At 38.1% G+C, this 70886-nt stretch overlaps 6 protein-coding genes, 2 long non-coding RNA genes and 1 pseudogene across 8 annotated transcripts in view; 4 read left to right on the top strand and 5 right to left on the bottom strand.

Moving 5' to 3' along the window:
- adnpb (activity-dependent neuroprotector homeobox b) overlaps positions 1–8407 on the bottom strand; it is a 9193-nt gene extending 786 nt beyond the window's left edge. Inside the window, exons 1-4 of the mRNA XM_026260300.1 lie at positions 7801–8407; positions 4570–4685; positions 2783–2875; positions 1–2670 (exon numbers count right to left, since the gene is read on the bottom strand). The exon at positions 1–2670 is cut by the window's left edge and continues 786 nt beyond it. Of these exons, the coding sequence (XP_026116085.1) occupies positions 1–2670; positions 2783–2875; positions 4570–4677 (2871 nt within the window). The 5' untranslated portion in view covers positions 4678–4685; positions 7801–8407. The remainder of the gene's footprint in view (positions 2671–2782; positions 2876–4569; positions 4686–7800) is intronic.
- Positions 8408–9268: 861 nt separating this feature from the next.
- Positions 9269–12171, bottom strand: dpm1 (dolichyl-phosphate mannosyltransferase subunit 1, catalytic). The gene is made up of 9 exons (XM_026260382.1): positions 12002–12171; positions 11715–11814; positions 11590–11623; positions 11440–11516; positions 10819–10844; positions 10571–10666; positions 10177–10245; positions 9957–10071; positions 9269–9768 (listed from the first exon to the last, which is right to left on the bottom strand). The coding sequence occupies exons 1-9, from the start codon at positions 12130–12132 to the stop codon at positions 9664–9666; spliced, it is 753 nt and encodes a 250-aa protein (XP_026116167.1). The 5' UTR covers positions 12133–12171; the 3' UTR covers positions 9269–9663.
- Positions 12172–15348: 3177 nt separating this feature from the next.
- Positions 15349–26864, bottom strand: LOC113094751 (uncharacterized). The gene is made up of 14 exons (XR_003288148.1): positions 26756–26864; positions 22430–22552; positions 21172–21314; positions 18609–18974; positions 18335–18473; positions 17394–18243; positions 16908–17003; positions 16769–16821; positions 16492–16686; positions 16331–16402; positions 16142–16177; positions 15999–16065; positions 15693–15878; positions 15349–15567 (listed from the first exon to the last, which is right to left on the bottom strand). It is a non-coding gene; the product is annotated as an uncharacterized LOC113094751 (long non-coding RNA).
- A 1385-nt stretch (positions 26865–28249) lies between these two features.
- Positions 28250–34916, bottom strand: LOC113094748 (solute carrier family 35 member C2). The gene is made up of 10 exons (XM_026260401.1): positions 34735–34916; positions 34181–34328; positions 33884–34034; positions 33493–33556; positions 32801–32873; positions 31086–31254; positions 30919–31002; positions 29977–30152; positions 29718–29847; positions 28250–29049 (listed from the first exon to the last, which is right to left on the bottom strand). Exons 2-10 carry the CDS (start codon positions 34289–34291, stop codon positions 28922–28924), a joined length of 1086 nt encoding a protein of 361 aa, XP_026116186.1. The 5' UTR covers positions 34292–34328; positions 34735–34916; the 3' UTR covers positions 28250–28921.
- Positions 34917–35382: 466 nt separating this feature from the next.
- Positions 35383–36207, top strand: LOC113094750 (transcription initiation factor TFIID subunit 13 pseudogene; annotated as a pseudogene).
- A 1041-nt stretch (positions 36208–37248) lies between these two features.
- LOC113094749 (troponin C, skeletal muscle-like) lies at positions 37249–40145 on the bottom strand. The gene is made up of 6 exons (XM_026260403.1): positions 40009–40145; positions 38910–38961; positions 38677–38820; positions 38041–38155; positions 37817–37953; positions 37249–37709 (listed from the first exon to the last, which is right to left on the bottom strand). Exons 1-6 carry the CDS (start codon positions 40009–40011, stop codon positions 37678–37680), a joined length of 483 nt encoding a protein of 160 aa, XP_026116188.1. The 5' UTR covers positions 40012–40145; the 3' UTR covers positions 37249–37677.
- Positions 40146–45291: 5146 nt separating this feature from the next.
- LOC113094742 (uncharacterized) lies at positions 45292–46496 on the top strand. The gene is made up of 3 exons (XR_003288147.1): positions 45292–45332; positions 45475–45538; positions 45666–46496. It is a non-coding gene; the product is annotated as an uncharacterized LOC113094742 (long non-coding RNA).
- A 6421-nt stretch (positions 46497–52917) lies between these two features.
- On the top strand, positions 52918–54053 carry LOC113094694 (olfactory receptor 2AG1). Its single transcript, XM_026260310.1, has one exon. It carries the CDS (start codon positions 52962–52964, stop codon positions 54051–54053), a length of 1092 nt encoding a protein of 363 aa, XP_026116095.1. The 5' UTR covers positions 52918–52961.
- Positions 54054–55993: 1940 nt separating this feature from the next.
- On the top strand, positions 55994–63560 carry LOC113094732 (phosphatidylinositol 4,5-bisphosphate 3-kinase catalytic subunit gamma isoform). The gene is made up of 11 exons (XM_026260370.1): positions 55994–56105; positions 57577–59513; positions 59620–59685; positions 59819–60044; positions 60138–60232; positions 60657–60803; positions 60916–61006; positions 61264–61394; positions 61520–61631; positions 61922–62079; positions 62666–63560. Exons 2-11 carry the CDS (start codon positions 57582–57584, stop codon positions 62921–62923), a joined length of 3216 nt encoding a protein of 1071 aa, XP_026116155.1. The 5' UTR covers positions 55994–56105; positions 57577–57581; the 3' UTR covers positions 62924–63560.
- Positions 63561–70886: the final 7326 nt, after the last annotated feature.

Below are 70886 nucleotides of genomic sequence, written 5' to 3'. Positions count from 1 at the left end.
CCTGATGTCAGAGTTACTCCCATCCACATTATCATTTGTCTCTGGTTCCTCTCTACTAAGTGACTGTGCAGTCTGCACATTCTCCTCTTTATCGCTGTCCGAGTCCACAGCAATTGGTTCAGAATTGACAAGTGCTCCAGGTTTTAAGGTGCTCATCAGTGAATCATTGCAGTTGCTCCCTATGATGGCCTTTTGACCATTGGAGTAGAGAGAGGCTTTGGCGGAAACCCTTGCTAGCATCCCATGCTTCTGCTGCAGGTCACCATTGGTTGTAGCTCTTTGCCGAAAGCGAATGGCATTGGCAGATCTGCCTATCCGATATCTAGTAGTTCGTCTTTTATGTTCCCGGTTATGGTTCTTGAAATAGCACTTTGACTCAAAGCTCATGGGATGCTGCAAATCTATAATGTCTTCCATTTTAAATCCCAGCAGGACCCGAGAGTTTAAGGTTTCACAATTCAGCATACATCTCCTCCTTCGATTTGAGAAGTGGCTTGCAATGTCAGATTTCCAAAGCCAGAGACTGGACGCAAGCTTCTCAACCTCTTGACGAGTGGGGTAAGGCTGCCTGTTGAAGTACTGAGTGAGAAAAGCTTTTCGTGTCTCGTAGGACTCATTCTCGTAACCCTTTGGGTCCAAGGCAAAGACTACAGGTTCATCTTGTTTGTCAGCTGAAAGTGGTGGGCTATGCCCAGTCTGGTCATCACTTCCGGATTTCTGTCTCTTTGGCTCAGTTTGACTGACGTTTGCTAAACCCGCCCGTTTGAGACCAGCCCCCTGGGCCTGTGCAACTCTTGCGGAGAGAGCAGGCCGACCGTTCTGAGTTTTGCTGACACCGCGGCAGTGCACTAGATGCAAAGTAATCGTGGAAGCTGTCATGTTACTAGTGTAGACGCCAAGGCAATGGATGCATTTGTAGGTCAACTTCTTCTCCACAGGATGAACTGTTTGTATAACTTGATGACGGTCACGCAAATGGTGAGCTAGAGAATCTGAGATGGGACCCTTAAGAATTGAGAAGCACAGAGGACAAAGAGTTTTGCCTACATCCTTCTTATAAGGTACAGCTGCTTGTGGTGTAGCCTTAGCCGGTATGGCGCCTGAGGCATCTGAGGGTATCTTTGGGACTGGTGGCAACACCTGTTTGTTGCCCTGCAATGATGGTGGTAATGCATTGTTTTGGGCATGAAATGCCACCGATTCTTCTGGGGCATCCCGCATGTTATATGTGGTGACGATCAACTGGACATTCTTGGGATTTCCCTGCTGAAGTGTGAGGTCAAATGTAAGTGGGGAGTCTGTCCGTGGCCCAACAAATTCTTTGGGATGCACCCCTCGCATATGTGTCACCATTTTTTCCACATCATTGAACGTGGCCCTGCAGTGTGGGCAAGATAAGCCATGTATTAACATGTGATTAAGAAGCGTGTCGCTAGGTAGGTAACGGTTGCAGTATAAGCATTTACTAGTGAAGTTGTGAATTTTCATGATGTAGTTGGCCACCGCCGGAACCTTCTCTGCTTTGTGCTCCTTTTCAAAATGCGAACTATACACATTTTCTGGAAAGAGCTCATTGCAGATGGTGCAGATCTTCCATTTCTGAGTGTACGACGTGCCGATGACAGAGTTGCCCTTCTTGGAAGTAACAGATGACACCGTAGTAGCTGCTGCCTGAACTCGTGAGTTCAGTTGCGGGATCTTTAGTATGGAAGTCGATGATGATCCAGAAACTGAACTACGAAGACTAGCAGAAAGCTGCAGTTTGCTTGTCTGAGACTGCTGTGGGACTGAAAGCTGCACCTGTTGCCCTCCAATGGTCAAGGAATGTGTAGTACCTGGCTTCAGACCGAATGCCCCCTGCTTCAGATGAACACCTGACAGGAGCCCACTTGAATTCAAGCTCCCTTTAGGAATAACAATTCGACTCAGCTGCTGAGCAGATAAAGGTCGTACTCCAGTAACTACTGTGCCTTTTGGCATAACACCAATGATGCCTTTTTCACCCTGAGCTTTAGGGGACACCATAATCACAGGCTTCGCTCGAGGTACCACCACATTGGTGTGTCCAATCATAGCAGTAACTTGATAACCAATGCGCTCATGGTCCTCAATGACATGCTGCACAAGGGCTTCATAGGTACGAGGAACAAAGAGGCACCGTTTGCAGTGGATGGCTGTGCTCGTACTGATGGTACCACAAGAATCAGTACTACTCCCTGTACCAGAGCCTGCCGTTGTCCCAGTGGCTGGTGTTGTCTTCTCACCAGGCCTCACTAAGTATGGTGCTGCTACGTGCTGGAAATGTTCCCGGTAGATATGCTTTCGCACCACATTATATAGTGGGTCCCTGTAAGTGCATTTCTTGCAATAGTACACTGCTTGCTCTATATTATCACGTGTCTTATCCAAACGAGCACCATCCTTCATGCCAACCCCTGCCCCTTGATGTCCTCCAGTATTGTGACGCACAACATTGTTGGGCATATGAAAGAGTCTGATGTGTGTCTCCAAAGTCTTTTTGTTCCCATTGTAAGTGCAATAGGGGCAGTTAAGGAGAATGCGGTTTTCAAAGTCCTCGCTGTGCACATTACGAAAGTGACTCTTGTAGGCGGAGAAAAACTTGGAGGAGAATGTACATCCTGAACAACAGAATGGCTTTGAGCGGTACTCCTAAAAAGATATGAAATATGAGAAATATGGGTAAAGAAATATGGAGATGGGTTTAAAAATCAGAAAGAAGATTATAAAAAAATGTTTCTTAATGACTTAAGTTACTACTCACTTGTGATTTGGTCATTGAGGGATCCCACATGCACACATCGTCCCATGTGGTGTTCTTAATGTAGAACTCATTGGGAACAAAGTCCTTATAGTCCTGGAGGGGGAAAAGAAAAGTATAGAGTGAAAATGACTTTGTCGCAATACACTAAAGATAAGACCATATAAAGAATTTTTTTTTATGTTTTGCATCTATACTTCAGTCTAAAAGAGAAAGGTGTGGAAACGAATGAAGACTAAAAAGAAATCAATTCAAATCAATAAATCGATTCAGCTAAACTGATTAGCTAAAACAATTAAAAACCCAACTTTGCCAAGATTCTTGCTACTTGAGGTTTCAATCAAAGCGGTTAATAAAAAAGCTCTTTCTTAAAGATCACAAGCAAGAAACTAGATACCTGGCATGGTCTTTAGGAAATTGAATGGCCAAAATGTGCATTACAAATCACAGTGATATTCACAACGTTGCTTAATTTTATCAGTAACAAAACATAAAATACAGCCTTTTCTTTTAATCAATTCAAATATTTAAATTCCACACAGATTTTCCTTTGTGGTGCTCTGTCTCCATAAAATTGTAAACAATGGAACTAGTGGCAGGTGCAGTAATTTTGTCAGTAGTAAATTTATTCAAAAGCAAGAGAGGCGGCTTTATTTCTGGCAATCTTAAATGCAAAAAGTTTACATGGGCCTACTTTATAAGCTAAAGAAACAGATTCATATGTTATTTCTTTTGCCAAAAAATAAAAAATAAATAAAAATTCTGTTAAGATTCAAGGTTAGAAGATGATAATAAAAGCATGCCGAAAACCTGATTGCCCACAGATTTCACAGCTATGGGTTTCACTGTGACAAAGAATGTAATGTAGAAAAACTAAATCTCAAATCTTTCCCTGGAGGGCCAATGCGCTGCAGAGTTTAGCTTCAACCCTGTTCAAACTCACCTAGCTGTGATTTTCTAATGACCATGAAGAAAATGATTAGCATGCTCAGGTGTTTGATTAGGGTTAGAGCTAAACTGCAGGAAAGTGGATCTCAGATTTGAGCATCCCTGCACTAAATCATTTGGAGTGGTCTTAAAGGGATAGCTCACCCAAAAATGAAAATTACCCCATGATTTACAAACCCTCAAGCCATCCTAAGTGTATATGACTTTCTTATTTCAGATGAATACAACTGAAGTAATATTAGAAAATGTCCTGGCTAAGTGATTAGTGGTCAATAGTTTCCATGCGGAAGCACAGAGGAGAGAGCAAAACAAAACACCAGTAATTAATTAGAAGTATAAAACGAGGATTTGTTAAGTCTGAAAAAATATCTGAGGATTTGGATGTATTCCAAGAGGAGACTAAAAAACTAGCATATTCTCGTCCAATGTCATCGGCTGGACACCACTCTCTCGTGGACACGCACAGGACAGTTAGCAGTAGTTAGGGATTACAGTTTATAAAGGTTTAAATATGGATATTTTTTTACACAAAATGCCTTCATTATCCCCCCTGTGGAGTACTTTTTATGATTGATTTAAAGACTTTTATTTTTCTTCAAAATCTAGACTACCATTCACTGCCATTAAAAAGCTTGTAAGAGCCAGGATATTTTTTTATTTTACTCCAACTGTATTCATCTGGAAGAAGAAAGTCATATACAGATAGGATAGCTTGAGGGTGAGTAAATCATGGGGTAATTCTAATTGTTGGGTGAACTATCCCTTTAAGGCGAGTCAGATGATCCATGGTGTTGAGCATGTACTTCCTTGCCTAAGAAGACAATAGAGAGAAATTTACTTACATCGATGTGCTCCCTGCAAAACTCTACGCCAATGTCACCCAGCACTTTCTTCACATTCTTCCTCGCTTTCCTTAGACTACTGAGGTTGTTCACTGGGAGTTGAAACATTCTGCCACCTGAAAATAAATTCAATACATTATAACCATTGTGAATGAATAATACACACATTTTGTATTGTTTTGAATGATTTCAGGGAATAATTCACGAATAAGATATCAGTACTGTATATCTCACTATGACACTATCAATCTGACCAGTTAAATGCATCTTAAGCCAAATCATAATCACAGGCTCAAGCCAGAGAAACTGCCAGAAAAGGTCTTAAACAAAACAAATGAGTCGGACTGCATCTTTCTCATCACAACCAGGGAAAATGAGCTGCATCCTTAACACCTACAGAAAAAAGCCAACTGACTTTTGACAGCATACAATATTGCGTTCTTATTTTACAATAGTGTTTTTCAACCTTTTATTTCTTCATCAAAAACCACAATCAACAAATGTATTTATGATTTAAATGCCAAAGAGACTTTTCACAACAGGAAACTAATTTGCGGCCTTTGTATGGTGGCATGCAATTACCATAAAGGGCCCTTCTACATGAGAATGTTAATTTGAACGAGGAGAATCAATGTACGAGGTGACAACTAAAGAAATCAACCTCTGTCTGGAGTATATGTGGTAGTCTATAATTGATCCAAGCAAGGTGGCACAACCTTACACATGCTTTGTTAAAAAGGAACTTAATGCATTAATGTTTTTTTTTAATTATTATTATGACGTCACAATATACTTTAAATTTAAATACACAGTTTGGGGTTGGAAAGTTTTTTTATTGTTTTTGAAAGAGGTCTCTTATTCTCACCAAAGCTGCATTTATATGATCAAAAATACAGTAAAACCAGTAATATTGTGAAATATTATTACATTTTAAAATAACTGCTTTCTATTTTAATATGTTTTAAGATTAATTATTTCATGTGGCGGCAAAGCTGAATTTTCAGCACCGTTAATCCAGTCTTCTCATTTTAATATGCTCGTTTTGCAGGGGCTTTTATTATTAATATTTTATTACTAACATTTTCAAGATTTTTTTAAAACATTTTTATAAATAATATTTTATTAATAGCATTTATTATTTTGTCGAAAACAGCCATGTTGCTTAATGTTTTTGTGGAAATGCTTCATTATATGCTTTATTTTTCAGGATTTTTTGATGAACAAAGTTCAGAAGAACAATTTATCTAAAACCACTTCTGGTGCATCTTTACTCTAACAATTCCCTGCATCTTTGCTGAATAAAAGTATGAATTTCTCTAATACATTAAATCTATTTTACATGTAATAACAAAGCAAATCGAAATCTTTCCAAGCACCATTTACAACTGCTTCAGTACTTGATGTCTATGGGATGGCACGATTTCAAAATACGATCGCACAACCGAAAAACAGAAATGCTTCCAATGAATCTGCGGCCAACAGTCTACAGAAACAGCAGTGCAGTATCGTACATAAAGAGCCGAACATACACAACTGCAGTGCTAAATGAGTTCGATCCCACAGCAGCCTGCAAAAATGAGGTCAAAGTTCAAGTAAGGTCAAAGGTCATGCACCTATCTGGGCGGCCTTCATGGAAAACCTGCATCAGCTCTTGGCATCACCAATGACAAGCATCATACGGTACACCCTGCTTTAACAAAGAGCAGCAGTTTCTCTCTGGCACCGAATAGGAGCTCTCTCTCTTTGGTTAGGCGTTCCTCATCCCCTAACTGACTCTCTCCCATCCGTTCTAGATGGCGCTAGAGGACAGCTCTTCCTCCATGTTATATAAGCCTCTCCCTGTTCTGCCAGCCCTTTTTCCGCTCCCTTTTTTGTTACAGCCCTGGAATGGCGCCTCCTGTTGAGGCAGCAGCAGAGGCCAGTGCTTGGAAAGCCATATCTGCAATGTCTGCTCTGGGTGGAGGTTATCTGGTGATCTCCTAGCAAACAGATGACTTGGTTTGCATTCATATGCATATACACAAGCAAATCTCCATTAGTAAGAATGAAAATGTAAATATCGGTCACATCTTAATTAACTGCCTAATGGTCGTCCATATCCAAAATCATGGACCCAGCTTTAAAGAGAAAAACACAAGCTGTCAAATACATTCAGCACCATGTTTTCATCAAAGGACCACTACAGCTACAATTGCACAAATAATACTGTATATATTAAACACACACAGCAGGATAAACATTAGCTGTCTAAATGTCAAATTCAAGCACTGCAATTTGCTGAATGACATCTATACTACCCAAGGAGGTACATACTAAGGTACATATCAGACTTACATTCAAAGACCAACAATCATTACAAATTATATAGAGCAATATCAAGAAGGAAAGTACAGGAGTAGGACAACACACTAACAAGGAAAACAACTGAGCGATTAGAGATCAATAACAGTCACACGTTGGTCTGTTTGGTTTGTTGACATGTCAAAAGCCAACTTTGGTTTGTTATTAGTAAAACTGCAGGTGTTGAACTGACAGCAATTGTTCGTTAATTAAAAGAACAATTCACACACGCACACAAATTAGAAATTAAATAAAAACGGATACAGATAATTAATTCAACCTAATATTACTCCATACACGACTTGTGAAACACAAAAGGAGACGAATGAAAGCCTCAGTCACCATTCTCAGAGCATCTTTTATCCAACAATAAAACTGAGGCTGACATTCTGATTAACATTTCCCTTAGCTTATATTAGAAAGTCATAGAAAAACGTGAGGGCGAATAGACGATGACATAAATTGATATTTGGTGAACGGTCCCTTTAACGATTGTTTAGATGCAGCGCGAATTATTCGTGATGAGTTAACGAAAAAACGTCAGTTTAACTTTGACAGTTAGGCTCGTTAACTAAGGTTACTAAGCAAACGGAGAAAAACAGGGGGCTTGAGTGAGCGGTCTGATTTAGTGTCTCGGTGAGTGATAACGACCCCCGGCTTGCTACCAAACCCTCAGATACAGTTAACTTACAATGGTAACAACACATCAATAAAAACTTTTAATTCACGACCTGAGAGAACTGCTCAACAACTGTATGACACATGCAGTTAGCTACGTTTTCCACCTGAGGGTCTGGTTTACTCCTTTCAGATTTCCTCCAGTTATTAATAGTAAGTTAGCAGGTCTCTTGCGTTCCCCAAGCGCAAAACGGGGAGCGAGTTTAACGTTACCTGCTCCACGTTCTCGCGAGCCGAAAGCCCGTAATGTCACTTTCCCGCCCCCCGAACCGAGCGCCTCGTCCTCCGCTTCCCGGGCGGACACACACCGCCGAAAGAGGGAGCTCGACTCCTGTCACGGGCCGACCCAGAGCTGTCTGTCTGCCGGGAACGAGCTGCTGCAACTCATCTAACAGAGTCTGTGCGGGTCTACGGGGGTCCTGGAGGAAGAATAAGCGTGAACCGTTGAGCGCGTGCTGCGTTTGCGATGATGCACAGTCCACAAGACACGCGATGGTGATGTAATTGACAGCAATTAACGTAATCCGCCATCCACTTAAACAATACGACCCGGTCCAGTACCTATACTATCCAAAATGGCGTGTGAGAAGGGGCGGAAGTGACATGTGTGTTTGATTAGCATAAAAAAAGCATTGTTCCGACGGAGAGCGGCGGTGGATGGGGGATTATGTGGTGAGAGGTGTCAGAGGACCACCAATCTAACATTTACCCCTCCATCGAAGCTTATCTGAAATGCACAAGTGTGTCTGTGCACGCATACAATGTTTTATTGAATTCTCCTGAAATTGGTGTAAACAGCCCCTGGGTGCAGTTACATGGAATGAACCCATAGGGGGCGCCATCGGCCGAAACTTGATTGGATAGAGGCGTATGCGTCAATTCTGCATCTGGTATCTACCCCCGCAGAGTCGGATGTATACAGTGCCTTAGTACTCAGGCAGCATCAGAGCAACTTGAGCTCGGGTGGTGGCGCTGTACCGCGCTCATGCGCAACTCACCGGGACTACTTCTGCTTGTGAAGTGCTGGGGTTGCAGACTGTGAGCCATGGTGATTCCCCCACCCTCTGGCCCTTGAGTTCTGGAGTCATCCCCCCTCCTTGGTGTTGCCTGCATCAAACTCGCCCGAGCAGTTCCTTGCATTACACTAGTTTGGGTGTTATTTGGGCCTGAAAACTCTAAAGCCATTGAAAGAAGAAAATGTTTCTTTTTGGATGTCATCAAAATAGGGTTGACACTTAAGTGATTGATTGCAGTAGGTCTTAGGAAGTAGGCTATTGTTTTCCACTGACAGTGACTGATGTGTGAAATCAAGTGCATAATGACTTCCATCAGTTTTGATGGAAGTCCACAGTATTGTACAAATAACATACGTCCAGATGATAATGTCCAAACCCCACTGCATAACCAAAATGATTTGCATCAAATGTTTATTTCAAAGCATAAATCTCCATAGCCACTCAAAGTACAAAAACTCAGGCTGTTATGTTCCAAAAGGGACTTTTCGCAGCAATAGCTGGGTTTCCATCCAAACATAAAAGCAAATCTTTTCGATGTTCACAAAAAAGGGAAAAAAAAACAAAAGTGAATTAGGTGCATTTCCATGAAGTTGTTTGAGTGGATGATGGGGGTATTGGAAACCTAGTTACCAATGGTAAATAAAACACCAGTGGAAACACGTGGGTTTAATGTTTTCTACGTCAGAATTTATTCGGCAAATGTGTTTCCATCTCCAATGATTCACATTAACATTACTCTTACAAGTCAAAAACCACCTCAAGTGAGCATTAAAACATTTTTGCAAAATAAGGATTTTTTTTTTTTTCAGAAATTTGCCATTTCCATTTGTTACATTTTAATGTACATTTCAAAATATAGTCTAGCATTTAACAAAACTAATAGGAACATGGAAAGTGGTAAATCCAAGCAATCGAAACACTACTATACTGTAGTTTGATATGGGACAAATAACTCATCATAATGTACTTGTTACTTGGAAAGCTTGAATTTCAGTTCCACTGCGGTGATGAGTTCTAAACATATATCACAAAACTAAACATAACCAAATGAGGTCAAAGGTCATGTAGTAACAAAAAGAGTGAGCAATCCTTTCAGGAAGGAGACAATTTCATTTCCACCCAATTTTGACTCCCCATAAACACGGTCCACAAATGATATAGGAACCTGTATAATAGACAGACGAGACCACTTTCAGATAATCATAAAATAATATGGCTTGCTACTTTAGAAAAAAAATGTTTTTAAACTTAATTGAATTTATAAATGACTGCATGTATTATCTAAACTATATTTTATTTGTTTAATGCATAACAAGATTTATAAGAAATGTGGAATGAGAGATGTGTGCTGACCTCTCCAACAGTGTAGCCCAGTTGTCTAGCACGGACAATCATCTCCATCTGGAACACATAGCCTTTTGACACACATTGCTCTACTAGTTTTTTAAGAACCTCTGTCTTATAGAGCCTGAAACGTAGAACACATGATATAGGAGACAGTAATACAATATTGTAATATAAAATACAATGTTTAAAAAAAAGAACAATGATTAAATTATTAACATGCCTTTACCTAAAACTCCCCGTGAGATCAGATGCTCCTGGTCTGAGCAGCACTTGTGTGATAAAGTTTGCACCTCGACTAAAAGGAAACAATCATTCCAATCAAAGTAATCTTGTGCCATAAAATCAATTATACATGAAAAGTGATATGTGATTTATACAGTGGGTATAGAAAAGAATCTTCCCCCTTTAAAATAATCACATTTTGTTGCATTGCAACTCGAAATTAAGATGGACACAGTTTTTGTTTTATCCAGCTATATTTACTCAGTGCAACTTACAGTACAACATCCAAGTGAAATGTATATGTGGCAGTAACAGATAAAGGTCTCAAATAGCTAATATAGTTGGATATTACTATAAAATGTAGTTCCTAGAGTCAGCTGAAGTTTCCAGTCACATACCTGATAAGTTTCCGGCGCAGATCCCATCCATAAACCCCTCCATCTCCTCTGTACCTTGTGCCAGAGACCAGGTCATATCCACCCTCTTTCTGTTTTCTGAACAAATAGAAATAATCCATGAAAGTAGCTGCAACACAAGAGCACATGATAGTGATATTATAGTAAAACGACACTAGACAAAAACAATGAGCAGATTAAAAAGTCTTGTTACAGTAGAGGCATAAGGTAATTGAAAGAAAATGACTTACTCAATGAACTGTGGGATAAACTTTGGCTGTAAGGAAGAAAAAAACAACACTTAAATGTACCTAAATGCTCCTGAAGGCTTTTCACTTAAAGCAGGAACAAATGATTCATTTTAAATTCCTGATACTTTTGAGTACACGTGCTTGAAGCTATCCAACACTTTAACAAATTGATTTCTTTGACATTTCAAGTGGTTCCTTATTATGATGAAGTTTAAATTAGGAGGTACTAAATGACAGACCAAAACAAAGAGATTAATGTCTAAATTTGGCCAATTATGACTTAGTATCTTATATTTTTGACTTATCTTATAATGACTTAGCATCTCATAATCACGAAAGCTTCTCACAATTTTGACTTCATATAATTATTTATTTTTTTATCTCATTATAATTACGGTTTACCAAAGCAAGACTATTATTTTTTCTTATGTGGCAGAAATGAGTTTGCATAAATTCACTGAAAAGAACAGACTCAAAATAATGATATCAATAAGGCTTGTTGGCATGCTCTGCATGAGAAACATATGAAACTATTTCCTGTATTTGCACAATTGTGGACACTATGAATACCAGGATTTACTCAAGGAGGTACAAAACAGTATACAATGGAAGAGTACTTACATGATGAGAGAGATCTGCATCCATAATGATAATGAAGTTTCCTGACGCGTGTTTAATGCCGTGGATGTAAGCCGTTCCTGAAATGACATTAAGGGCAGTCACGCTATTTCTATAGATATCAGAAGTATTATGAAATATGAGCCAATTTACCTAATCCCAGTTTTTTTGCTCGCGGTCTCAGAAGCTAAAAAGAGACCGAGAGATGTCAGATTTTCATTTTTCCTTTCGACAAGCTGTCAGTCGTGCGCTGTGTTATCATAATGCATCAAACTCACAATCTTGTCAGCGCCGTAGATCTTCTGCAGCTGCTCGGCGATCTGCAGCGTCCCGTCTGGACTGCCATCGTCAATCACTATGATCTCGTAGTTGTATCCACTGCATTATAAGATTAAAGTACGGCTAATTGAATAAAAACGCTCTTTTAAAACCAACGAAATACAAGAGAGCAGCTTAGGGACTCTTCATCTCAGTCACTGCCAGCTCATCACTAGGATTCTACAGTCTGTGACAACTGCTTGTATTACGATTCTCGCCCATTGACTTTAAATAACAACACACTTACCTCTCGCCAAAGTACTTCACCAGCAACCACACAATCAATGGGAGATTTTCCCTCTCGTTGTAGGTTGGCAGCAGAACAGAATATTTGTCAGACTGCTCCCTGGTCTTCGCATTACCTCTCCTGCTCGCCATGTCGGGGACTCCGGATGTTTACATCAGGTACGTTGTCCTAGGAAATCACTAGCTCCATCCTTTGGTTCCGGAGATCATATTTCAGCAGTTCAAATGCAGAGCGCATCCAACAATTTATTTATTTATTTATTTATTTAGGACACTACAGTAGCAGCGCAATTTAGTCACAAAACTTTAGACTTAATCAATTTCTTAATTCAATTTGCAGGAACGTTGCATGTTAGATACACTGCACTTTGGGATAAAGTCTTGAGACTCCAACATTACAATAATTAACCCTAAAATGGGAACAGCCCGTAAAAATAATAGCAATTACAGAAAATAATTTCGTTTGTGGCCTTATAACGACAGAAAAAAAAACTGTATTCATCGCTCTGGCATGCCATTTACATTTAAATAAAAGGTTCCCCGTGAAACACTCAGATTGTGTTGATTTTAATAGGTCCAGCAAGGCATCTGAAACTATATTACATCAAAAGAAGTTTGCTTTTGAAAGCTTCATAAAAATGATGCCACGTTATGAGTGATTTCACTGCTGTAGTTACATAACGAAATTATTCATTCGAAGTGCTATTTTTGTAAACACCAGTGATCTTTTTATACATTATACACACGTTTTTTTTGTGTGTGAATGCAAATAGCAATTATTTAATTGACGCAGCATGACGGATATGATGACGGTGAGTCAACCTTTTTTTTTTTAATCCTATAAAATACTATGGACAGCACTTCTGCATATGTAAAGACAATTAATATAATATCAGTGTATTTCATATTAACGTGTATTTCTCTTGCAAAAAAATTGCTTATTTCAATTTTTAAACAAAACACTTGGTCAAGAAACAATATACATTTAAAACATACAGTGCATTAAATACAATAAAATACTTAATGTAAAATATTAGAAACATTCATAGTGCAGATTTTAGCTGTTGTTCTCTAACACTTGAGTTCCTTGTCTGGATACCAAAAATATCTCTGTAAATTTCTCTGTTAAATAGTGTATGTCTGTGTTGTAATTTCCTCTGCGCTACTCAAAAAGTTCTGCACATGAATCTACTGTAGTCTTGTAGCAGTAGATCAGGTTGCATCCTGGGTAAAAGACAGGGTCAAGGATGATCAGTGCTTTGGTGATCTCAGAATGGAAGCATTGAGCTGAGATCAGCTACCACAAAGAAAAAATATAGTCAAAAGAGTCCATCAGCAGGCTCATTCAAAATCAGCGTCTGGCAGAAACTCTGTTCATTAAATCACAATGTGTCTTTCTACAAAGTCTGGGCAGAGAGATTGTTCTGGCAATGCTGAAGTAAAACAGTAACTTCTCAACTCAAGGCTGGCATCCAAGGTATGGATCCTCTGAAAAAGGATAAACAGTAATCTCACCTACAGGTCAGACATGGACTTGGAGGTCCTGGTGAAGTAGAAATAAATAGTAGTGCAATTAATGCTTAACAAATCACTTATTTGAATTTATTGAAAGTATAGCCCCTTGAGATGTGACATCTAATTTTCAAGGTGGTCCATAAACAAACAAACAAAAAATATTACAAACAAAACCACCATACAAAACATGTATGCAACATATACACAAACTAGAAGACATGTTCAACCAATCCCCCACACCCACAGCAGGATTACTAAACAATCAATGTCATACATAAACAAAATCACCATAAGAAAACTTACAAGCATACACATTTAAAAATAAACAAAATCCAATTAAATTGTCTTCTTGATTTAGGGTGTAACCAATTAAGTATTTTATAAATATGACAATGATGTGTACATTATGCACACCTTATTACAAATCTACACCAAGAGTTATAAACCAAATTAAGAGACTTCAAATAAGTATCAGAGGTATTTTGATCAACTATATTGGCATAATCAATAAGTGGTAATATAACCTGAGAAATAATTATTTTCCTAACTTGACATGTAAAACAATTAAATGAACGATAAAGTAAACACAAACAACCATATGTTCTGTTAACAATATAATCAATGTGAGGCTTGATAGAAAGTTCAGGGTCAATCCAAAGACCAAGATATTTAAATTAATCAACAGCCTCAAAAGATAAACCATCATCTTCATAGAATGTCATGGTAAAGTTTATCAATTTCAGTAATTCAACTAATATTGTGAAACTTGTGTATTAATATTTTTGACGCAAACAGACTAAAGTAGTCTTTGGTTTTTTAATTGTGATGATTTTGGCTCACATTTAACAAAAAACCCACCAATTCGCGATCTCAGCAAATTAGAATACTTCATAAGACCAATAAAAAATAAAAACATTTTTAGTGAATTGTTGGCCTTCTGGAAAGTATTTTAATTTACTATACATATACTCAATACTTGGTAGGAGCTCCTTTTGCTTTAATTACTCCCTCAATTCAGCATGGCATGGAGGTGATCAGTTTGTGACACTGCTGAGGTGGTGTGGAAGCCTAGGTTTCTTTGACAGTGGCCTTCAGCTCATCTGCATTTTTTTTTGGTCTCGTTTCTCATTTTCCTCTTGACAATACCCCATAGATTCTCTCTGGGGTTCAGGTCTGGTGAGTTTGCTGGCCAGTCAATCACACCAACACCATGGTCATTTAACCAACTTTTGGTGCTTTTGGCAGTGTGGACAGGTGCCAAAATCCTGCTGGAAAATGAAATCAGCATCTACAAAAATCTGGTCAGCAGAAGGAAGCATGAAGTGCTCCAAAATGTCTTGGTAAATGGGTGCAGTGACTGGTTTTCAAAAAAGACAATGGACCAACACCAGCAGATGACATTGCACCCCATCACAGACTGTGGAAACTTAACACTGGCTGTTAATTGACAATCCTCATTAGGCTGCAGTACTCTCATTTGGTTTTTTACATCTTTTTCTTCAACACTTTTTCCTTCCACTCAACTTTCTGTTAACATGCTTGGATACAGCACTCTGTGAACAGCCAGCTTCTTTGGCAATGAATGTTTGTGATTTACCCTCCTTGTGAAGGGTGTCAAAGATTGCCTTCTGGACAACTGCCAGATCAGCAGTCTTCCCCATGATTGTGTAGCCTAGTGAACTAAACGAGAGAGACCATTTTAAAGGCTCAGGAAACCTTTGCAGGTGTTTTGAGTTGAGTAGCTGATTGGCATGTCACCATATTCTAATTTGTTAAGAGAGTGAATTGGTGGGTTTTTGTTAAATGTGAGCCAAAATAATCACAATTAAAAGAACCAAAGACTTAAACTACTTCAGTCTGTTTACACTGCATTTATTTAAAACACGAGTTTAACTATTTGAGTTGAATTATTGAAATAAATTAACTTTTCCATGACATTCTAATTTATTGATATGTACCTGGATGTTTCAATACCTGCAAAACCTTTTATTCCTTGTGGTCCCTCCAAATTTGCTCCTGGAGAGCCCTTCTCACCAGGCATCCCTCTGTGTCCTATAAGTTAATCACACATAATACAGATTTTCAATACAAACACTAATGAGTCTTATGGCACCCATCAGATGTAGTGTTTGCCTGGTAGATTGCATCTCCAAAGAAATGAAAGTGTCAAGGCTTACCCTGTTCACCAGGGTACCCTGGTTTCCCAGATTCTCCTCTGCTTCCTTGTCGACCCTGAGGGCCTAGGGATCCAGGTGGCCCCCTTCCCCCTGGTATCCCAGGCTCTCATGGTGGTGCTTCTGGTTCCTGGATGGGCACTGGCTTTCGATTCTCGTTCAGAAAATCATCCATCTTCAGGACTTCATCTAGGACAGATAATTACAAATGATATGCAGTTACTCAGGCCAAGATCCCATTAAAGATGCTCTTAAATTCTGCATTTACTGTGACTTAATTAAAATGGATGTAGTGAATAGATTACTTACTGTGCACAAGTTTTTCACAGGCCTGTGTAACAAGCTGGTAGATCATGGCAAGAGACTGTGGCTCACCCTAATAAACAGAAGAACTATTAAAACAAAATCTATTTTAAGGTTTGCATACAGCAAAGTTGTCATTTTTAACCCACCTTCTCTCCCCTCTCACCCTTACTTCCAGGAAGACCCTATGAAAGGAAAATAATAATCTGGAACATCTACTGAACATTAGCCAATATCTATCCAACCTTTTTCAAATATCTCAAATATTTTCTGGATATCTATCTTGGCTGGAATGTATGGATGAAGGACAAAGTGTAAAACATCCCAATTTTACTCACTATGGGCCCTACAGGACTTAATGGCCCTCTCTCTCCCAGTGGCCCTGGATGACCAGGCATACCCTGAAAATCCTACAAAGTGTAGACTCAGAAATTAAAAAAAAAGTACAGTGAAAGCATGTACAGTACAGTATAAGACACTCATTGAATGGCTGTCTTACTCTTGGTCCTGGGATTCCTGGGCTACCGATATTACCCTCCATTCATCTGGTGCCCTGTGGGCAATTTATTGACACTAAGATGATTGATACTGAACATTTCAAACACATAGGACAACTGCCTCAAACCATTTAGAGACTTGCCTTAGGACCAGTCATGCCCTCTTCAACTTTTGGACCACAAGGCCCTTGCAAACCCTATGAACACAAAGTGAAGAAAATGTAAGATATTCCAGAAGAAGATGAATTTATGGCCTATAAGAAGGATTTTGATGCTCACCTGGCTCCCAGGCCTTCCAATATCTCCTTTTTCCATCTTGCTCCTGGTGGTCCCTTATTAAAACAAAGAAAAATGATTTAAATCTTTTCTAAATGCTAATACAGTATACATCATTTCTGTAGAACAAATGTAGGCATACCATTTTGCCCATTACAGTTATTCCCTGAGGACCAGAGGGTCCAAGAGTGCCAAAGCCGCCATCAGGACCCGATTTACCAGGTGGACCCACCTCTCCCTGGAGAGATGCAGAAAAGGAACAGAAACAGAAACAGAAAAAAGTGACAGTAAAGACATTTTGAACATTCTTGTCATCAAAGAATCATGGAAAAATTGTATCATGGTTTCCACAAAAATTTTAAGCAACATTACTTTTTTGAACATTAATAATAAGAAAGATTTTTTTCTTGAGAAGCAAATCAACATAATAGAAAAACTTCTCAAGGATCATGTGATATTTAAGACTGGAGAAATGGCTGCTGAAAATTCAGCTTTGCCATCACAGGAATAAATACTTAATAAATACTTTTAAATATATTCAAATTGAAAACAGTTACTTTTAAATTGTTTACATTTTTATATTTTAAATGAGTAGGTCCAACCCAACTATGCGTGCAAGTTTCCTTACTTTTTGTCCCACCTCTACTTTTTCTCCCTTTTCCCCATGAGTTCCAGGTCTCCCCTGAATACAAGCATATCATTACACCAATAATTACAATGCTGATTATTCAAACAACTACTAAAATGATTTCACAAGCTTCCTAATGTTTGTGTCAGTTTAAAAATGCAGCGTTGTAGTCTCTCTCACAGGTGGCCCAGTGTCTCCAGGTGCTCCAGGGACATCGGTGGTGCAGGTGCATGCATAAGCAGGGGCAGGACAGCTCTCATCACCTCTCTAGAGAACAGAGAACCACACTTAAAATACAGAAAGAAACTTGAACCATCCTGCACTACATAATGTAATTCCGTGCCATATTGATATGTCAACTCAACCTAGACTGATCATGTACCTGTGAGGGTGTATACAGTACAGACCAAAAGTTTGGACACACCTTCTCATTCAAAGAGTTTTCTTTATTTTCATGACTATGAAAATTGTAGAGTCACCTACCTCTGATTTTCTAATGATCCTGAAGAAACTGATTAGCATGCTCAGGTGTGTTTGATTAGGGTTAGAGCTAAACTCTGCAGGAAAGTGGATCTAGTGGGCCAGATTTGACGATCCTTGATTTATGTTTACATTGCTGAATGAAGAATGGATACACTCACCAAAGAAGAACAGCTTTGTACTGTTGCAAAATTAATTTATTTGGCATAAATAGATGAAAAAGGATGCATTGTTTCAAAGGGTTGGTCACACTGAATATTCATGGCAATATTTGTCTTTGGTGTGAACAGGCCTTAACTGTTGAAAGTCTTACCTACTCTTTGTACGGGATGCAGTCAAGGAGGAACCTGAATTCTTAATGGAGCAGTTGCTTTATGAGAGAATTACATGTTATTACAATTGAGCAAAACATAACATCAGATATTTTTTAGGCTGAAGTATGTCTCCAACAGGATTCTGACCTGTAGGGTGAAGAATAGTGACCGCAGTGCCCTCTACTGTTACCAGACGGGAGTGCACACTAATGCGGTAGACAGTTTCAGGCTTCAGCTCAGAGAAACAATGGCTCCTGCTAGCAGCATCTACTATGTCTTCTTTAGTCTGTTTATTTGAGCACAAACATAGATAGATAGATAGATAGATAGATAGAGAGAGAGAGAGAAATGACCCAAAACAAATGGCCTGTTCAGAACTGTTCCCTAATAACAGAATTATGCTTGATTTTAGATCTGGTACCTCTGAGAGCCTGGATGACTATGCTGTACCACTGACAGCTGGTACAGGCCTCCAGGACACACATATACTGGAGTGGTCAGACCACACCACACTGCTCACCCGCAGGCTAGCTGGTTGTGCAGAGAGAGGAGATTAAACACAAGACACAGGCAGTTGCAGTGTCAGGTAGAAAGTATATACTTGGTCAGCACACACTGTAATACTAGAGATACTGTACTGATGTGTGTGTGACTCACTGGTCTTCCCCTGGGCTCAGGCACTGCCACCCTCTCTGTTGCGGTACTCAGCAGTCACCAGCACACTGTAATGAGTGTCAGGCAGCAGATTCTGCAGAAGGATGCGCCTCTCGCTGCCTGGCAATGACACCTATTTAACCAACATGACAACATTACACCTCACCTTGACGACGTCACAGAAAGCACAGAAACAGCCCTCAGAGATAATAAATTCTATTTGCTTAATTTCTGCAAAATATCAGTGCTTGATCTCAATGCAGCGTTGGACACTTTTGATCATAACATACTTCTAGAGAGACTGGAAAACTGGCTTGGGCTTTCTGGGATGACCCTTAAATGGTTCAGGTCACACCTAGAAGGGAGAGGTTATTATAGGAGTATAGGAGATCATAAGTGTAAGTGGACGTCCATGACATGTGGAGTCACACAAGGCTCAATTCTTGTCCCACTCTTGTTCAGTCTGTATATGCTTCCACTGAGCCAAATAATGAGAAAGAACCAAATTGCCCATCAACGCTATGCCTATGCAGATGATACCCAGGTTTACCTAACTTTATCTCCAAATGACTACAGCCCATTTTACTCCCTCTGCCGATGCATTGACGAAATTAACAACTGGAAATGCCAAAATTTCCTGAGTTCCTTCAGTTAAACAAACAGAAAACTGAAGTCATTGCATTTGGAAACAAAAATGAAGTTCTCAAGGTGAATGCAAACCTTGAATCTATGGGTCTAACAACTAAAAATCAAGTCAAAAATCTTGGTTTGGATTAGACCTTAGTTTCAGTAGTCAGGTCAAAGCAATAACTAAATCAGCATATAATTATCTCAAAAACATTGCAAGAATTAGATGTTTTGTTTCCAGTCAAGACTTGGAAAAACTTGTTCATGCCTATCACTAACGGGGAGGACTATTGTAATGGTCTCTTCACCGGTCTTCCCATGAAGACCATTGGACAGCTGCAGTGATGTGACATTCAGCCAGCCAAGTATGGTGACCCATACTCAGAATTCGTGCTCTGCAGTGCACACACACAGAGCAGTGAACACACACACACATGCACGCACGTACGCGCACATGCACACACACACATACGCACACACACACGCACACACACAGAGGGCAGCCATTTATGCTGCGGCGTCCAGGGAGCAGTTGGGGGATCGATGTCTTGCTCAAGTGGTATTGCTGGCCCAAGATTCAAACCCACAACCCTAGGATTAGGAGTCAAACTCTCTAACCACTAGGCCACGACTCTCCCATAATACTGCTGCCAGGATTCTGACTAGAACCAGAAAATCTGAGCATATCACACCAGTCCTCAGGTTTTTACACTGGTTTCCAGTTACATTTAGGATTGATTTTAAAGTATTGTTACTTGTTTATGAATTACTCTATGGCCTAGGACCTCAACACACTGCAGATATGCTCACTGAATGCAAACCTAACAGACCACTCAGATAGCATCAAGTCAGTTAGAAATACCAAGGGCTCACTCAAAACAAGGGGAGTCTGCTTTTAGCTATTATGCAGCCTGCAGCTGGAACTAGCTTCCAGAAGAGATCAGATGTGCTAAATCAGTAGCTACTTTTAAATCTAGACTCCAAACACATATTTTTTACATAAGTTGTGCTTTTACTGAATGAGCACAGTGCTACGTCTGAACTGATTGCACTGTATTTTTTGTATAATCATTTTCTATTCTTAAATGTTTTAATTTCAATTTTAGTTTTTTAATTTTAGAATAATTCCTTGCTTTTATAATCTGATGTAATGAACTTTGAATTACCATTGTGTATGAAATGTGCAATATAAATAAACTTGCCTTGCCTCAACTCATTTACAACACCACACATTTTAATATATTTTGAAATGTAGTTTATTCCTTTGACACAAAGCTAAATTAACGGTGTTACATTTCTCAGGCCCATATAGTGTTATCACGATCAAGAAAGTGATTTTATTCATTTGAGAGTGACTGAATATCTTTGTAATTTAAAGTTGTTTTTTTTAAAGTTATCATAAATGTTTATTTACGTTGTCTGAAGAAAAAGGGACTGGTGCTTGCCCATTCATAAGTCAATGCCACACTCTTCTGGTGTTGTGGGTGGTTGTCAAGCCATTGCAATGCAGTTGCTAAAGTGGCCTGAGTGGTTTTAAATGCCTTTTTTAATGGTTCTGAGTGGTTGCCATAAGAGCCCAAGTACCCAAGTCTCTATGGTCGCTAAAAATGGAATCTATAGGGCACGTAGATGGAGATAAGACAATTCAAATACACACACACACAATACAAAATAAGAGGTTTCACTCTTCTAAAAGCACTCACTGTATTTTCCCTCACATCCCCATTAAGCGGAGTGTACAGCACACGGTACTGCAGCACACAGGCGTTGGGGTGAACCCAGGTGACCAGCATACTGACTGCTGTCTCCTCTGAAATGGATAAACTGCTCGGACCACCTCCAGATACTAAAGCAGCACAAAAAATGTGACACAGTTATTCACGTGTGTAATCAAAGGTATCGCATGCATATATGCGTATACTCACAGGTGCTATATCGTATGGCCACAGCCTCACTCTGAGCACCATCGGCACACAATGCAGAGAGTGAAATCTGATATTCCTTATCTTCCTCAACCTCTTCCAAGATTGCCCCATCACTCTCCCCATCTACTGTCAACTTCAATAAACCCATGAATTACCACTTATTACCTTACTATATAGGTTAAAGCACACATTTATGTAGCTATTTCAATCAGTATTGACTGCACAGTCAATTTTAATGGATTGGAAAGAAGTCTCTTAGTCTCACCATGGCTGCAATTATATGATAAAAAAAAGCAGTAATATTGTAAAGTTTTATTACAATTAAATTCTATTTGAATCTATTTTAAATTGTAATTTATTCCTGTGATGCAAAGCTGAATTTTCAGCAGCCATTACTCCAGTCTTGTAAAATGATCTTTCAGAAATCAATCAGATATGCTTATTTGGTGCATTTATTATTATCATCGATTTTCATAACATTTGGCTGTTTATATATATATATATATATATATATATATATATATATATATATATATATATATATATATATATATATATATATATGATTTTTTGTTTTTTCGAGAATTCTTTGATAAATAGGGCATTCAAAATATTAGCATTTATTTTTAATGGAAACGTTTGAAACTTTATTAAAGTCTTTACCATCACTTTTGATCAATTTAATGAGTCATTGCCAGTGCTTGAAGTGGGGAAAAAAGAAATGCCGGTACAGTACCAACAACATGAAGTGTTGAACAATACTGAAGTGCCTGTACTGCAGGTATGGTACTACCTTAAATAAAAGTATTTATTTATCAAGTCTTTGAACAGTTGTGTACAAGCTGTACAAATATAACTAAAATGTGACAAGTGACTTCTGGGATCTGCACCCGCAGACTGTTAGCAGAAGATGCGGTGACATCTAGAGCCTCAGGTTAATTTGACATGCAGCTTGAATCCCATATTTTCACTGTGGTCATGGTTTTTTAAACTATATATCAGGAAATGAATGAGCATTTTGGGTGCTGGAACTCACATGTGGTGAAGGTGCCTCTGAGATACCCACATTGTTCTAGACAGGAAAGATGGACAGGTGGAACTCTGACTGTGAGGACAGTCCTGTCAGCAGAGCTGTGGAGTCCGTTTCATTCACCACCACCTGAGATAAATCAAAAACATGCATATAAATCACACAAAATTAGTGTTCTGAATGCAATATCAATTACAGCATAGAAAACGTCCTGTAGGTGGCACCAAGAAACCAACTTTTCATCAGTTCCTGGTGCTCATAAGTAAACTACAGCGACCTGATACAAACAATTCCAGCTTTGAGCATCTTTAAAGGATACCAGTCTCCAGTGTGTACTTGGACGCTTATCCCACGAGGCCACGCCGAGAAGTTGTGAATGGCAGTGAAGTTATGCAACTGTAGTAAATTATGTACATTAATTCAAACTGACACGTTCCTGCTATATAACACCTTTTTTTTTTTTTTTTTTTTTTTTTTTTTACAATGTATTACATACGGGGTAAGTTGTCACACTTTTCAAACTGTCTAACATTTAATGAGCACCGTACATCACAATGATATAAATGTTATACCAAATGAAAGAATGAAGTCTTGGGCACATATGTTGTTTTCATTACATTTTCATATCTTATATTGTTACGGAGTTGTAGACTGTTGAATAGAGAATGTGCACTTGTGACAAGTTGCCCCATCGGCAGGTAAGTTGTCACACTATCTAAAAATAAGAACACAACTATTTAATTATGTTATTGATTTTAACTTTAAATTTCAACCAGAACTGAAAAAAAAAAAAAATCATGCCTAGAGAATTTGGAAAAAACTATTAGTTCAATCCAAACAATACACATTTCAATCAAAACACGTTTAAGTGGCAAGACCACTTAACTTTGAACTTTAAACTCAAACGTTCTGCGGCTTGCACATAGATCCATGATAACTGAATGAAATAATACAAATAACTCGCTTAACTTAACATGTTTAACCTCTGAACAAAACGGATTCCCTGTATCTGACTAATCCGACTCATCTTCAGAGTCACAATTCTGGCACACCTAAATTGCCTGGACTGAAGTGCAAGCATCATGGGCCCATTTGTTGATTTTTACACATTTTACCCACGACTCTTTTGGAAGAATGTTTGAAAATGGCTCCACAAAGTCGAGGCAAAAGCACTCTTCATCTGATGATGACTCTTCTATTATTTTTCTTCTTTTAACTGCCTCGTTTTTAGTAGGTCCAGATTTTGACTCACATACAACAACAATTTTGAAACCGCTTTTAGCTAGATTCAGCCATATTCTTTTCTACTTCTAGTTGCTTTTCTATTTCTAAGAATTGCTCTGGAGTTGGTAGTCCGCTGTCAGCAATAGCATTGCTGGGTAAGGGTGAGCTGGTGATAGCAGAAGCATAACTGGGCATGCTAGACAGAACAGACTTGCTGCTGGGGCCTGGCAGGGCAGGGTTCTGAATGGGTCGATCTGTGACATAGGATGGTGGAAAACCAGTTTCCAGAAATACATCTCAATGTTTTTTGAGCATGTTCTATGTGTTTTTTTGTACTGGGGCAAGTTTTCATATGTGACGACTTGCCCCTAAGTCATTGAGACAACTTGCCCCAAACTGACTTGTGTGCTAAAGTTGTCTAAATCTCAAGGTAAGCTCAATATAGGACGTCAGCTAAAGTATCAAAAGACACGTTATTGTCTCCTCTATTTTGTGCAAAAGAATCATTTTTAACATTCATACCTAACAAAGTTGTATTGCATAAAATGTAGAGTGCAATTTTTTTACTCTTTAAGCCAAAAAATAAGAAAATTGAGCTAAACTCAGATTAGAGAGATCTTGAACACATTTGAACAGGAAATTGACTATAGAAGAAGAATTCACACAAAGTGGCTATTTGATTTTTGAGATAGAGCCTCACGTTTTGGAGTTATGAACAGTGTGTCAACTTACCCATGTGACAACTTACCCCGCTCTCCCCTATTTATATACAATGTATGCTTGCAATGTATACTTATTCAAATCAAGTACTTACTTAGGTGCTGGTCATGTTATTAGAATATCATCAAAAAGTTGATTTATTTCACTAATTCCATTCAAAAAGTGAAACTTGTATATTATATTCATTCATTACACACAGACTGATATATTTCAAATGTTTATTTCTTTTAATTTTGATGATTATAACTGAAAACTAAGGAACATCCCAAATTCAGTATCTCAAAAAATTAGAATATTACTTTTGCAGGTCTTTTGAGTTAATTAGGTGATTAGAGTGTGGCACCAGGTGTCTTCAATATTAAACCTTTTCACAATATTCTAATTTTCTGAGATTTGGGTTTAACCTCATCAAATGCTATAATAAAAAAAAATGATGTAACAAAATTAATTTAAGGTGAACTGCAGTTTTAAGTAATTTTATGTAATTCTATTTAAAACTAAAATCTAGTATTTACTCGTTAAAAGTGATTGTTGCCACATTTTGAAGGCTGTGCCTTCTAGAGGTCACATTTGTTTGCCACATACATATATATATACATATTTTTTAGAAAAGTTAACATTATAAAAATTGAGGATAATTCCTTGTGAGGCATAAATTACTGTAATTGTCTTGATGACGCATTTGATTGACAAATGCAACCTCCAGAAGGCACAGACTTTGAAATCAGGCACAGCATGTGGGTTTTCATTTCAAGGTATGAGGGAAAATAAGAGTAGTGAATTATTATACTTATATAGAAATTGGGCAGTGAGAAATTGCACATGAGTTAAAATTAAATATAATCAAAATACGGCAGAGTGTGAGGTTTTATTGTGAAACATGAACATCTATTTCTGTCTGTCTCAGCCTGGAGCACTGTGGGCATGTGTGCTGTTTGTTTTGCTGTGTGAACTTTCTCAAGACTGCAGCAGACCCGTCTGAACTCACCTAACTGAGCACAGGGCGGAAGAGTGGATGAGAGACGAGAGAGAGAGAGACGGAGGAAAAGAGAAGGGATTTAACTGAAAGATATGGACACATATAAAGTGGTAAGTCAGACAGAAGAGATATGAGCAAAGGTTATGACTATCCTGATTCAATCATTGCTCAAAAATCCTGCTTTCCCATTCCTCACCTCTTCTGAATGCTTACTCAGTGGGACAAGAATGTACTGCACTACAAAGAAAAAACAGTTATGACTGCTATATGCTATGTTGTTTTCAGACAATCAGTAAGATTTTTTTTTTCTTTGAAAGAAATGTAAAAAATTTATTATTTTATTCAGCAAGGATTAAATTGATTATAACCGACAGTTAGTATTATTACATTGTTACAAAAAATACATTTTGAAATAAATACGGTTCTTTTGAACTTTCTCATTAACAAAGAATACTGAAAAATCAGTGATCCAGCTGGTGGAATGACCTCCTAATCTCAATATGAACTTTTGAGTCTTTACTCATTTTCAAAAAACATCTAAAGACTCATCTTTTTTGCCAGCACTTAACCAACTAATACTAGCACTTTTCTTTTCTTGTCTATCATATTCTTATATTAAAAAAGACTTGTCATGGCACTTACTGGCACTTACATACTGTTTTTGTTCTCTTGTTGGTCTGATTGCTTCCATTGTTTTCACTTGTAAGATGCTTTGGATAAAAGCGTCTGCTAAATGATTAGATGTAAAAAAAAAAAAAAAAATGTTTTATGGTTTCCACAAATAAATAAATAACTGTTTTAAAGATTGATAGTGAGAATAAATATTTATTGAGAAGCAAATCAGCATATGAGAATGATTTCTGAAAGTGAAAAAAAGTGAAAGTGACATACAGCCAAGTATGGTGACCCTTACTCATACTCAGAATTCATGCTCTGCATTTAACCCTTCCAAAGTGCACACACACAGCAGGGAACACACACACAAACACACACACACACGAGCAGTGGGGAGCCATTTTTGATGCGGAGCCCGGGGAGCAGTTGGGGGTTTCGGTGCCTTGCTCAAGGGCACGGTATTGCAGGCCCGAGACTCGAACTTACAACCTTAGGATTAGGAGTCATACTCTCTAACCACTATGCCACGACTTCCCCACTGAAGGATCATGTGACATTGAAGACTGAAAATTTTTTAATATATTAAAATCAGTTTTCATTTTGGACTGTAAAAATTTTATTATTTTTTACTGTATTTTTGACAAATAAATGCAGCCTAGGTGGGCATAAGATACTTCTTTAAAAAACCTGACCCAAAACATTTGAAAGGTACGGTCACTGCATGCAAAATATATGAAAAATGTAATAGTAATAAGTAATGATGTAATCTTAGTTACCATTAACTGCAGTCTCACCTGTGATGGGCCGCACATGGACATTATAGCCCTGCACCAGCCCTTCTGCCTCCTTCCATTTCATCTGCAGCTGATCTTCAGACAGAACAGTCAGCTTCAGCCAGCCTGGAGATGTATACAAAGAATTTATGCAACATTTTTTTGTGGGAATACAAGTTCACATCACATTATTAATAAAGAAAATAGATGGATTTAGACTGAGTCATTTGGAAGTCTGATAAGTTTGTTTCTACAACCAGATCCACACACAATGATTATATGTATAATAGCATAAGTTAGATGAGGGACAAAAACAAGCCTGTAACTCCAAGAGAATCATGGGAAAAGAGGTCTTCCTCTAAAAGCATGTCAATGGCTTTTTTTCCCTCTACGTCCCCTATGAGAAGTTCTAATATTTGAACAGGAAGTTTTTCATTCATTCCTCCTTTTCCTTCATCACTGTTCTCTTGCTCAACTCTGTCTTCAGCTTATCTGCATAATTTCCACATGCCAGCTTGTCACAATCCCCTCTTTCATGTTCCCTGCTCCACCTTTCCCTCCCCAGCTGTCCGCAAGTGCTCAAAGCAGGCCCTGTAATGCCCTGCAGGGTAACGGGGTTGAGGACCGCAGGACATCTGCTTTTTAGTGGAGTTGGAGGTCAGTCTGAAGGGGCTGCATGCATATAATGTCATAGTCCAGATGAGTGTTACAATGAGGATGACCCCAAAAAAACATGGAGACAATTTTGTCCCCTCTTACTGTAGTGTCTTAAGCTCCTGATTATGTTATTGTGGGAATAAAATCAGTTAAAAGGTGAAATGTTTAGGTTCATGGAATGTAAAATAAATGTTTTATTAGGTATAGAAAATATGCTTCATGAGGTAACATCCAAAACAACAAGTTTAATTAATTAATACTATATATATATGACTGTTATATACCAGACTGTACAAAATCTGAAGTGTATCCAGCATGTTGTGACATTTAGGAAAAAGAAAGTCATGGCATTTGCCAAGCATTGCAACCCATACTCAGAATTGGTGCTCTGCAGTTAACCCATCCAAGTGGACACGCACACACACACAGCAGTGAGAAGTGAACACATCATGAACACACACCTGGAGCAGTGGGCACCTATTGGCTCCAGTGCCCAGGGAGTAATTGGGGGTTCAGTGCCTTGCTCAAGGGCACTACAGCCATGGGTATCAAGGGTGGAAGAGCACTGTTCATTCACCCCCTTGCTGGGAAACTAACTGGCCTCCTGACTTCGAAATTAATCCACTAAACAAACTCGACCAGGTTCATGAATTTATAGACTTCCCTGCATCTGCATGAAAACGTCACGCAAATCTAATTATCCTATTTAATCTGCTTTGCTGAAGTCTGCCTCCCTGAGAGCTGATAACATTAATGAAAAATGATGAAAGATGAAAATCAAGTATATTAAACCTAGACAGCAAGTAAACACCATTCCAAAAGCTGCACTGTATAAAGGAAAAAAGGAAGTAATCCATGGTAGAAGAAAACCAAGTTCATTTATTTTATTAAAAAAATAGAAGGTAATCCACTCACATTCTATGTCTGAATTAGTCAAGTAGTTTTTGTAAACTAGAATTTATATTTAGTAAAATAAGCCCTTTATTGTCATGTAAACAAATATGTAAGGCCACTTTAGGACTGGTCCTGTGAGAGATCGATGCCAGCAGTGGTTTTGAAGGTACATTTCACCTAAAAATTGTAATTCTGAAAATCAAAACACATCTGACTCTTTCTCCAAAGACAAAACGAAATACCATTATTTATCTTTTTTTTTTTTTTTTTACATTTGGAGCTTGACAGCCCTTGGTCTCAGTCCACTTTCATTTTATGGAAAACATTCCTTTTGTGTTCCTGGACCGGAACGGTGTGACAGTGAGTAAACGATGACTGAAGATAAATGTTTGGGTAAACTAACCCAGTTGCTTTTAGAGCTCTGTCTTCCCGAGAGCAAAGGATTTCATTTTTCTCTCAATATCATAGAGAGCCCAGCATTAAAGATGTAGCCCAGTACATTAGCTGTCAGTGTCTTTACAAGGTCGCTCAAATCATGCCAGTACCTTGAGTTCCTGTGGTCAAGGTGACCATTGATATGAGCCTTTAAAGGGCACATTCCACATGCCTATTTATGACATTCATGTCATCCTTGAACTAATAAAGAATCTCATGCTCCTCTTCATCATTGGTGTCTTCACAATAGTCATCTTTTGTCTGTAGAAGTGGAAGCTCAAGGTCTGGGTTGTCTCTGACTGGTAGTTGTCTTACCATGGGGCCATTTCCTATTAAAAGACAAAGATACACACACTGAGAACAATACCTGACCTGCATTCAAGCAAAACAATTACTGATTCAAAAACCAGCTTTGCACATTTTCTTCTTCCTAAGGGTCTGCCGTTTATTTATTAGTATCCATTTTGTGACTCAACTTAATGGATGGTGTTGAACACAACTGATTATACCAGCAGAAATCCAATAGTAGTTATATGTGAAAGTCTAATCCAATTGAAGATGATATTCATATTTATGAAAATTTGTATAAATTACAATAACAAAAATAAGATTTCTTTTGCACATTACAGAAATGACAATAAACTATTTTAAAATGTGAAATTTTACTTTCCAAGTTTATGGTTAACTAAAAAGCACTGCATAGTCTGGATCACTAAAGGTCGGCATGAAATGAAAATTTCATAAATGCATGTTATACATCTCACAGTGAACAATTCAACATGCATAAAGTCTCTCTCCTACATTTTCTTTTTCAACAATCTATTGCACTCTGATGTACGTCACCATATGCAAGATTTGGCGCTACTTTAGTTCCATCACAACAAATAAAAATACCTTTAACATTATACGCAGACACACGTATGAGTCAGCTGTGCCATGTAAATTCGTTTGGTATTGCATTACAATCACCTACAGGCATGATTTGAATGAGTCTTACCTTTGTTGTAGTATGTTTTGAGGCCAATATGCAGTGATATGCCAGACAGACATACAGCAAAGCCCAACCAATTGACTGTGCTTATTTTATCTCCCATGAACTCCACTGCCAGCAGCAGAGTGCACACCTCCTACAGAGAGACAGACAGAGGAATGTCTTTGTGAAGAACATTCAAGTTACTGAGGAATGGAGAAAAACTAAAAAGATGAGGAGCCAAAGAGCTTCTTCTTTTTATATTGCTCATATATTTTATTCTTACCTTAAAAATGCCTGCAATAGATAGTGTAAGACTAGATGTGCGGGACACCAGCAGGAACTCTGAGAAGCCCAGCCCAAATGCCAGCATGCCACCCAGACACAGAGTCAGCAGAGAGTAGATCAGGTGAGAGAGCTCACTGACCCTGAAGAGCTTCTCCGTGGTACTCACACTCAGCCCTGCTCAGCAATCACAGGATGAAGAAACAAGCAACTGGTTCAGTAAGGATTGCAGGGCACAGGTAACCAAGAGACCATCATTTACTTTTGCAAGAAGTAAATGAAATGTATTGTAGAAATGTTAAGATTTAATTCAATGTGACTTTCATGACAAGTATTAAAGCAAAAATTAAATTGTAAAGTAAAACTATCATTTTAAACACATTATGGTAATATTGGTTGTATTAAATCTAAACAGAATTTGTTTTGAAATGTGTAGGGTCATATATTTTCCCAATACAACAATGTCTTCTTTTTAATCTTATTTTTTGTTTTAAGGTAAAATATGACCCTGACATTTCTTTGTGAGATTTGCACTAGTGGAAGACAAAATACTAAAATACAGATCAAAATACAGACAGGGATGCCACACTGTCTGATCAATGAAAGGCTTTTGCATTTGTTTGTGATGAATAGATGAAGATTTTGTAAAAATGATTTTATGGAGATCACACTCATAAAAGTAATTTCTACACAGCAAATTATTTAAGAACGGAGCATAGCTAGAAATAAATCTACAGGAACGTCAACACATTTTCAGGACTATATGAACTTACATTGTGGTTCAAAAATTTGGGGTAGGATTTTTAAGTCTTTTAGGCTCAAGTCTGCGTTTATTTTGTCAAATATAAAGTTAGAACAGAAATTTCAGGACATGTTTTTATTATAAAATATATAATTTTTATAAACATTTTAGTATATATTCAAAAACTGGTGTCTGGCTGACCTTCATTCAGAAGAAACAGAGGAAAGAGGCCCATGAACATGAGAGGCTGCAGATGATACATAGTGTCTATGGGGTTCTGAAGGCCTGTGTGGCAAAGAGAAGGACACAAGAGTCATGAGAATTCACCACTTCACCATATAACCAACACACATAACATGATGACTTACCAAGCTCTGCTTTCTGCATGAGCACTTGAGTGAGAGTCCAGCGGATCCCTCCAATAAAAGAGGCCAACAGGACCATGATGAAACCCTCCAGATTAAACTGAGTGGACTTGAGAGTGAACATGAACAGACCACTGGCTATCAGCAACACCACGAGGATGAGGAATGGGTTCTGTTCGATTCAAAAGAGTCAGCAGCACACATTACTACAACAAACACCGAGTCAAGAAATACATCACAGAAAATAAAACTGCATTCAAGACTTTTAATGGGATCTTTAATGAGGCAGAAATCAAAAGTAATCACAGACTGGTTTATAATGGCTTCATGTTAGTTTAACCATTTATTTTACCCTCTTAAATCACCTAATGGCTTGGCAACTGCATGTATTGCTGATTGTTTGCCATTAATGTTCCAGCTCGACTCCCAGAATATGTGAAAATTCTGAAGTACCAAAACTGGAGAGGCAGCGCACAGCTTATATGCATTTATGAAACACTGATTTATTTTCTTCTTCTCTTTATTTAGTTTAAATCACCTCTATAATTAAAATACATTCATATTATGTAATGCATGAAAAAGTACCAGCTGTCCAGACTTAAAGGTTGTTAGTTTAGTTATCTTTGATTAGATATATTTACGTCTGACGTTTTTTTAATATAGTCTATGCTTCATATGAAATATAATAACATAGATCAACCTTTCTCATTCCAGTTTCCTGCACTGTTTTTTTTTTTTTTTTCAAACCACTCTCTGTTTCTGTAAAAGTGTGAACCAAATGGCCCATATAGCCAATTGATCCGTGAAATAAATGTTGCCAATTATTTTTAATAGAAAGTAGCAAAAGCCTTTAAAAAGCCACTAAACGGCATGTGCTAATTAGCATATTCATTGCATCATTACGTCATATTTGCATTCTGCCTAGTGTAATTTAGGAGTGAGCTATATATTTTTTATGGTATCTGCAAGCAATAAGAGAGTCCTAAAATTGAAAGCCATTCAAAAGCAGGAATTATAATAATTTGGTTTATGTTAACCAGCAGCAGTCACATCCAAGCTACTGCTATGTGCTGAAATCCTGATATATAATCAAGAAGACATCATTTGACAAAATCACCATAGACAAAAGACGTGCAGTGATTTTGGCTATATTTACATGTTAAATGTTCAGGGGAAAAAGTTAGAGGCAAAAGAATGTCTCTTACTATTACATTATTACATTGGCAAGGGACACAAATGACTGCTTAGCCAAATACAGAAACACCTATCAAGACAGACAGACTCAGTGGTAAAATCATAAATTGGCTTTATAACATCTCACTTGCAGTTCCAATTTTTTCTTCTCCCAATGTGACGTTCCGAAAAAATCTCACAGCACTTAATAAATAGCATTTTAACAGCCTTTTAACGTGATCTAAAAATGATCTAATGTTAACATACTTCATCATCCATCACCACAGTAGGAATCCACTCTCTTTAAAATGTCTAGAGTACTTTAACCATTACACTTTATAACATGCTGTTCTCTGGTTGGGGTCGGGGGGGTAATAATTATATGGACACATACATAGAGCAGCCAGTTCAGCAAAGTTCATATAAAAAGATGTCTTATGAAGTACTGCACGTTGCTGCCTATGGGCAACTTGATGATGTATCTTTATTTGGCCTTTATTGTATGCAATAGCTGACTTTAAGAATCAAGTGTATTTTACACTTACCGGCTCCTCCAGCTTGAAGACCAGGGAGAAAAAGAGAATGAAGAGAATGGCTGAAGACTTGGTCATGGTGTACCTACAAGAGATTTTTTAAGAGTACCTTTAAGAGATTTCATGCAGTCAGAGGATATCAAATATGTTTGATATTTTTAGCCAATTTCAGAACAAGGACTGCATCCGAACGCCTAGACAGTGGACTTGCTCCCTCGCTGCCATATCAGGCAATGACTTTACAGGCAGCGTTTTAGCATGAAGGCACCTCATGAAACTGACTTCAGACAGGTTTCTGAGGCAGTTGAACGGTTTAATAATCTACAACAAAATAAAACGAGTTTTGGAGATAGTTTTGATTGAGGTTTTGTTTGGAACTACTTGCATTACTTGTTCTTCTCTGTAACCATTTACGAAGATGATATGTGGATAAAAATTTGATTTATATGATTATGTGAGGAAAAAGAGTCCTATGAGACAAATGTAGGAAACTCGTCGCAAGGAACAACACTAATATACACAATTATACATTTTTATAACTTTAACGGACATTAAACACAATATTTGACTACACAATCACATCTCAAAAACAGCAGATCTAAGACTAACAATATCTACTAAATGTTTGAATAACGCCTGTGTGTCTATAGTAAAAGTTCTGCCTTGCAAGCACTATAAAAGCCAAATAATAGTAAAATGCTTACAAACTAATAGTGATGAAAAGGAAGCTCCAGTTGGACAGTCCGATATCCAGCGCTGTAGCCAGGGCTGATGGACACAGACAAACAAGTTGCATAGATATAATGATGAACCACTTTCTCACTTTAATACAACGTATAATATAAATTATAACGTATAAATTACTCTGTGTTAAAAAAAAAATAAAAATTAATACAAATAAAATAATGATCATGAATTATAGGCTTATGGACAAAATGATTCCAGAATATTCAAGCAGAGATCAACTAGATTCTCTAGATTCAATCAGGGTGGACTTCACCCATCCAAACTGTGTGCTGGACAGAAAAAGAAAACATGTTTTATCTCCTCAGCCATCATTATCACACACATTCAAAAAACACACATAATTCTTACCTGTTGGGGCAACTTTAGAAAGATAAACCTTCCAAGGAAGGGTCACTCGAGGTTTTCCAATCCAGCATTGCATGGCAAAGCGCGTCAGTGTGGAGAAACAGAAAATTATTACGAGATGAACCAGCGTCATGAACAGAGGAAAGTGGAAGTCCTGAGGCACATAAGAAAACACACATTATACAAACCAAATGGACCCTTGTGTGCCCAAAGTGATCAAAGTGCCCTTTCCAAAACAAACAAACAAAAAATTTAATTCAAGGAACATGCTGGCTTTCACTCAGCTAATCTACATCTCACCTTCATGAGCCACTTGTTGTAGAATGTTATGCCGATGGAAAACACATAGTAGAAAAGTACCAGGCCCACAGAGCGCAGCGCCTTGCAGATGAATTGCGTCGGGCACGCCATCCTGAAAAACCCGGATCTGACGAGGGACAGCTAAACACTGTAAAGAGGAGGGTGATAAGAATTAACCAGAGCAAGTCCAAAAGTATGTTAACATGTGGAAAACCAAAGAACAAAGCTGATAAGAACATGCAGGGCCAAAGTTTTATGTGCGCGGGTCCATTGTATCGTAAAGAAGCACTTGTTTAAAATTGCAACACATTGAAAAAGAGCAGTATGTGCATAATGGCTATTAAAGTGTGGGTTGAAACTTATGACGTTTTGTTTTGTTAGTCATTTAGGCAATAATAAAGTCTTGTGTCTTTATCAAATCTAACTTAAATGTTGTCTTAGGCCCTAAAATCCTCGTTAGCTCAGCTGATGCAGTGACAGGTCGAGCACGCGACGCGGACTGTGCCATTTACAGCTAACTAGTAGCTATAAGGTCAGTGACCAGATTTTCTTACCTCACAGTTTACATAGTCCCCGAAAACTAAAGCTGGTAGCATTAAACACTATGTAACCATCATTTGTTTACGGGAGCCATCTCAGAGCCCTAGAGAGACATTAACGCGAGCCAACGTGCGTTCAAACTGTTCCTGTTTGTGTGAACCCGTGTAGTTACTTCTGCTCTGACGTGTACAGTCTGCCCTGCTGACACATGAGCGGCTTCCCGGGAAATCTTGAATTTTATAAATATTATTCAAAATGTTTTTATATACATGTTTTGGTTTAATGATTGTTGTGGGCAAAAAACACACTTGAAATGCCCAAGTCACTGAGAACTGCGCTAGATAGCAGAATGATTGACGTTTGATATTCTTTGGCGCTGTTCGGTTCGTTCTTTTGAGTCGAATCTTTTTGCTGAACCGGTGTCTGAACAAAGCGTTCACGAATCGGACTGAAGCGATCTTGAGCGGTTCTCCAGTCAAGAGCTCATTGTAATAAAATAATCACCACTGTCTTGTTCCGAGAACTGATGAGTAAGCTGATAGTTTGATTTAGTTAATTGATTTGTTCGAAAGAACCGATTCAAGGAAATGATTCAAACTTTCCTGCGCTAACGTTACCCTTTAAAACGTTCGTCACCCAGAACTCTAGGGGTCGCTGAAGGTTTTAATATCTCCTTTCAGTTGCGCGTTATGTGTAAATAAATGAACAGTAGTTCCTGTCTTTGCATTTGCTGGTTGGGTTGCTTTGTTTTTGTGCCAGTCCGTTTTTCTCATGTGAGTCCTACATAAACATTGTTCCTTTTAGTCGATTCTAATATAGAATATCTTCTAATATAGAACCATCACACTGTGTTTCATTACAAGAATGGCTGAGGAAGAGGATGATCCTGGTTTTGATGAGGATTTAGACGACGGAGGCAACGGGGCAGACTCGGGCCAAGGTAAAAGAAAGCGGCTTTTTTCCAAGGAGCTTCGCTGCATGATGTATGGGTTTGGAGACGACCAAAATCCCTACACCGAATCGGTGGACATACTGGAGGATCTGGTGATCGAGTTCATCACGGAGATGACGCACAAGGCGATGTCTATAGGGCGCCAGGGTCGCGTGCAGGTGGAGGACATCGTGTTTCTCATCCGCAAGGATCCTAGAAAGTTTGCGAGAGTGAAGGACCTGCTCACTATGAACGAGGAGCTGAAGAAGGCTCGCAAAGCCTTTGACGAGGCAAATTATGGGTCTTGAAATAGCCATCTGTTGCTATGGTGTTCATACAGTCCTCAAGAAGAAACGTTGTTTTATTGTTGCCTTTAATGGACTTTTAACTACTTGTTGTAAACCCACTTACAGCTCTGTATTGTTGTTGTTTTTACAGTTAGATGACAGTTCACTGTTTATTTGTATGGTCATTTCTATCATTATTAACTTTTTTTTTTGTCTTTTTTTCTTTTTATTCAGTTGTTGCACAATAAAAATTAATTGTTAATATTTTATTTTATTGTTATCATTTCGAAAAGCACTACCATACACCTTACAAAGTTGAAAAAAATGGCTGTTTCTTAGATGACATGTACGCCAACTTTAGTATAGTATCCTTAACAATTTAGCATATAAACTATATAACAATATTTTTTTTTTCTCTTACGTGTTTTGTATCTAGGGAGATACTTGTTGAGTATTATATCATGCTGTGAAAATTACATATATGTTACATTGTACCTTTAATTTTTTATTATAAAATATTTTGAAGAAAAAATATAAATTTATCACAGTGTTGTTGCAAATTCAAGGGTTAATGTAAGTGTACAATGAATTGCTTTGGTAAATGTTTTCTGATATAATTTTTCACAATTACACAAAACAGAAACACATTTGCACTAGTCAAAAATGTAAGTGTAACTTATGCAAGGAGTTTGGGGACATCTTGAAATTTTTGTAGAAGTTTGTACATTTAAGAGTGGGAGGATGAATTTTCAGTTTTCAGGGACAATAGGCATTCTATCTATAATTTAGACATTCATGTATAAATCACATTAAGACATGTTAATAATGAGCAACATTATTATTTTACTCTGTATTCTTTCAACATTTAGTGTTTTGTTCCCCAGTGTGTTATTTCCCAAAGACAAGGGATGTGTAATTCACCTACTTTCGGTCATCAGCTATATTTGCATTATTAGTGGTCAACATTTTAATTTGCAAATAATACTCATCAGCCAGATAAACAAGACACAATTTACTGATTTACACACTTTCAGCACACAAAGAACGTCATGTTGAAAATCTAAATGTGCAATAGAGAAGGAGAGCCATTCCTACATAATGTTTAATAAAACTGAATGCCATATTAGAATAAGTGAAATATCACTGATATTTGTAAAAGTTTGTAGTTTGTGTTTTGCTGCTACATAAACAGCACTAGTTATAGTCTTTAGTATATACAGAATTTGTCAACTAATTGGGGTCAGAGACTCTAAAGAAAAAAAAATGTTTAATTGATAAACTCCTCAAAACAAAACCATACAAATCAAAATGTCAGACCAACTAAACAAGATGTTTTTTTATTTTTTATTCCGTTTTCAAGCATTCATTCTTAAATACAGTGAAGTGGTTGTTGTGGTTTGGCATTGGTCTATGCAGCGGTAACAAGCTGCTGATCTAGACTGAATCTAGACTAAACACCCACAAACATGGGGTCTACCATGGCATGTGTTTCTAGCGAACTTGAGCGCCATCATAACATGATGAACCTGTGAACCACACCACAGCTTGGCTCCTTGGGTCTTGCATGAGGGGAGCCCAACCTTGGCAAACCCCACACAGGTGTTTAAATGTCTGTCTGCTGAAGAGGTAAGATGGAGGCAGAAAGAGGACAAAGGGAAAAGTGAATTTGAGTGGCATTGAGAGGTAAAGGTTTCTGTCGGCGGGGTGAGAAGGGAGAGGAATGTCCTTGAGTCTCTGTTTTACTGCACGTTCTCCATCATCTTCAGGAATTCTGAGGAAAAGGGGATATGGGTGTCTCTTCAATACATGGCCTAACTTCACATACACCATATTTAGTGTTTAGAAATTAAATGAAATGTAATTAATAAACCATCATACCATCAAAGTCCAGCATGCCATCGTTGTTTTTGTCTCCATCTTTAAGCAGCTCATCAATCTCCTCCTCTGAGATAGATTCGCCAGTGCTGCGGATGATCTCAGCAAACTCATCTCTGTCGATGTAGCCATCACCGTTCCTGCAGATTCATAGTGTTGCATAAGCTGAACTGAGTCTGAGTAACATTAAAAAACAGGTGCACACGAGAAGATATCAAATGACATACTTGTCCAACACGCGGAAGCATTCGGCCAACTCTTCCTCGCTCTTGCCAGCCTGGTCCTCCTTGAGGAGTCTTACCATCATGACCAAGAACTCCTCAAAGTCGATGGATCCGCTGCCTATAGTTTCCAGTAGAAAGTACATTGGCTAATACAATGTTCATTTTTGTATTTTATGCTTAAACTCAAACATATATTATCATCACTATGTTAAAATGTAGGTAGACATCATCATATAGGCCAGAAACATATTTACACAAGACAGACGATGAACAAACACACAGAGACTTGACGTAACGTGTTTGATTCTATCGGCTTGAAGGGGGCGATAAAAGTATTTTTTAGTTTAAACGGGGTTTTAATATTCAAAGTATGTTGCTATTTAATTTTTTTTTTTTTTTGCAAGATACTTTAAAAACTGTTGCTTCGCCGTGATGACAGTATTTGTCCTGAAAGAAATAACTGGCATGACATTTCCGCTAATTTTCCCTTTAGCGCCCCTCGCGGCAGTGCTGAGAATGTAACGCGTAGTTGTATTTAAAAACGCAAGAACGCGCGAAAAATTGCTTCAGTCGAGTATTTTTCGGGTCATACTGTTATAAAGTCCTTTGTATCCACTTTTTAAACTGGCATTTGTTTACCGTCTTCATCGACCTCCTCGATGATTTCTTCCAGCTCCTCTCTGGTTGGATTCTGACCCAGCATCCTCATGACGGTACCCAACTCCTTAGTGCTGATATCACCGCCACCGTCAGTGTCGAACATGTCGAAAGCAGCTTTGAACTCTTTGAAACAGACGCACAAGGTTTAAAGGAACAGAACGACTCGATATTGGTAATATAGTCTTTTTTCTACAGTTTGTTTGTAGACCCACCGGCAAGCATCTCCTCGCTCAGGTATGAGCGGGCCTCCTGTTGCGCGTCAGTCTGTGAAACGGTTACATTAGGAAAGGTTAGTTTCAGATATAAACAGTACAACGCATTAATCTGGTAAAAAATAAATCTTGTTTCTTCTGGAGAGTCATTTGTGTTTGTTTTCTTAATAATATGTTTGCATTAAGACTAGGCTAGGCCTTGTGCTCAGCAGATGGTACCCAGAACACTCCTGCAAGACAATTTGCGACTATTTTAAGGCTTAACACGTTATCCTGGCAGTCAGTGACTGTACATGGTAATTCCGAAATAGGATCCTTGGAATGTGTCATTTCAGCATTTCGGTAACCCACTGAACCTAACCAGCTGACTAGATTCATATCAAATAGCAGGATGCACTGACTTATGTCTGAACACATTATGTCCCTTCTTTTAAACACTCTTTCATTATACTTTACCAAATATGTGGATGATTATTATTCAGGGTGATCTTTGACTGTTTGATGTCTTGGAATAATTAAACTCCTTTTTCTTTAATCCATGTTAAAACATTATTGCATTTGCATTTTTGTTGAGATTTTTTAAGTTTTTTTATTGTACTTGTAACACAAGTTAACTTTAAATCTATAACAAAGTCACCTAATAATAACACCTAATTTAGTGTTAAATCTAAAAATAACACCTAACAAAGTTACTTTCAGATTATATTATATATACATTTCCACTCAGGCAAAGATGAGCCCAGAACACAGCAATTGTCTGACAAAAGTGAATAAAAAGACTAATCAGATAGAATACAATAATCAGATTTAAATAATATATGTTTCAAAACTAGAATGAATATTTTTTGAACGACACATTGTTTTATATTTTTATTATTAAATCATCTTAATGTTGATTTAGATTTTTTTATTATAACACTTTATTAAATGCATGCAAAACTGTAAGGGAACTATTCATAAATACTATAAACTTATATAGTGCATTATTTATAATGACCTAAATGTAATTCTGATTACTTTTTAACAAGGCCATTTGCACATTTTATGTTTTCATGCATTCTTTAGCAAAACTGACCACTAAGATTATTTAAACTCTTACCATGGTTGTGGATTAGCCTCCTCAATTATATCCACGAGATAAGCAGTGGTCAGCGCTCGCACCCCAACAGAAAGACTAGACGTCAAGTGACAGTTCTGACACACTTTAAACAGACCACCCAAGACCCGCCCACAGGCCTCCAGATTTAGAATCCTGAACTTTTAGGGTTCGACGGCTCCCATAAGCCAATAGAAATGTGAATTGAGTACACGTTAAGAACAGTCTACGGGGATACAGGAAAAGGGTTTCTTCTTCACTCTGCTGTGTTTATTGTAAGAAAGCCTGTGTTTATTGGAAGAACTGTTCAAAGACACAGTAGAATAATTATATGTCGTGTCAGGTAAAATTTCATTGTGGAAATGTTAATGTTGACCACACTAATGTTTAGGTATGAAATCTTGGACAAATGTGACAAGTAATATACTGATGAGCTAAAATGACTCATAATGATTTAAAATAGGCCTAAGTAGCATACAGATGGAGATTAATTTTGAAATGGTGAGAGCCGGTAGTGTTCTGTACCACCCCCCTTTAATCAAGCCGAGAAACCCTAAACTTCTTGGGAAGGTGCTGTGTTGCAAATCTTCAGCGTGCCCTGAATAGCAAATGGTTTAGATCTCCACTCCATTCCATCCCACCAAAAACCCAACAACACAAATGGTGACACAGGTACACCAAATCCTGAGAGCCTAACCCCTGAGTTTACATGTATGGTATGTGTTTCCTGAGCAAGGAATCGTATGGACGTGGAATGGAGAAGCACGTGGGGGACTTCCGAGGAGAGGGGGAGCAGACTATATACTTTCAGCCAGAAATGTAGTGATTTAAAAGGTGATTTTGAAGAGAGTGGACGAGTCCGATTTTACAGTTTGCATATCATTGCAGCTCTGGAGATTTGTAGCATTATCATGAGATAACACCTCCATCAATATGACCCGAAGACAATGAGGTGTTAAAAGGATAACATGGCTTTCCTCTATGAGAAGAAAACATGGATATCTAACCTTTTTCACCTATCAGAGCTTGTATATGTATAACTTGCATGCTCTTGGCACAAAAGGTTGACATTAGGATTTAAAATGTATCTTTTTCATTTCCTTTTTTTGGCCATGTGAAGACTTTGTCCGGTACGCAGTGTAAGTATGAAAAATATTGGAAGAGTTCAACAGGTGAAAAGATAAATACAATCTACAATGGATCTACTGGATGGCCAAAGTTTTGTGTATTTTGCACATGGGGTACTGGAAACCGACATGGTGGGATGATCTTGTTTTTCTGATTGGGTGTAGTGAAACGATGGGCAAGGTGGGTGAGAAGATCACATGAGTGTCATGAGTCGCAGCTTCTAGAAATGTGATATTTGGCCTCATAACAACCTTTTTACACCTTAAATTGAATTTAACCAAAATGTTTCACAGACAGAGAGATTCTGTATAATTTTAGATGATACAATCACAGTAAAGTATTGCCAAATAAACAAGCAGATTGGCCAAGATGTGCCTTTTTGTAATATATTTGCAGACACCACTATTATGTGAGCTAAAGAGATTCCTTATCGCCATGATGACATTAAGTCCTTTTCCAAGGCTAATACTGTAGCAGGGTTATTTTGAATCACTGTAAAGGGTGAGGGATAGGGGAAGGGGGTTGAAGGAAGCTTGGTGAATGTCTTGGGAATAAGCAGGTGTAGTAGGAGACAGCTGAGGGGAGAGGCATGAGTGGTTTCCTCTTAAAAGTTTTGAAGGGTTATTTATAGACACCATCACAGTGCAGTTCCAGAGGAACATTTCCAACAATATGGCACTGATCTATAATATTCTCTGTCCCTCAAAGTGTATTCCAGCCCATCTTTATTGTTAGCGATTTGAACCCTGGTGATGTTGTGTTTCCTCAATCCTCTTTCCTTTTAAAGATCTCAGCATGGCACCCCCTCTCCACTCTGAACATACTTTGCATTTGATTATTGTGATTATACATTTTTGTAAGAAATGCTTCCCTCACATCTTGGGATTCAAAAGGAATCATTGACAATTGGAGGTCAGGGGAAAAAAAATCCCCAGAGTATGTGTAATTACATCTGTTTACATATGTGTGTAACTTCTGCTTTAAAAAAACACTTGAAAAAAAAAGTTCTTAATTAACATAGATAGTTTCATGAGAACATGCAAATGACCTCCACTTTTACCATCCATATGTCCTCAGGTTAGGGAGATCTAATAGGTTCATATTGTTATTGAAGAGTTAAAAGTAGTTATAATACTAGTTATAATACATTGATTAGTTCTGCAACCACAAAACGAATAAGAATGTTACAGAAGAATGAAATTCATTAATTTCAAGTCCTCATGTTGTATTCCAAGAGCATAATATTTAATCTGAATGTATAAACATTTCAAGAAATTATATTTAATATGCTAGTTTTTTTTAGAGCTCCCTAACGAAGCCTATTGCAAGCATATTGCATCAATAAGTATGTGTGTATTTATATCTGTATATGCCTTATTATACTCTAAAAAACAAAGGTTCTTCAATCATCTTGGCATTGATGGTTTTATGAAGAAACTTTGACATTCACGGAACCTTTTCATTCACGAAATCATTCTTTATAGTGGAATAAGGTTATTTAAATGTTCTTCACAAGAGTTGAGGTTAAAAGGTTTAAAGTGTAAAATGGCAGCCACATGCATTTCATCTTCTGGCGGTCTGGTTTTTAGAGCTACAGCAATGAAAGGGCCACTCTAGAACAAGAACAGGCATTTTTCTCATAGAGTGCCGCTGTCCTGCAGAGAGTAGCTCCAACCTTTGAAAAAAACTCACTTGCTTTATAGCCTTAGCACATGAGGGTGTCTATATTATAGAACCTTTTTTAAGTTAGTAAAAATTCTGACTTCTTTTATGAGTGAAGATTAGGTGAAGGCAGGAAGATTCCATTACAAAAGATGCATTTTTGATTATTGTTTCTGTCCAGTTCAATCTTATTTTAGCTGTCATTGTTTTTTTGTCTGGCAATGGCAGCAGGTAGACCTATGCAATAAAATTTCAGATTGGTTACTATATTTCATCGATTCTGATACTCAAACATGACATTTTAATCTCCTATAGCGGACTATGTGCTGATTTGTATTGGCCTCCTCCAGTTATCCTGTGTTTTGCCTCCAGCTAATGCTATGACGTAAGTTTGGTGTCGACACAAAAGGGTCTACTGGAGAAAGTATAATGGTTAACTTGGATCACATGTGCCTTAATAACCAATCACGTTATAGCCTTGACATCATTGAATTTTCAGAAAGATGTTCGACATTCATTCGACGTTTACCATAGGAATGAATGAAAAATGTCACCTGTTGCAAAAAGTCAGTGACTTCTCTAATAAAACTGAATTTTTATTTCTGTGTAAACTCTAAAAATAGTTCAATTCAAAAGTATTGCTTAGTGTATAACATATTGGAAATTAGCTGAGAGGCTATTGATTCATTACATGATAAGCTGTTTCCGCTAAAAAGCATCGTTCCGTTAAAGGAAATGCAATACTGTAAACGTGGCCTTAAGCCGCGGTCACACTAGACTTTGCGAAAAGAGGCGGGACCAAGATATGACATCACGTGCCAAAATATCCTCACTAGTCATAATCATTTTCTATTTAAGATATTACAATCAATTACAAGTACAGTTAAGTATACACACACACATACAAATCTCATGTAACCCCCTACCATTCGCTCATGTTTCCCTTGCCAAACCAAGGCGCTTCATTTCTTATGTGATTTTTGTAATCTTTTAAAGTTGTGTTGTACAAAACAGGATGATGTGACACTGCTAAAATTTGCTATTTCTCAATTTCTGTACCGAGAGGTCACTTTGTGGTGTTTTGATCTTGATCTTGGTCTTATGCACTCATGTGACACAAATTCTTGACTTCCCAAACTTGAACTTTGTTACTCAGCGAAATGCGAAATATCTTCGCATGGGCTTTTGTTTCCAGTCTGAGGCATTCACATGCTTATGATGGAAGTCAATGGAACAAAACATTTCATGTGACAGTGACTTAAGTCACCCTCATGTTGTTCCAAACCTGTATGAGTTTATTGATTCTGCTGAAGGTAATTTGAAGAATATTCAAAATACTATGACTTCCATAGTATGGAAAAAAAAACTATATTGAAGTCAGTGGGGAATGTTAACTGTTTGGATATCCTTCTTCATGAGAATAAAGAAATTCGTAGAGGTTTAGAATGACATGAAGGTGAGTAAATGATGACAGAATTGAGATTTTAGGGGTAAACTGTCCTAACTGATTGCATGTGAACCCTTATTTAAGGTAGTAAATTTTTGGGTCACAACCCATCTTACCATCTTCATCTTCTTCTAAAAGGATAGCATCTAGCTCCCCTCTGGTTGGATTCTGACCCATTAGTGTCAAACGCAAAATTGAACTCTTTGATTTGAGATGGGAAAAAGACAAAAAAAGATTTGAAAGCTTTCTGTGAAAAGCTGCATAATAAGATTTTTTTTACATTAACAATTCACTAGTTAAAAGGAAAGCAATCTGAATCAAATGTTCTAAATGAGCAAAATCATGTAGAGATTGTCAAAGTTCACTCTCAACAGCAATCATTTCCTCACTCAGGAAAGAGCGGGTGTCTATCTGGGCATCAGTGGGCTAATGAGAAAAAGCCTCATGGGGCACTCACAAATCAGAATAAAAATGTAATTTGGAACTGGACAAGCTTCACAGGGGTTTTGTAACCTATTAAGGTTTTTTTATTGGATTAAAATATATTAATGACAAAGAGCAAACAGGAACACCAATATGAAAAGTTCAACTTTATAATGTAAAAATATGTGGAAACTTAAGTGGCCTCAAAAAGTATTTGGTAATATGTGTTATAATAAATGTTAATTATTGAAAACCATTAGTGTAAAAGTATAAGATTATCACTGCAGTAAATAACAAATCCAATCAAATTCGCAAACAAATAAATCTGGTGAGTTTGAATTGCATTAAGCAATTGGTTTGATATTTTATTTAATGCAATGAGATTCATATATTTTTATGTATAGACTTAATGCTCTTAATAATTAAATTAATCCATTTTTTTTATTAATTATCTCTTTTTTTATGCCTGTTCTTGCTTGGGTTTTGTGTAAAAATGCTATTGTAATGGGGTGGAGGTAGCATTAGTTGTGGCTCCATATTAGGCATGCTTGGGACTACAAATGTGTTGGACTACAGATCCCATGAGTCCAAGTACTATAATGGGGGAAATCAAATCTTCTGGCCTTTCTCTTTGTGGGACCATGTGCTGCGTAGGAGAAGCTGTGTGGTATGTTTCAACGCTTGGTGATAATGAAACTAGTCGTTGCCTTGTGAACATTATTAAAGTAAATTGTGGAAGTAAGGGTTGTGACTCATGGTTATGGTTAGTGTAGTCCATTTTAATGTGTGTTTGTTTGTTTGTTTTATAGTATGCTTAAAGGATATATACTGGTGGATGCCTCAGAAATTGAGTAGATTCATTCATTAACACAGGTACTTATTTTAATTGAATATTGGAGTATGTGAAGTTTGCTTTTTTATTGTTAGGTGTTTTTAATTCTGTTTTTAATTCTAATATTCTAAAGGGGCAATCATGAATTGTATTTTCTTTGTTTTGCAGATGATGCATGATTGCCGTTTACTTTTATCTAAAATATTGGTGGGTTAATGTTGGGTTGTAAGATATGACTTTTAACAGTTACACTATGATGAAGTGATTTGAATTTATTGTGGGACTGATTTTGTTTCGTTTATTTGTCTTTGTTTTGTTTTAATCAACCAAAGACAAAGGGGTTCCCATTCTTGTATGCATGGTTGACTCTTAAGGTGATTGGGCACAATTTGTAGTGGTTTGAGTCAAGTGCGTGTTGGTTTTCTATTACACTTGTAGTGTTATTGGTTTTGTGCTGTGATTTGAGTGAACTCCGTAATAGTGGAACTGCCATTGTATGGGTTTGGGGAACCCTATGGTCTATAGTGGGTTAAACTTTTGTGTTCTTTTCGTTTCTTGCCACTTCTTATTACCATTTGTGTTTAATAAATCTGTTTGTGCTTGCAAGGAAACACACTGTGGTTGTTGCCCTTCTTTTACACCTTCCCCATTACTTGTAAGGCCTGGGGAGGGTTACACTATTTTATACCAACATGAATATACATTCCTAGACACACTTCTAGAGTCAGAATCCTGTTGTTCACATGCACATATTCAGGAGGAATCACAAAATGACACTGCAACCATGACAGCACTGTACTCAAACCCTGTAAATTCCCTCTCTTTGATGTGGATTACCACATGTATCCAGAGACCACCAACACTAGCAAACATTACAGGTATAGAACTTCTCAATGGAAAACACACTAAATACTTAACAGTAGTGATGCTATGAATATTACTTGCACTGTAAACATATTTGCAAAACACAACTATTAACACATACAGTTCACTCAAAATGTGTTGTGTAGCATCTATGCAAACTGGTTTTATTCACGTAAAATATTATTTAATATGACCAAACCAACTTACTGTCATTGAGTTATAAGAAGTAGAGGCTTAGACCAACTAAACCTGCACATATTCACTTGTTCTTTCTCTTCAAAATGAATCCATTCTGTGTTATCATACAAATACTGACTAAAGCATCTTGTCCATAGCTACATATCTGTACTTATTTCCAGAAATCTTACCATATTGATAGCTAGTTACTGAGATCAAAGTGAATCTGAAAACAATAACAGTCTTCTGTCCAGCAGCCTTGCTCCTAAACTTACAGTATGTCTCAAGACTTCCCTAATAAGACCTCCTATTATTCTCACTATTTTAGAAAATGGCCAGGATTGGACAAGAAACCGTAGAGACTGAAAGTGTCAACCAATGTCTGTTCAGTCTTAAAAAAGCCCCACCCTTCTTCATCCATTTTTAATCCAGTGCCAACTCATTGCCCTCCATTGCCCCATATTTAGGATGGACAAGTGGTCTCAATTAAATTTTTCTTGCCCAAAAAAAAAACTCTATATATATATATATATATATACACACACACATACACACATACACACATATATATATATATATATATATATATATATATATATATATATATATATATATATATATATATATATATATATATATATACATTTTACTTTTTTTATCTGTGAAACACAAAAACAGACATTTAAAATTGAATAGTTTTGAAGCTTCTAAAAAGAGCTTCATTCAGCACTATTCCATGCATTGTATATAAGTTTTCAAGCTGAACAGGCTGTTGTTATTTAACATGAGAGTAACAATGACATTTTATGTCCCTTTTTACGCATTTCCTCCTCCGTGAACAATACTGCTTTCCCCCTTTCTTCTTGTGTGAGCAAGACAATAAAACCCATACAAAAGAGGCATTTGTTGCATACAGTGGGGCCATAATTACTGATTATAATGACTTATATTGTCTTTTTACATGTTGCACATTGTGCAGCATAAACATAGAACTATGTCTGCATTTGTGATCGGAGAAATATCAAACAACAAACCTACTCTACACTGCTCAAAACTCGCATTTGAATCATCAGTGGCAAATTCCTTACAGTGTATGAAAACGTCCTAAAAGTCTGTGAGTCAGAACAGCCTGCAGATCAGGAAACAGTCCTTCATAAAATGCATTGCTTACATCTGAATATTTGGGTTGAACCTCTTTAATTTAAAAAAAAAACATCTCTTTGGGTTTGAGACTTTAGTCTTTGCAACTCTAGGGATCATATCTATTCACGACCAGGCCAGACAGGCCTTTAAACTTGTGTGTGTGTGTTTGTGTGTCAGTAAACAGCACATTAATACAGAACGGTGTAAGTCTCTAATGCACACGGAGCTAGATGACGTATGATGACGTGTGACGACATGACGACAACGTAGTCAATACACTGTCTCAATGACACATTATTATTGTTTCTTATTGGAGTACATTTTAATTGAGCGCAACATTAGTTCAGTCAGGCCACAGAGACATGGATGTGCACCTTCTGGTTGTCGTCTTCTTTGTTTCAGATCACTACGGCTTCCAAAATCTTAGCTGGTATGGACCTCACTGCTAAGAGAGACCCATCTTCATAACCAGGCTACAGGATAGACGTCCCACTGCCACATCTACATGATTGTCACTGTTTGCTTTAAAGACATTACTAAAAGTCTAAATTGTCATGTATTTCTAAATTCATGGTTCCAGGGGGTTAATGTTAAAGCCAGACATGGGGACTTGTGACTTGGTGACTTGGACTCGAGTCGACTCGAGTCGCTATTTTTAGGACTTGAGACTTGACTCGGACTTGGAAGTTAAAGACTCGGGACTTGACTTGACTTGAGACACGATGACTTGAATGACTTGAGTGTTAATCAAATCATGTTTTCAGTTTGAATATAAAATATATAAATTATTTTTTTAAAATAAAGTTGATTACTCAGCTGGAGCGCAGGCTGAGAATAGCGTCGTGACTGGATCAGGACACTATCATCAGTCATGCCCTCTCTACCTTACACACACCACGCCCACTTAAATCAGATATCACATCACATCAACATGTCAGCCTGAGAGGTACCGAGGGTCATCGCTTTTGTCTTCAATAGTTCAGTTCGCGACTAAAAACGCGTGGAAAACGCTAGTCGCGCCGCTTTCTCCTTCTTTCCAAAGCGCTCGGGCAGAAGTGCTCCTGGGGCGTCTGTCGTTGCTAAGCATCCATTACACGCGCTCTCTCTCAATGAAGACGTAGAAATTTCAGCAAAGGATAAATGGATTTGCAGCACTAAAAACCGCTCGCAGTAGCTCTGCTACTAAATTCATTTCAAAATGGCAATCCATATACAGCTATGAACAGCTGTTCCTTCATGTTAGCTGAGCTTTCAACGTTGATACGGGAAAGGATGAAGCTGATTGGTTAGTTATTGTCACATGACCTGCAGTGCGCTTGCAGCATTCTGAAAAGTTTAGATGTTTTTAACTCGATGCGGTGCGCGTCGTGAGCGCGTTGCTTCCATTATGAGCGCGCATACCGCGCGCCTACATTGGAAATAACGAACTTGCGCTCGCAAAAGACGTGATGTGAACGGCCCCTAATGATCCGCTAGCAGGCCGTCAAAAAAACGCATTCCAGGGGCGGCGCTAGGGCTGGGCTAAGGGGGCATAAGCCCCGAATATTTTGTTACCTTGTCTTTCTCATAGAGCAAAACAATTAATCAGAAAAACAAATGTAGCTGCCGCGATTACCCAATCATGAGAAGTGCATATTACATATATATATATATAACAAAAAAGTATGAAACAACTGAAAATACGTCATATTTATATTCTATACTCTGAGAGAGAGAGAGAGAGAGAGAGAGAGAGAGAGAGTGTGTGTGTGTGTGTGAGGGAGAGAGAGAGAGAGAGAGAGAGAGAGAGAGGAGAAATGTAAGTTTAATGTTGTATGTAAACTGTGTTTGAGAGAGAGAGAGAGAGAGAGAGAGAGGTGTTCAGATAGGAGTCTGTTGGATGTTTAGTTTTATGTACTCAATGTTGAAAATGTAAAACATTTCAAACACTGTTGGCAGAAGTGAAAAATAAATAATTTTAGGAAGTTACAATTTTGTTTGATTCCATGATGTATTTTACTGAACATGAGTATTTACAATGCAAATCCAAATTATTTTAATTTACTGACAGTTACTTATATCTCGTCTTTTAACTTTATTAAGATCAGATTCTGCAAAATAACAATATTAAGGTGACTTGACTTGGACTTGACTTGACATAGCTTGTGACTTGACTTGACTTGACTTGCCCAAGAAAAAAATACTTGGGACTTACTTGAGACTTGAAGGTTAAGACTTGAGACTTACTTGAGACTTGCACATGTGTGACTTGGTCCCATCTCTGGTTAAAGCTCTTGTATGTTCAATTTTTCTAGGAGCAAGAACCCCCATAAGGAACCATACTGCCAAAGATAAATTGTTTTCAAAACACTCAAGTAAACTTGCCCAAGTGGTTCCTGTCTGAAATAGAAATGACACTTCCAGTAAAATTAAAAATGATTTTTTTCATTAAATTTAGTGTGTTACTTTGCTAATGTAAATGTGAAATATAGTAAGTGAAAACTGTTTATACATGCTATCATACATGTAGATAGACAGATAAATGGCTCTCCAAGACGTGTAAGCTTGGGTAATAGACAGCAGCAACTGTCATCCTCTCGTTCCAGCCGCTCTGCCTACAATGTTCCTCCTTTTTTCTTCACTCTATTCTTGGACATTCTTAAGCACAGCAGCTGTGGCAAGCTGTTTTCGCATAAAATATTCCATGCATCGCTTGTCCCAATTGCATTATTACCAGAGGCAGACAGAGTACACAGCTTCATTACTTGAGTAAAAGTACAGATACCCTTGCTAAATTTTACTCAAGTACAAGTAAAAGTACTACAGTCAGATGTCTACTTAAGTAAAATAACTGAAGTACTTGTTTTGGGGTTATTTTTTCAGTGTTTGGGTAGTATTTGTGTTACCCAGCTCCTGAGTCAAATGTAACAACCCAATGTTAGTAATGTGGGTAGTTTTTGTATAACTCAGATCCTGGGTCAGATGTAACAACCCAATGTTAATGATGTGGGTAGTTTTTGTATAACTCAGATCCTGGGTCAGATGTAACCCAGCGGTTGAGTTAGCCTGATGCTTTGTATAAAATAAATTATTTTGTTCATAAAGATTCAGAATACAAATACTTTGAATGTTAAAATATTTTATTAGAGCTGTTTACTGTTTGTTTGTGGACAGGTTAGAAAGACAGTCACAGTATATTTTGGCTGTGAGTGAAATGCAGGCCAGTGCCCTCAGCCGTGAGCAGTTCCTCACCAAACATGACTCCAGTTCAGGCATGAGAACCAGCGCGGCACAGTGCAGTTACGGAATAACATAGTTATTGGTTAATAACATGGTTAATAACACGTATATTACTTCTGTGCAATGTTTATTTTTTTACTTTTAATGTTTGTTAAATTAGTTTAAATATGGGCAATATGTATAGCCTGTTAAAATTATATAAACAATGCGGTTAATGACAAAGGAAAATAAAGGATGTTATCATACAAACCAGTGGTTGTGTGGAGTATTTCAAAAAAGTTTAAAGGATTTAAGTTAATATGTAAACATTATTCAATGTATGAAGTAAAAAATATGCTAGTAATATAGTAAAAATGAATAAACCATTGCTGGGATAAATCAACCCATTATGATGGGTTAAATAAACAACCTAATTTGGTGGGTAAAATTAACCCAAGATGGGTTCTCTCCTATATTTACCCAGCCCTTGGGTTTCTAACAACCCAAATTGGATTGTTTTTATCCCAGTGTTTTTGGAGTGTATAGAGATATCTAAATTGGTTCTTACTAGTTAGAGTTAGAGCTCTCTCTAATTGAATAAGAGATCTCTGCGATAGAATTTGGTTAAAGAACTCTAATTAATTCTTACTAGTAAGACTTACAATTACAGACTTATTTAATTAAATGTTTACTAGTAACAATTGAATTAGAGAACTTTCCAATTGAATTATAGATTTCTCAATTAAATTTCAGAGCTTTCTAATTCAGTTTTTACTAGTAAGAATTGTATTTATAGAGCTCTCTAAATTCAATTGTTTCTGGTAAGAAGCGAATTAGAGAGCTCTTTCATTCCACTATACAAAGATCTGCAATTAAACATCTTTAATGTGTGTGGTTTTTTTTTTTACTAGTAAAAAGAATTATAGAGCTCTGTAGTTGCATTTTTACTAGTAAGAATTAAATTATGGAGCTCTCAAATTGGAATTGTTACTAGTAAACATTGAATTAGACAGCTTTCTAATTGGAATTATCACTAGTATGTATTTAAAGAGCTCTCTAATTGGAATCTTACTAAGAACTGAATTAGAGAGTTCTGTAATTGGAATTTTAGAGAGCTCTCTAATCACAATCAATTGTTACTAGTAAGAATTTAATTGTAGAGCTATTGAATTGTTACAAGTAAAATGCAATTAGGACGAGTAAAGCTTGGAATATTTTAAGATAAAATGGCTTGCCATACAGCCGTTGAATCTTGGAGAACAAGTAGATGTGTAGCAAACTAAACAAGGAGAGAGCAGTGAACCCCTGCACTTGTTTTTAACTCTTAACCGAGATTCTGTTTATAGCTTTGTTTATAATATTTGTTTGATATCTGAACTGATATGACTTGATTAAGTTGCTTACTTGCGCATGTCACAAAACCGTTGCAAATCACATTTTAAGTCAAATCTGACTGAAAATCTGAAAATTACCAGTAACACCTTTGCTGTGACTGGAGTGACTTGAACTGGTGAAAATAATGAGTGTACTTTATTCTAAACCCGAATTTTGGGACAAATATGAAAATATAGCCTACTTTAATTGCACCCATATCATCAATCAATAATAATAAAATAATTTAGTTGATTAAGTAGTGTACAAAAAAAAAAAATTAAACAAATTATTTTAATCAAATGATTAATCTATTTTAAATAAAATGATAGATTATTCCAATTGCATATATTGGTTTAATATTAAACTTTTAAATTAATTTTAAGGAATTAAGTTTGTAGATGGATTAGCTATAACTTTAAATGTTTTAAAGCTTTATAAAAATATACATAAAATTCTCGATTATTAGATTCACCTAGTCTCTGCGGTTTTTACAGTCTTAAGGGACAAACAAGGCGAACACTTTCAACTGGATATTTTTAAGAGAGGTATGTCTCTTTGACTGACTTTACGCCCCTCCTTCATTCACGTTTCTCACCTGTCTGCATCTTTTCTGGAGACACGTCGCGTGCAGCCGCAACAAACGCGAACATCAGTCAGCGCGTTGCCAAACTCCCAAAGCTGTCATAAAAGCGCAAGTCCTCGCACAAAATGCGTTTAACACGTGCTTTACCTTGTATCATACTATGGACTGCAGTCTACTCGTGTCCGACTCCAAGTCAGGATGCCAACATCACTTTAGACGCCCTCCAGCTGCTGGACCAGGGACGCTGCCTCTTCAGATCCATCCTGCCGTCAGATACAGCTGTGCAGGTACTGGTGTGGGTCTTTGTGGCGATGACCGTCATCTCACTTATCGTCAATGGCTGCACTCTGTTCAGTCTTGGCAATTCAGAAGACCTATCCTGGGAACCACGCTTTGCCCTGCTGAAGAACCTCATAGTAAGTGACGTCCTACTCATTGTAACCCAAGGTCCAACAGTCGCACACTGTCTGCTGCAGAAGACCACGCTGCCGTATGGAGTTTGGTGTGTCACACAGTTTTTTATTAACACTGTTTGTGTTTTCTGCACTATGCTTACTATCACCTGCATGGCTTTGGAGCGCTACCTTTATGTGTGCCAGGCCATCTACTACATTAGTATACTAACCACCAAGCGCCTTTACCTCATAGTCGGTCTCACATGGCTTATATCAACATGCTTATCAACAGTGATCACAGGTTTGCTTAGTTTAGGGCACAAGAGCTCATTGGTGGGGAAACCCATTACAGGACTCCTTTGTGAGCCGGACACCTTAGAGGCCCACCTCGGCTTTCCACGAGGCTCTGCTGTGTTTAGAAAAGTAATTGGGCTTTTGGTGACACTGCTTTGCATCTTTTCCTACTCCTTCTCGTACCTGCGCATGTATCAGGAGGCACGCAATGCCGTTCAGCCTTTCCAGCAGGTCAACAAGAGGGCACGCAAAACAGTGATGTTCTACTGCTCCATGCTGCTGCTTCAGCTGCTCCCCATCTTTCTGAAGATAGCCTCGGATGCTCTGTGGGAACTGGTGGGTAACATGGCAATGGTCCGTTCACTGGATTACCCTGGAGACTGGACATCGGCAGGGACCCTACACATCATGCTGCTGGTGATGCTTCAGGTCCCTCCTTGCATTAATCCACTCATCTATGGTTTGCGCAACAGAGAGGTGAGGGAATCTCTGCCAAGGCTGCTGTGCTGGAGGAGAAACAACCGTTAAGCGAGATGATTCAGGGAATTTTCAGAAATGCTTGTTAACTGAGCCCCCAGAGGTGTGCAGCAGCCCTGGCTTGAGTGGAAACAGGATATATGTGTGTGTAATGTGTTCTTATGGTTTATTGTAAGATTATAACAACGCACAATATAAAACTTTCATGCAAAATATTTTAAATGCAAATCAGTAAATCTGACTCGAATGCAATGTGCCTTTTGTTCACGTAAAACATGTCCTTATGAAGTTTCTGTTAATATAACTAGATTACACTTTATTTGTTTAGTTTATGCAAACTATCAGCATTTATTAATGTAGGTTTGTGTTAGTTTATAAATAAACTATTGTCCATTGCAAATTCCAGTTTACTCATAATTTAATTAATTAATTTAATAAACATGTTTTATTATTTTTTTTAAAGCTGATATATTAAAACATTGTTAAGAGATCATTCACATTTACCAACAATACAAATCCTGTAAATCTAAGGCCTATCGTAAAGTATAATCTTTATTTTTATATTTTAAATATATGATTGATTGCATAATATTAACCATATATATTATTTTGTCTGTTTTGACAAGAAAGTAAAAAAACTCAAAGACTGTGAATTTCATAGATGGTCCTGCTGATGTTCATGTACTCAGTCCAATGTTTAAAGCACACATCTGACAGCTTCTGTATAACCATGACAACATATGCATAAAGCTGTGAAAAATAATTGTGTTAATCATAATAATTACCTTCCAAAAAGCCATATATGCAGCATATATAGCAAAGGTTAAATAAGTCAGTTTCTATATGTCAGCACAACAGATATCAGGTTTTACTTACTAATACTGTTGCTTCATAAATTAAAACTTGTGAGATGGAAAAATGTAAATGTAAATGTGAACGGATGAAGAAGATCATCATTTCTTGTTACATTTTATGTATTTATTTGATGGTTTATTTATTGTGACAAAAATGTTTTTTTGTCATGTTGCCATATAAAATGCTTTATTATGCATTGAAGACACTGTTGATTCTTTCCACTATCTTTGGTTTTGTTGAAATTCGAGTATGTAAGAATTTTTTCTAAATGTAATGTGTAAAATAAAATGTATCTGTGAGATATTATATAATTATTTGATGCCAAATGATGAAAAATACTCTATTAAACTTTATATAACTAGACTGTCTCCATCAAAATGTCTGATACCTGCAGTTCCTGTCCTTAATAATCTGCTGGAAACTGGACTCTAATGACCACTCATAGAGCACAGACACTTCAGTGATCATCACACCCAATGCTTCTTTTGTAATTTGGATTATGCCATAAAATGGTTAATTGTCCATACCGACTCTCTTTCACCACTAATTCAGTGAATGCTGCCAGTAAATGTTTAAAACGCAAATTCCATACTTTTAGACAATGATATGTGCCTTTTTGAGAAGAGTTTTCTAATATTTTTTTAAGAATTTAGACTTACTTTTTGCATAAAGACTAATAAAACACGCCTCGGGGGTTTTGAAATGTTTATTTTAAAGTTAATTTTCAATCTGGCAAATGCGTGAAAACCAAAGTGGCAAAACCAACGGGTCCTGCTCAACAACTATAGGCTACCTTAACAGTAGATATTTATTAGTGAGCTCCCTCTAGTGATTAAAGAGAGCAACATTTTACGTTAGCAGTTTTAAATTATTGTTCTGTTCAAATACTCCATTTATAAAACCTCTTTAATTATAAGAGTTCTTGATGAACATTTAAACTAATATTAATGATGTGGTTAATAAAACAGAGAGATGGTGATAAGATAATAGAAAATAACTATTTAAAACAATTAAAGAATACAATTTGGGCGTGGAAAATCCATTCTGAATTTGAAACCAACAAAAGAAAAAAGCATGAAGTGATCAAAACTTTCTTCCTCACAGGTGCAGAAAGACAAAGGAATGAGGAAGTGATGAGTTGTTATGCAGTCAGTCACTTCACATTAATGCATAACAGGGAAATTGAACTGTAGCTTACACACAAGCCACAGAAACTGACCTGAAACCAAAGACACACAAGTTGTACAGGTAAGTGCAATTTTATGATTCATTATAATTATACAGCGTAAGTTGACATTCACTTGGTATTGTAATTGTAGTAAAACAAACAACTTTTTGGGAAGAATATACCGTATAGTACTTATAGTCTGTAGTCTGAAGTTTTTAGCACAGCGGGGCAAGGCTTGAGAATGATACATTCTTCTTGAGTGGCTGGCAGAACCAGTTTGTGTGTTGCAAAAACCTTTGTAGCCATCTACCTCAAACTAAAAACTGTATTTATTTGAAAAGAGGAGCAACTGGTATATTCTTTTTTTTTTTAATGAGGCAAGAATGATACCAATGCAAAAATGAAAATGCATTTTTAATTACACATTGCAATTTAAAAACCCAACTAATAATAGAAGGAAAGAATGGATTTAGATATTCCAGTTTTATGTTGAGACACCCTGTGTATCTTCTAAACTCACAATTTTTGTTAAATGATTTTTATAATTAATTTATTGTTTTGCATAGCAGTTATATAAATTGTCCAGTGGGGTTTGTGTCAAAACAAATGTACCCCCCCCCCCCCACACACACACACACACACACATACGCACAGACAAAATATACAGGTACAAATCACTAGAACTGTGATAATCAACTTTAAAGAAAACTTTTAACAAATGTACCCCCCCACCCCCACACACATACGCACACACACACACACACACACACACACACACACACAAAATATACAGGTACAAATCACTAGCATTGTGAAAATCAACTTTAAAGAAAACTTTTAACAAATGTACCCCCCCACCCCCACACACATACGCACACACACACACACACACACACACAAAATATACAGGTACAAATCACTAGCATTGTGAAAATCAACTTTAAAGAAAACTTTTAACAAATGTACCCCCCCCCCACCCCCACACACATACGCACACACAAAATATACAGGTACAAATCACTAGCACTGTGAAAATCAACTTTAAAGAAAACTTTTTAGAACTAAATTTTTTTTTTTTCACAAACAGGAAATTAATAAGGAAATAACATTCACATCTAACAGCAAAGGGTGGAATGTAAAATAGTCTCACGTAGACAGTAACTTCTCCTTGTTTTTTTAATTGTTTTTTTCATATGAACATATACAGAAATATGTCACATTACAGATTAAAGGAGTCACTCTCTTTGAAATCCATATGTTTTGTCCCTTGAACTTTGCTCAGTAACCAAGCAACTGCAGAGCAACACGCTAAAACTTAACCCCTGCCCTAGCAAACAGTCCAAGCACCATAGCATCACAATAAGATATTAGCAAGTGCAGGCACCACTCAATTATAAATAAAAATGTACCTCAGTCCTGGCCCAACTTATCCCTCACCCCCAACTGTATCACCAACAGCACAAGACTCTTTTAAAAAGACCCTAATCTTAACACTTCACTCAAAATTAAATTTGTTACTGCTAAATGTTCTCATGTTAACTTCCATTCCAGCATCCATGGAGAACAAATGGGATGCACACCAGCAACAGGAACCTTGTTCAGATAACAACCTTGTATTCATTTGCAAGTTACCAGTCAGGGAAGGTATCCAGTTACTGGACAGGCAGGAGCCCGTTCAGATCAAACTCCCAGCACAATGCAGCGTCCACCAGCTTCGTGTGCGCCTGTGCATGGTAGCCCAGGAGAATAACAGACTTTCAGAGCCATTTGCACTTCTGGACCCAGAACGATACAGTCTGTTGTACCACAAGGAGGAGGAGTGGTATGAAATTTATGATGACTATCAGGTATTGAAAACTCTGGATGCACCCTGGTTTCAGGGTACCGATGGTCTTCAGACTGTCTGTGTCACTGTGTTGGCTCGGAAAACTGCCTCTAAGAAGAGAACTCAATTCCAAGGCATTCTTAATGAGCTAATCGGCTATGATTTGGACTGCTCAGACACTAATCGTTTAAGTGAGCTAGGCTACACCCGAAGAAAGTTTGCCACACCAAGAAGGGAAGAACTGAAAAAACGGGATCCAATAGCTTATGTCACTGAACCTTGGATAACTTCCACAGTGCTTCCAAACAACCAGCAAGGTTACATTCAGTCAAAACTCTCAGTGACCATTTACTATAATAGTTCAGTCCTTTCCATTAAAGCTGACGTGACACATACGCCCAGTGATCTCCTCAAAACTGTCTGGGAATCATCCCCAAAGGAGGACCTGTCATTCGAAGGATGGTCGGTTGATTATGTGCTCAAGGTGTGTGGCAGAGAGGAATTTTTGAGTGAAGACTTCCAGCTTTCTGACTACCTGTGGGTCAGACATTGCCTTGAAAACATGCTGGAGCTTTATCTCTCAGTGGTTGCTATCTCATCCCTTCCAGATAACACAGTAGGTAGAGAGTATTGGCCACTGGTGGACAGTCTTACTGGTCTCTCGAGCTCCCACGAAGAGCTTTCCCTTAAAGAGAAGAAAGTAGAGGACATTGTGATGATTTCCCTCTGGGACTGTGAGAGAAAGTTCAGGGTTAAACTCCTAGGGTTTGATATCCCAGAACTCCCAAGTAAGGTACCGCCACTTGTCCATGTAGAAGCCGCTTTAATCTATGGTAGAAAGACTGTGTCAGCAGTTTGTTCAACTTCAAAAGAGTTTACAGATGAAGTGCTGTGGAACACCTGGCTGGAATTTGACATTCTGATCAGGGATATCCCTCACGGAGCTAAATTAGGCCTCACAATTAATGCCAGTACTGTCGAAGGCATGTCAACCAAGGACACAAAGTCGAACACCTCTAAAGCTTCAGATTACCAGAAAGGAAAAGGGCAAGTATTATACTTTGTAAACCTCCAGTTGATTGACCACAGATCCCTTCTTAGCCAAGGTCCACACACTCTACACATGTGGACTTTCCCAGAATGGGACGAGGAGGCATTCACTTACGAAGCAGAAAAGCTGTCTACAGCCACCAACCCTGATGTAGCCAAAGCAATGGCAATTACCTTTATGCTGGATCGTTACAGCTTTCCCGTTGTCCTGCCACATGCCAAAAGCTCTTCTACTAGTGGTACATCTCCTATTTCTGACTCTTCTACACTGGACATTTCAGGAGAATCCAGACTCTACTCACCATCCAAAGAGGCTTCTCCAACAACACCTTTCATAAGGACAGATTGCCTCAGAAGGTTTAAAGAAGAAAGTGTCCACTATGCCTCAAATTTACCTCAGTTTCTTCGCAAAATCGACTGGATGATGCCTACTGCGGTCCAGGATGTCCATTGGCTATTGAGTCACTGGGGACCAGAGGATATGGAGCTGTCTGTGGCCCTTGAGCTTCTGAGTGTGGATTTTGCAGACCTGAAGGTCAGAAGATTGGCAGTCCAAAGATTAGAGATCCTATCCAATGATGAAGTACTTAAGTACCTGCTGCAGCTGGTTCAGGTGAAGAATTATATTAGTGTATTGACCTGTACAGCAATGCTAGTTTTGTAACTCAGAGTTGTAGTATTGAGAAGCAAAACCTAATAAGGCATGTCATTTTCTGTAGACCCTTAAAGTCGAACCATATCATGATAGCTGTTTGGCAAGATTCCTTCTCAAAAGAGCACTGAGGGTGAGTCACGTTTGCAGCTGTGCATACTTCATTAGTGGATGACTTTCATTTCTGTCATTTTCACCAAAAATAACTAACGAAGATAGATACTGTAAAGGTTAACTATGTACTGTTGCCATTTCCTGGAACACAGAGCAAACGGATCGGCCACTTCTTTTTCTGGTATTTGCGGAGTGAGGTGGCAGGTTGCCCATTTTTTCGACAGCGTATGGCGGTCATACTGGAGGCATATCTTTTGGGCTGTGGAGAGGCAATGCTGACTGAATTCCAGAGTCAAGTACAGGTCGTCAACTGCCTGCACGACGTGGCTCTAACAGTGAAGGTGCTCTACCCAGATAGAACCGATCTTCCATCAACAGGTAAATGTTCAAACAACTGTGCCCTCAGTACTGTGTGTCATATGCAGTACACACACCTACATCATCATGTGTGTGTGTCTGTGTGTGTGTCAGCTCCTCAGAAGCTGCAGGAGTTATTGGAGGAGTGCAATTTACCCTCTGACTTCCTGGTGCCTTTTGATCCCCGTGTCAGAGCAGGAAGTATCATAGTGAGTTGATATATTTATCTATAGGGATTGTTTCCAGTATATGCTTGAATGTTAAAATGTTATAACATTTTTGGTCCAGGAACTTTTATAAGCATCTCTAAGTCGTGGGTTCATTACTTCTAACCCAAAGGAAACTTGTTCCCAAATGAAATTGTTTGTAAGCCTTCATAAACTGATCTGAACTTAAACTTTAAGAACTTTAAAAAATTGTCCGTAATGCAGGGTACACACTAAAATGAAAATTCTGTTTTTATTTATTCACCCTCATTTATCCTTTTGAAAAATTGCTTTTTAGACCATATTACCTATATTGTTTCATTGAAACATGCCTCAGAATATCTGCTTTTGTATTTGGCAGAAAGAAAGAATACAAGTTTAGAACGACACAGCAACATTTTCATTTTTGGGTCATTTTGTCATACAGCTAAAAGACTGTAAAGTGATGGCGTCTAAGAAAAAGCCACTCTGGCTTGAGTTCTCCTGTGTACAGTCAGAAGCTCCAGCTTCTCCTCCTGTCGGCATCATCTTTAAGCATGGAGATGACCTCCGACAGGACATGCTTATCATCCAGGTAAATATGCAAATGCTAAAAAACAGTTGACTGATTTACACTAGTAAGTAGAAACAAAGTTAAGAAATTAAAGGTTTTTTTATATATATATATATATATGTTGTTTTTTCAGACGCTTATTGTCATGGACTCAATTTGGAAAGAAATAGGATTAGACTTGAACCTGGTGCCCTATGGCTGCATATCAACAGGATATAACATAGGTAATGATCAGTCTCTCTTGTTCTTATAAGAGAAGTATATTACTGCAGTGAGAACACTTTAAATATAAAAAAAACACTGACAGACAATCAAAAAGTTAATCAAAATATAAGCAAGAAAAATAATAATAATTATGGCACAGCACTCTTGTACACTTGATTCTGATTGGCTGCAGAAAATAACATCTAATGACCAACAAACAGATTAGAGACTGCCGTCTCTAACGTAATATTCAGCTGTATATTGGTCTTTGATGCAGGAATGATTGAGATTGTGCGAAATGCGATCACTATTGCCTCGGTTCAGAAGAGTCAGGGAGGTGTGGCGGGAGCTTTCAAAAACAATGCCTTATATGACTGGCTTCAGGGGAAGTGCCCATTCCAGGAAAAAGTAAGCAGATATACTGTACAAATACTATGTCATGTGAGCTGTCATTCTACCAGATCTGTCTCTACAGTGTGACATACAGATATTTAATCGTTCTCTACCTTTTGTCTTGAATTTTGGTGCTATAGAACTTTCAAGCTATGGAGAAGTTTGTGAACTCGTGTGCCGGCTACTGTGTGGCTACATACGTGCTGGGTATAGGTGACCGCCACAACGACAACATTATGATCACTGAACAAGGTAAAAGAACAAGTTAGCTTCTGTCATAGGCAAAAAGACAAAATAAAATCACATCATCATGTGAATTATTGTATTTGCAAAACCAGTAAACTATTACAATTAAATGATCTATTTCAATTTCAGTCATGATCTTGTTACATCTGGTAACTAAAATATGATTCATGTAACATTTTTGAAAACGTATTATAGGTAGATTTTTAGAGAGGGTTCAATAACACAGAACATGCCTTAGATGTACCAGTAATGTCCACTTTCAATTATACTAATGTTAAATTCTCTATTCTTCTCAGGGAACTTGTTCCACATTGATTTTGGGCACATCTTGGGCAACACTAAGAGCTTCCTGGGGGTGAACAGAGAAAGGGTGCCCTTTGTCCTCACCCCTGACTTCCTGTACGTTATGGGCAGGGTGAAAGGCAAAACCAGCCTCTACTTCCAGAGATTTAGGGTAGGTTCTGTTACACAGTTTCTTTTTGAAATATTTTCAGTGTTACAGGCCCTTGCAACCACTGTTGTTATTGTTAAATAAAATGAAATTTAAAGCTATTCAAATCTGTTACCAGTTATTAAAATGAAGCTGAAATAAAATATAAATATTAAAATAAAAACTTAAACTTAAAAATGAGAAGGGTTGCACATGCACCCAAGTGAAATACGTTGAAGTAATAAAATGACGTGCACTAAAACTAAATGAGATAACAATAAACTAAAGTTTATAGAATTATATATATAAAAATTTCAATTAAAATGACTACGCAAAATCTAAAAATAAAAGCTAATTCAAAATATTAAATAATACTGCATTAGTTAATAAATAATACTAAAATAATGCATGCAACTAATGCAAAATTTGAGAAGGATTAGTTTCTCCTGTCAGCCTATTTTATTATGCTTTTAGAAAGTTCACCCTGATCTGGATTCATGATAGAGTAACTCATAAAAAATAAAACAAATCTGTATGCTTACTCATGCAGTCAAAATAATGCTACAGCTATAATCTGAACTCCAGTATCTGTTTTTTTTTCTTTCTTTAGGACACCTGTATCAGTGCCTATCTGTCCCTCCGAGCTCAGTCTCACCTTCTTGTCACTCTGTTCTCTCTAATGCTACTCACGGGAATCCCTGAGCTCAGCATGTCACAGGACATGCTCTACCTGCGAACTGCACTGCAGCAGGATCAGGGGGAGGAAGAAGCTCGGAATCACTTCCTGCAGCAGATTACCCTCTGCGAGCAGAAAGGTTGGACTGTTCAGGCAAACTGGTGGTTTCACATGATGGCGGGCATTAAATAGAAAACATAAGGAACCTATGTACTTTTTTGATGGTTACTGTAGCAAAGGGAATGTCTGTTCATGCTACAATTTATTGATGTCAAAAGGTTTGAGAACAAAAAGGTTTGAGGATCATAATTAACTCTTATTACCCGTATATCATTCCAAACTTGATTTGCTTATTTCCTTTGCTAAGTTGAAAAAAAAAGGAGATGTTTGTCAGAATGTTCATGCTACTCTATACAACAAAAGTGGCCTGGGGCTGGCAAAAAGCCTAAAATCCTAAAAGGACAAAAAACACCATTAAAGCACTACAGAAGCGGTTCATTTCAAGTCTTATTGAAGCCATACAACAAATAATAAACAAAGACTAAATAGTTACTTTTTTTCCATTCTCTGTAAACCTTGAATCTTATTTATCCATTTCAAATGTATACAAATTCAAATTTATAATTTTACATTTTGGCTGAACTATCATTTTGAATGTTATTTTATCTTGTAAATTACATGGAGAAAGCTAACAAACAATACATTTTTGCTTGTTACTTCACATATAATTTTTTTTCCATTAAACAATCATCAAAGAACCTGAGTCACAATTCACAGATAAATTTAGACTCTCGACCATTAGAAAGACCATCAGTGTGTCATTAGGTACTGTAAGTAATAAGGATGACACACCAGGAAATGAGTCCTTACATGTAATCACATGTTCTCATATGAGTACCATACTGCTATTTACAGTTGTTGCCTTTAGAGGGCACTCTGGCCCACATTCACCTCACATGCACTGGGTCATGAGACAACGGATATAAAAACACGTTGCTTGTTAACAATAGACTCTTAGACAAAATTGTTTCAGTTCTTGTTAATAGTATTAAAAGTACAACATAAAAATGTGAAATTCCTTCTGTAAATATAATGTTGTTAAGTTGTCGTGGCTGTCGGTGAGGGTAGGGAGAGAAGGGAGGGGTGTTTGGTGGGTGTTGGGGTGTTTTGAAAGCCAGCAGTTTGGGGGGCATGGGCGGGGGGCTGTCAAGTCTGTCTGAGAGACTGTTTCCAGACAGACAAGACTCCATGCTTAGCTTCTCATCTCTTATCCACTGCATCCTCACAACATTCCTTTCTTCCTTCAGTCTTTTCCTTTGTTTTTAAACGTTTTTTCCCATGATGTAAAAAAATGTTTTAAAAATTTCATCTTTAAAACAACTTAGCATTAATTTATTTCACTATTCCTCGATTCCTCTTTCTTACGCATTCACACACACAAACACATGCCAAGACGGCATCAGTGTGTTTCTGACAAGGATGAGCACATGGTCGTCCCACACACTGGTATGTTTCTTGGGACTGATCATTCTTCACTATAAGATTTCTTCGAGGAATTTCAAATCTTTGTTACTGCACTTTATCAAAAGGTAAGACTATACACAATAGACTGAATGTTAATGAATATATATGCAACAATTATATATTAAGTTTCTACATTTTTTAATTTCTTGGTCTTCAGATACATTGACTTTCAGCGGCTGATTCAAAGTCTTCCCTCAGACAAGATGAATATTACATAGACAAAAAGGTATTCATTCTATAATTTAATATAATATAATACATAATAATAATATAAAAAATATATTATAAATATATTACATCAAATATGGTTCTTGGAATTGAGCCTAATATAGGTATATTATTGGTAGGTATATTTCTGGGTATATATATATTTTGCTATAAATATTGTGATTTAAATATTTGTGCTTTACACTTGACATCCTACAGGACTTTTAAAGTGAACCATGTTCAGAATTACAGTATAGCATTGCTTTACACTAAATTGTCTAAGTGACACTCTGCTTTTAAACCCACATGGATTTGTGGTCAAATTTTATCTCCATGTACTCTCCTTGAGATCATGTCCTAAAAAAAAAAAAAAAAAAATCTGATTCAACCTGCTTTTTATAATTGAGAAGCTTTAGTGATTACTTATAAGGGTGTGTCAGTAGGCAAGTCAGTTCATATCAGTTTGAGTCCTGGTTACTGTGTGCATGTGGAGGACACAGTCAAGCAGTAATGGTTTCCAGTGCAGAAAAGAGCACTGACCTAGTTCACGTCAGACAGAATAGCCAGACGAGCCCCGAATCTCCCTGCATCATAAAAAAAAAAGCATGGATGAGGACATTTCTAATTACTGTCTGATCAATGCAAAGTATTTTTCAACAATAACACAACAAATGAATGTAGAAAATAACGATTTTGTTCTGCATTGTGAGGTAATACTGTAAATAGAGTTTCATTAGTGTGTTCTGTAACACTGGGTGCTTTAACTAAAGTAAATCACTAATCCTCAAGGTGAACTGTATTGCATTAGCAAAAACAAAAAACATACAACAAACAAACAAAAAAACTGCAACATATATATATACATATAACATATTATATTCTTTTGCCATAACATCTCTGTGCTGTTACTTATCATCAAATCAGTTGTGAAGTGCAATTTCCGCTCATAATAGCTTGAAACTTTGGAAATCTATTGCATTTATGAATTTCTTTTTCTGTATCCAAGTCCTAGGACAAATGTTAAAGATTTGAGTTAAATACCAATAAATTGTGTGTGTGCAAACATGTAGAGATTTGTGTACACGTCTTTTCAGGTTAAGTATAGGTGTGGCTGACTACATACAACTAAAACTGACAGAAACAGCTCATTGGCCTCAAGGGCTAATCTTAAAGGATCACAAAATCATAAAACATTATTTTTTGTTAACAGATGTGCAGACATTGTATATTATGGAAATTGTACCAAAACAGAGATATCAAACTCTTCAGATATTAGAGCCAAAAACATTAAAGCAAATAATTCAAGCTAAATCTCTAATAAGGCTATTAATAATTTAATAACGTCTTGGTTACGTATGGTAACTTTCTTCCCCTGAAGGATGGAACAGAGATGTCACTTCGGTGACCGACAAATTGGAATCCCTACCAAAGTGCCATGGGTGCTTTCCCTTCCAGTGCCCTGTGCGAGCCGCTTGCGCCCCTATTGGTGTAGGCTGGGGCTCGAAACAAGTAATTCCACTCACCATTGTCAAAGCACTACTTCACTGTAGTGAGTGAGATTGGATAACACTGGTAAAATGTACCCATTCCACTTGGAACAGGGACGCTGCGAAAGCCCCATCCTTTCCAAAGAGTTTTCAATAAATACATGTATAGCGCCATTTAGGTGTATATGGAGAAATATACAACTTGGAGGTGATTGTAACCCTCTTGGGAAGGCAGAAGTCTGCCGGGGAATACAGGCAATAAAGCTATGTCATGGACTATACACTCCTGAGTACCGCTTAGGTCTCAATATGGAACCCAGCCTTTAACGGTTCTCACGGATTCATTGTGAAGGCCTTGCACCAGACGTTCCACTGCACCAAGCTGCCAAAGGTGATGGAAGATCTCAACAGTGTCTACGGTACGGACACCCTGGAGCAGTTTTAGCAAGCTGACACTAACCGGGGCCTCTCGATGCCACTATCTATTTGAGGTGAGAACACAGGAGGATACCAGCTCCACACGAAGGCTATAAAATCAAGTGAACCTGTTGTGGGTCGCCCAGCCCGCAGCTCTTCAAATATCTTTAAAGGGGGGGTGAAATGCTATTTCATGCATACTGAGTTTTTTACACTGTTAAAGAGTTGGATTCCCATGCTAAACATGGACAAAGTTTCAAAAATTAAGTTGTACGTTTGAAGGAGTATTTCTGTTCCAAAAATACTCCTCCCGGTTTGTCACAAGTTTCGGAAAGTTTTTTTCGAGTATGGCTCTGTGTGACGTTAGATGGAGCGGAATTTCCTTATATGGGTCCTGAGGGGACTTCTGCCTGAAGAGCGCGCGCTCCCGTATAGCAGAGGACTGAGAGCACAACAGACTTCACTGATCAGAGCGCTGATGCTGCTCTTGTTAAATTTCAGCCTCTGGAGCTGATTCTGGATCATAAATATACGCTGAATCTGACTGTTAGCCATGGTTTGTTTTGGTTGGTTTTGTTCTCACGGTGTCACAGCTTCCAGACACGCTCAACTCAAAAGCCTACTGGCGCTCGTGATTCTTTAGCTCCGCCCACACGTCACGCCTCCAGCCACTCGTGTTTTTCCGGGAAAAATCGGTACAGACTATCTTTCTCTTATGAATATAATAAAACTAAAGACTTTTTGGAGTTATGAAGGATGCAGTACTACTCTATAGGTACTAAGATTAACAGGATATTGAGTGAAAACGAGCATTTCACCCCCTCACCCCCTTTAAGTGAGGCACCACGAACCAGCACCCAGGAGGATGCAACACTGCTAGTTGAGTGAGCTCGCAATCTGCCTGATAAGCAAGGGTGATGGTATCCACAATCCAGTGGGCTATCCTCTGCTTAGAGATGGCATTCCCATTCTGCCTGCCTCCGTAACAGACAAAGAGCTGGTCTGAGATCATAAAGCTATGTGTCCGGTCTATATAGTATCTTAATTCTCAGATGGGACAGAGCAAAGCCAGGGCTGGGTCTGCCTCTTCCGGGGGCACTGATTGCAGGTTCACCACTTGGTCTTTGAAGGGTTTAGTGGGAATCTTGGGCACGTAGCTGGGCCAGGGCCTCATGATTACCTGGAAGTCATCCAGCCCAAACCCTAGGCATGAATAACTCTCAACTGACCAAGTCGCTCAACTGAATGCAAAGGCTCTAATGGGTCGTGCTGTAGTGATTTTAGCACTAGAGACAGCCCCTCTAAGGAACCTGATGACGAGGTTATGCTTGCCCAAAGACTTCCCATTAACAGAGTCATGGTACTTAGCAATAGCAGCAACCTAGACTTTGAGGGTGGAGGGAGACAGCCTTCGCTTCAGCCCTTGCTGCAGAAAGGAAAGCACAACCGCAATCAGGAATCTCCGTGGGTCTTCTCGGCGAGAAGGACACCCCTCGACAAGCAGGTTCCACTTCAAGGCATAAGCATGTCTTGTAGACAGTGCTCTCGCCGAAGTGATGGTGTTCATTACCTTCTTGGGTAGGTCATATAGAACCTCCATGTCCTGTCCAGGGACCAGACATGGAGTTTCCAAAGATCTGGAAATGGTTGCCAAATGGCGCCCCATCTCTAAGTCAATAGATGGGGAGCACTAGTTTGGAGAATCAAGTCAGAGTGGGCCAATACAGTACCACTAGCAAGACTTGCTCCTCATCCACCCAGACTTTGCACAGCGTCCGTGTGAGAAGGCTCACTGGGGGAAAAGCATATTAGCATAGTCCCTGCAGCCAGCTGTGTGCCAGTGAATTCATGCCAAGTGTTCCCTGGGTAGAAGCAAATAGGTCTACCTGTGTGGCTCAGAAATGTCTCCAAATCAGCTGGACCGTCTGGGGATGGAGTCACCATACTCCCAGGAGCATTGCTCGAGACAGCTCATAGGCTGACACACTGTCTGTTCGACCAAATCCAACTCCAAACCGAGAAAATATCCTCTGAGTTGGGGAGAGATGGCTCTTTTCCGAAGAAATGGTATGTGGTGCAGATGGATCGACACATGAAAGTACGCATCCTTCAGGTCGAATGCTGCAAACTTATACCAGTATAACTGCAATCTCTGCCCGCAGAACAGGAGCATCAGCCCCCTTCACAGTAGTGAAGCGGATGCTGCTGAACTTGGGGTGATGCCAGGCAAACTGAATTGAATAGCCAAGACTGATGGTCCGCAGAAGCCAGCAAGATGGGCTGGGTAGTGCTGACTGTGGGACCAGCGGTGGGACAGTGAGGTAAATGAAACTGCTCTTTTGTTGAGAATTTGGTTATCATTGGCCGTGAGGTCAATGGAGGGAAAAAATGAAACAAAAGATTCTCTATCTGTCCCTCCTCCTGGGGAGGGAGTGGTGCGTTCACCATTTCCTGAAGAGCAGATGAGGGGCCCCACCCTCGGCGACGAGCAGGCAGCAGCTTCCGGCTAGGGCAGAATGTGTTGGATTGCCTCAGTCTGCTTCTGGGCAGCAGAGAACTGCCAGTAAAAGGTCTCAACTGGATCGCTTAAGAGGACGCTCTGGGACACAGTGGCATTGAGGAACCAAATCTTGTCACCGTCCCTCATGTCCCTCAGCCAGAGATGGCATTTCTGGACCAAAAGTGTGGACATTGCATGACCTAGAGAACTCGCGGTGACCTTTGTCACTCGGAGTGCGAGGTCAGTGGCAGTTCGGAGTTCTTTCAGAACTTGTGAAGGAATGTGCAGGTCCTTCAGTGCCTTGGCCTGGTGCACCTGCAGTGATGGCGTAGCGTGTAAGGTGGAGGCAGCTTCCCTGCAAGCCGTATAGGCATTGCTGGTTAGACCAGACGAATGCCCACAGGCCCAGAAAGGGAGCACTGGGGCTCCCCGCCAGGACAAGGAGGACTTAGGAAACAATTGTATCGCTACTGACTGGTCCACCGGGGGGAGAATCCCTATTTCTGGCAGTAAAAGGTGCTGTCCTTGACCTGGTGAGCTCGTCATGCACTTCCGTGAAGAAAAGAATGGGGGAGGGGCACTGAGAACCAGCACAAGCCACTCCGGGATACCAATCATCGAGCCTCAAGGGCTCTGGACATTGTGGAGATTTCTACTTGAGCCCTACTTGATGATGGTCACCCAAGGGTTGGTTCCCTGAGGGGTTTGTCACCACTTTAACCCTCAAACTGCCCGTGCTACTGCTGGAAGTGGTTCTTGTCTATCAGCTGTCACAATGAGCCCTAGATTGCGGCAGCGGCAACAGGACTCCACCCCCATGGAGTCAGAGGAGCCTGGTTTGCAGCTCCGAGATGGTCATCTTCCTGCAGTGGTAACATAACTCATCCTCGAAAGCCACCTCAGTGTGATGAATACCCAGACATTTGAGGCAGTGATCATGACCATCACCCAGATCGCACCCAGAAACGCACAGGTGAAACGGCATGACAATTCGTCATCTTTACAAAGATGCACCCGTGAAGAAAATCACTCTTTTTTATGGTTTATATATAGTTCACAATTTATATGCACGGTTAAAGGTAAAGGTTCTTTATTGGCATCAATGGTTCCATGAAGAACCTTTAACAAACACATTTCAAATTCACAAAATGTTCTTTATAGTGGAATATGTTTCTTTCACTAAGAAAAAATGGTTCTTTAAGAACTGTTTACTGCATAGTTCTTCTATGGCATTGCTGTGTACTATGGCACTTTTGGAACCTTTATATTTAAGAATGTGGAATCATTTTAAGGTGGCTTTCTGTTGTTATTGTTTTTCAGTCTATGGTTACTAGAAAGTTTAATTTATCACAAAGATGTATGTGCAAATAATTCAAAAACTCTTTTTCTGTGTTCTATTTAAACTATAACAGCACAAGGGATCAGAACAATATGATGGAGAGTAAATGATAGAATTTTCCATTTTTGGTGAATTGACCCTTTATGTGTCTATATCTATTTATTTAAACTTGAATGACTGAAGGATGTTTTTTCAATTTTATATATGAAAATTATGTGAAATAAATAAAATTATGATTAAAGCATCTTTAGAAAATTTGTGTCTTTATGCTGGTTATCTCCCACATCTCCCACAGATCCTCTGGCATGCTGATTCAAGGAGGTCCCCTCTTTTCAACACTGATGGTCCTTGGTGAAGCTGCTATGACACACTGCAGTGTCCTTCAGAGGGACTCTCCAATTACCACATAGACACATCAACCACCAAAAACAATGTGCATGCTGCATATGGAAAGGTCTTCAGGAAGAAGTCTATAGATCAATATGTGTAAATAAGACTGGAAGAAGACTCTTTTCCTCATTAGCAGACATGTGTTTGTGACTGACACTGCATTTAATTAGTTTGACCTTTTAAATGCATTCATGCTATTTATTTAAAAGTGTACTTTTTGATGCCACACAAAAACTTCTGCTATGCTTCTACCTTTTGTAGCATGACTGATTTCTTCTGGTGTTCAGAGTG

This window comes from Carassius auratus, unplaced genomic scaffold, assembly GCF_003368295.1.
Source record: "Carassius auratus strain Wakin unplaced genomic scaffold, ASM336829v1 scaf_tig00215416, whole genome shotgun sequence".
Lineage (NCBI taxonomy): Eukaryota > Metazoa > Chordata > Actinopteri > Cypriniformes > Cyprinidae > Carassius > Carassius auratus.
This window is presented reverse-complemented; position numbering and strand designations above follow the sequence as displayed.

Excerpts from the sequence above, each read along its gene's own strand:
- dpm1 (XM_026260382.1), bottom strand. The coding sequence starts at position 12,132 with ATGGCGAGCAGGAGAGGTAATGCGAAGACCAGGGAGCAGTCTGACAAA. Across the intron at positions 11,624-11,714 it reads TCTACGGCGCTGACAAGATT|CTTCTGAGACCGCGAGCAAA; the intron begins GTGAGTTTGATG and ends GTCTCTTTTTAG. Across the intron at positions 10,845-11,439 it reads ATGCAGATCTCTCTCATCAT|CCAAAGTTTATCCCACAGTT; the intron begins GTAAGTACTCTT and ends TCTTCCTTACAG.
- LOC113094748 (XM_026260401.1), bottom strand. The coding sequence starts at position 34,291 with ATGGCGTGCCCGACGCAATTCATCTGCAAGGCGCTGCGCTCTGTGGGC. Across the intron at positions 30,153-30,918 it reads TCTGTTTCTTCTGAATGAAG|GGCTGAGTGTGAGTACCACG; the intron begins GTCAGCCAGACA and ends ATTGCTGAGCAG. Across the intron at positions 29,050-29,717 it reads CAAAACATACTACAACAAAG|GAAATGGCCCCATGGTAAGA; the intron begins GTAAGACTCATT and ends GTCTTTTAATAG.
- LOC113094749 (XM_026260403.1), bottom strand. Across the intron at positions 38,821-38,909 it reads GAGCGAGGAGATGCTTGCCG|AGTTCAAAGCTGCTTTCGAC; the intron begins GTGGGTCTACAA and ends TCTGTTTCAAAG. Across the intron at positions 37,710-37,816 it reads TGGCATGCTGGACTTTGATG|AATTCCTGAAGATGATGGAG; the intron begins GTATGATGGTTT and ends CCTTTTCCTCAG.
- LOC113094694 (XM_026260310.1), top strand. The coding sequence starts at position 52,962 with ATGCGTTTAACACGTGCTTTACCTTGTATCATACTATGGACTGCAGTC.
- LOC113094732 (XM_026260370.1), top strand. The coding sequence starts at position 57,582 with ATGGAGAACAAATGGGATGCACACCAGCAACAGGAACCTTGTTCAGAT. Across the intron at positions 59,686-59,818 it reads TTCTCAAAAGAGCACTGAGG|AGCAAACGGATCGGCCACTT; the intron begins GTGAGTCACGTT and ends CCTGGAACACAG. Across the intron at positions 60,233-60,656 it reads TCAGAGCAGGAAGTATCATA|CTAAAAGACTGTAAAGTGAT; the intron begins GTGAGTTGATAT and ends TTTGTCATACAG.